Here is a 72,089-nt window from a genome sequence, read left to right on the forward strand (position 1 = left end):
GCCAACTTTCAGAGTATTGAAGGCCTTTTTACAGCGTTTTAATATCGGTCTCAAAAACAACATGATCAGCTCAACTAGCTCTGCTCATAGATACATGACGTAACCTAGCTTTTCAGGAATGGAATTTAGCAATGTTTAGACCGATCTAGAATAATAGAGATAGGTGCTTTAAAATCCATTTTTATCTAAATTAAGTCTTAAAAATAATGTATTTTCTGAAAGGTAAATAAGCAATTTAACATTGCATATTTAATGAGTTCAAAAAACCGCGATAACATCGCTAGCTTGTGATAAAATTGCTCTTTTTTCAGCCCATTTAAACATCATGCAACAAGCTACGAGTTGTAACAAGCTAATGTCTTTGAAGGTTAGTTGACCAATCTTTATGTTGAATACAAAGTCGGAATCAGCGTGCCTGATTTCCTTAGAAAATATGATAGAAGTTGTACGTGACAGTTATGGATTAAGGCCGAAACTTATGGTGACAGATGACAATTTTTGAATTTTGGGCAAATTTTCTATATTGCCGAGTTATGAAGCACTGTAAGCAGTAGAATGTGCTTTTTCAACATGTATGCATTTTATTGACAGAAACTAAGACAAAACTCTACAATAAGCTTTTTATGGACACCCTGTAATAATACAAACCGCAAGAAAACCGCAAAAATGCAACCCTTACGACCTCTTTATTTGCATAATACATAGCTCCTTATCGTTTTGCAAAGCTCCCACACACGCTCTACTTTTATATTTTGATCTACAGTGAAGTCCTATTCAGCCATTGCGTTTGGGAAGAAGAAAAGAAGACGAGTCTTTCCATCTAAAAAGACTGATGGCTAGGTTAGCATTATCGTTTTGCTATTTTTTATTAGTAATTTTTTTGATTCAATTTTTAGTTAATATGACTAGTTTTAATTCGGTACTAGAAATCTTTTCAGCTACTATCCATTTCATTAGGCTAACCAAACAATTCAAATAGTTGGTTATGTATCGACGATACCGAGTTGATGTTATGCTATTCGATACAAAACATTAACGTTGAAGGTTTCCTATTAGGCCTTTCTATCAGTGGTAAAGTTAGCTGTGGTGCTTCAGTATGCTGTATACATCGCATAATATGAACCCAAGATAAATATGAAGTCTCAGCAAAAAATAATTATCTGCAACTAATAACTTCTAAGCATAAATTATTTTTTATTTGTAGAAAGTTGATGCGATCACACCACCGCCGAGTACATCTCTTCTCTCATCAGCACCATCTACATCTTATGCTCCAGTTTGCGCTGATCCAGATTCTGCCGCTGCTTCAGATTCTGCTGCTGCCACTTCAGTTTCTGCTGCCACTTCAGTTTCTGCTGCCGCTCCAGTTTCTGCGTCCAATTGCAAGCTGGAGACTTTCAAGAAGTATCCTGCTGGCTCGCCAATTTCTGCTGGTGCTGACACGACTTCTGGTGATACCGCTGCAAGCACTGTCAGGGCAAGCAGCTTTAGGGTAGTGAGCATTGAATTCTTATATAGCTTAGTTTCTCATATAATGTGTTCCGTCTGTTGTAGTACTAATGTAGGGTTAGTTGAGACTGATAGAGTATATGGTATGTCTAGTTTATTTGAAGTAGTTTGTAATGATTGTAAGACCATAGTTATGTCGCAGCACACATCCTCGAGTGTGGTAAATGGTAAGGCTTATGATATAAACGATAGGTTTGTTTGTTCTTGTAAGAGTAACGGGGTAGGTTATGAACAGGCAAGTAGCTTTATTTCGGATTTAAATTTACTACTGCCTATTACGAGTGCTTCATACTTTGCTAAGTTAGGCATTTACTGCATGTTCTACAGTTTTAGAGGATCGTTTTAGAATCATTAGGAATATTGTAAAGGAAGAGTATCTGAAGCTTGATAGACGTAGTACTGATGTAGATACTGTAGATATAGCTGTAAGTTATGACGGTACATGGCAGAAGCGTGGAAATAGTTCACACAATGATGTATTTGTTGCTATAGATGTTCTTACTGGATATGTTGTAGACTTTGAAGTGATGTCAAACTACTGCCAGGTATGTGAGAAAGGACCGAAGAAGGATGACAGTGATTACGACGAGTTCTGGAAGAAACACCAAGATGCTTGCGAGAAGAACCATGATGGCTCGAGCGGTGCTATGGAGAGAGAAGCAGCAAAGATTATTTGGCAGAGATCTACAACAGGGCCTTCACGTTATACTGTTTTTCTTTGTGATGGTGACAGTGCAGCGTATGATGCGGTGTGTAGTCTGAATGTGTATGGTAATGTCAGTGTCAAGGAGGAAGAGCACATAAATCATGTTGCTAAACATTTGACGACTCATTTGAAAAAACTCAAGTTTCAAATAGTAAATCGGCGACGCCTATTTCCAGGAAAGGCAAGCTTACAGAAACCGTGATGACCTCTTTGCAGTCTTACTATCGCAAAGCCATCAGTCAGAATCCCGGTAACATTGATGGAATGAAAAGAGAAATGTTGGCCGCGCCATATCACATCATGTCTGAAGCCTTGCATCCGCAGCCTATTTATTGCCCTCGTGATAGCTGGTGTTGGTATAATAATCCCAGCAAGTCACTTTCAAAACCTGACTTACCAAATGCAATGTTGACTGTGATCCTGCCTGTGTACGAGAGATTGTCAGACGAGAGATCGTTGGAGCGGTGTGCGAAGGTCGGCACACAGAATGCGAATGAGTGTTTGAATGGGGAAATCTGGCGACGTTACCCGAAGTCCCAGTGGCATGGTAAGCGTGCGGTGACAGTGAGTGTGACGATGGCTGTGATGGTCTTCAATAGTGGTCAGACTGAAGTATTCAGGGTACTGAAGTATTTTGGTTTGCTTGTAGGTGAGAAGTCATTGCTGCATGCAAAAGCCAAAGATGAGCACAGATTGAAGAGAAAGATTGTCAGTAGCAGTCAGAGGAAGTCAAAAGTACGTCGCAGAGTTACTGAGCAGCAAAGACAGCGTCAAAAAGAAGGGGTAACCTATGCGGCCGGAAAGTTTGGTGCTTAATTCAACGGAATGGTGAAGTGCTAATTAGAGTATTATACATAGTAGTATTCAATAGTAGTAGACGGAAGTATTTTTAGAGTGCAAATGTATTTTGGTTTGTTTGTAGGTTAGAATAAATAGTTGCATGCGAGATGAGCAGAGGTTGAAGAGCCGGAGCATCAGTAAAGACAGAATCAGTCAACATCATGGTAAGGTTTACTTCCTCCTGTAGGTCATTGGCTTTTTTCTTTTGAAAGATTTGAGAAAAAGGCGTATTGTCTGTAGCAGTAAGTCAACAGCACGTCGCAGAACTACTGAGCAGCAGAGACAGCAGGATAAAGAGCAGAAGTTGAAGATAGCATTGGTAAGGTTTACTTTCTTTTGCAGTTGGTTGGGAACAATCTCTTGAAAAAGTTGAGATTAGTCCCATTTATCTGCCTAAGCAAGTCAACAATACGTCGCACGACTACTGAGCAACAGAGGCAGCGGCATAAAGTTTTTTTTCAAAGTCATTTTTCTTAAATGTGCTTTTTCTGTGACTCCATATGCTACCGGAGACTATAGAAAGAAGAGATTATGTGATATTGTCATGAGATTTTACTTGTATATTCAGAATTTTGTGTAGAATCAGGTGATAGTAACAGATTTTGGCTAAAATTGGCACCTTCTTTATTATTCCGTAAATTATAGGTCAGTCTTGTCATATCGATCGGCATAAATATTTTGGCTTACAATTTTTTTGCAAATTGTTATCAAAGTTCTGTTTTATGGCTGCTAGAAACACATTCTGAGCTTCAATTTGACACCAAGAACAAGCATTTTGGTGTAGCAGCTTATTCACTAAATTGTCAAATGTTAAGCTGTAAAAATATTTGTTTATATTAACCGATGGACATATCTCAAAAACTTCTGCATCAAACATAATGATTTTTGTGTGGTTAATAAGTACCTAGTTTTCAAACAGTGTGAAAGATTTTAGCTCTGTATATCGATTTTCAGAAGAAGAAAAAAAGTTTTCATCCTATGTTCTGTCCGATTCGATAAGTATCCGATTCCATAAGGCACACATCTTTAGCCCTTATAAACAATATGCATTACTATCGATGTTATTTTTCGAGAAGTCTAGGAGTGTCTTTTTCTTATTCAATTCTGCATTATTCAATTTTTGATCTTTTAAGGAAAGCTGCTTTTGATATTTGATCTCAAAGCACTGTATTTTTTATATTTCTATAATCCATTTCTCTATTATTTCCATTTCCATATTATTTTCATTTCCATAACACTTCCATACTATTTTCATTTCCATAACACTTCTATATTATCTCTATATTATTTCTATAACAATTTCATATTATTTGCATAATAAAATTTCCATATCCATTTCCATGAAATTATGGAAATATTTGTTTATGGAAAAGTATTTATATAGATAAACACTCGAGCAATAAGCACAATAACCACAATAAAAACTGAGTAACCATAACAATAATAATCCACTGCATAATACAGAGCTCGATGTTGGAGTCCAATTCTGTCTTCGCAGTGCCTTAGGCAAGCATTACGGGTTTCAGCTCGTTTCTTGTTTGTAAAGCGGTGCAACGCCCGATTTCGGCATTTCTCAGGATTGCTTGAACATTCATAGGCACAGCACCAACTGCCACTTGACTTTTTCTTAGTTTAAACATTAGCAATACATACATACATGTAGTAGAATGAATATCATTACATTACTTCGAATGAAACCAAAAAGGCATTTGATCAATCATGCCAAGCTAGATTACAATTGTATCAGCTGAGAGACAAGTATGTAATATATGTTGTTGTAATCAGTCTAGACACTCTTTCTTTTGATAGTCCCAAGCATTCATTCACTTCACTTTCAATTCCGAATAATCATAGAAAGGTATGTTTGTGTTATGGGACGATAATAAGACAAGTAAGTTCAGTTGAGTTGGCAAAGTAGTTAGTTTGTTTCTAGTAGCAACTTACGACGTGAACCAATGATATAGTACATGTGCAAAGGTTAAGTTTACCAAGTGTTTAAAATTTTTATTGTAGGTTCACATACCTGAGGCGTTGTAATCTTTTCCGATGACATTTTACCAAGAATTTGGTCTTATTGTAATGTTTATGACTTACAAACTAGTAGGACAAGCATGCTTTCATTACTAAACTCATTGCTCAGCTGAAGGCTCTGTTGCCGTGATGCACATCACTGCGACTTAAGAACGTTGTGAGAACAACAGCCAATTATAGGCCTCACTTTTGCTCAATTGTAATGATAGCTATTTGCCAATTTAGGGTTTATTATATCTGTGGAGTTTAAAGGTTGACTTGAGATAAAATTGACATAACAGTTATTTGGTATCAAATAATTCACCATGTCTTACTTTGTTGTGTTGTAGGTGCCAAATACGTGGAAATGTGATTACAAGCTCTTAAAAGCTCAAAAACGAAAAGTCACCATAGATTGGAATCTCTTTATTTCAATGACATAGCCATGAAATTTGGTTATTGTCTTGTCACGTGATGTTCCTCACGTGAATTGAAAGGCTAATAAAAAGCTCAATATAAAACTTATCGTAGCATTAGTTTATGACAAACACTTCGGGTTTTACCAAAGATCCCGTATCAAATATAGATGCTCGCTACTTTACAGTTTTGTTTCGGTTTGGTCTAATCGGCAAGTCGTAATCTGATCATGTGACCCAATACTTCGCAAATAATTTCTGCAGCAGTTTTCGATTATCACAAGTGACCAACAGGCTCGTCATGATTATCAGACAATGATATGTACTCCTTCAAGCTAAGGATAAAAAGTTAAACAAATTTTTACGGTAAGTTATAGGATATCACTGCTAAAAGTGACAGCATTATGATAATGATAAAACAGACGCGTAAGAACAATAGACATGGTTTTATTGAATGCGTGAAGTATAATTGTGAAAGTATTTCGACAAATAAGGTTACATGAAAGTGTATACAGGAACCATCTCTCACAACTACGTCACATTTGAGCCGTTTTGGAAAGAGAATCCAAACTACGGCGGTCTCGAGTGGTTGCGATTAACTGTTCGTTTTTGAGCTTTTAAGAGCTTGTAATCACCTTTTCACATATTTTGCACCTATAACACAGCAGAGTAAGACATGGTGAATCTTTTGATATCAAATAACCGTAATGTGAACTTTGTTGCAAGTCAACCTTTAATAACTATCAATTGTCTTGCTGATTGCTATAAGCAAAAATAGTATGTTGCCAATCAGCATAAATTTCTTTGTCGTCTGTGCTAGGAAACAGTGCTCTGACATAGCCATAGATGCAGGCAAGTAGTGGCTTACTTTCATTTTGTTTTAAACTTGGGCATGCCCAAAATATTAACGACCTGTAGGCGCACCATATTTTCTGTTCATTAGTTAGCCTGTTAATTTGTTCTTGGGTTAGGTTTCGACCCACTTGAAGCAATTCAGCATCTGGTCTTTGTGGTACTGTAATGATAGGAACAAAGGTTAACCTCAATTGTGAATCAGGCTAATCATCAATGATGAATTAAAGTGGTTGACAAGGGCTTTATAAAAAAACATAGTACACGCATGCTAGGTTGTGATTATGAGTGATTTTCAACCTATCATGCTGGCTGTAGGTAAACTTCCGCAATAAGATATCTATAAAATTCCTGTAAGAAGTTAGTACATAGAGCTGCATTATAATTGGCTTAAAACATTAAAAACATAGGATGAGGAAGGGATTTGCTAAACAGCAGACATGTCATGCGACAAATCTCATTATGCAGTGCAAGTCAAAACACACTATGGTATGTACAGTAGTTGTGCCACATGTTTCTTAAGGAGGCATACATCATAAGTTCGCCAATGTCGGGGCATGATGTAATGCAGGAAATCTCTGGCCCTCCACTTCTTTGTGTCTCCCATATAGGATGATCCCCGCAGCAGATATTCATGTCTTCTTTAGGCCAAGCCTGGCATCTCCCACAGCCACACCATTCCTCAACAGGTTTTGGTACATAAACCTGGTAAGGAAGAGAATGTTTTAGTGACATGAGGTTGAATACAAAGCGGCTTATCTTCACATATAACTGAGTCTCAAAGTGAAAAATTTGGGGAAGCTAAGTCAAGATGCTTAAATTCAATAAATTTATTGACAACATGATGATGATCAAGCCAATATGTTCATTTGTATGTATGTATATAATCCAACAAAATCTAATAAAATGAATGATATAATTGCTTTGTACTTTATAACAAATATCACATTTTTTCATCAATTATTTTCAATAAATTAAAAATTAAATGAAATATAAATAATATTACTCACGCTCACAACCTCATTGTCTTCCATCCTAACAAAAGGTTCAGCAGCTAAAACCATGCATACCTTCATCCATGGGTTCTTGGATTCCTGCCATTGAGAGCGTTATCTGTATAAAGCGATTTCCGAGAGATTCGCAAAGAATTTATGAAAAATTACCTTGACCTTCGATGATTTGACATCTGTAACGTCAATTTTAATTGGTCAGCTAGCATAGCTATATGTTTCTCAGTCTACTAAACATCCTCAACTTCCGTCCATAAAAAAGCTAGATTAAGTCACATGTTTATGGGCGGGGCTTGAAGTGTCGTTTTCTACACCGACTTTGAATCGCTGTAAAAAACCTTAAAAAACAAAAATGACTTTGAAAACTAGTGGACCAATTTTCATTTCGATTACAAAATCGGAATTAGCATGTCTGATTTACATATGAAAAAAAAACAAAAACACAATTTGTGACAGTCATGGTTTAATGATGAATTCATTATTGATTGGTTTTCTAGAATGAATTACCTCTGTTAAAAAAGGCTTACCGATACAATTAATATTTGGTATAAAATGGTTTGAAACAAATATTAAATCTTTGTTTGATTGTTTAGCTTGCTTAGAATATTAATCTATTTTCTGTATTCTCCCAACACTTACTGAAAATCTGCCTGTGTCTGACTCATTTACAGCTGACTTGTTATTCTCATAGGGAGTGACTAATCTGGTATCCCTCCATTGCGGGTAGAATCGCTAGATGTACTCCATAAGCAGTCTTCTATCCAGCCAATGTTATTAGGTCTCGTGTTTACAGTGTCTACTAGTGCTGGGCACTAGTACATCTTGACCAACGAGTTTTTCCAGTATCGATTTGTTGATACGCAATTTATGTTTAAGTTTTTTAAACATTAGACATCTTAAAATTTACGATTCGATTATAATTTTATCCTGTTGTTCAACAGAAGTTTCAACCTGGAGTCAGTCACACGAAAACTGATCTAGATTTGATATTTCTGAGCAGAACAATTTTTAATTACTCTGATAGGGTTAGATTAAATCACGTTTATGTATCAGCCTGTAAAAATAAATTTATTGTTTTATCATATCTATGTTATTTTTTATATTTTTACATGTAATTGTCACAACTAGTAATAATAGTGCTTTTATTCAGTATGGCTGAATGAACAAATATTGAAGCAGTTGGTATATAGCCTCAATATTCTATTGTTCGTTTGATTGTTTTATAAACAAATTCTTAGTCTACCGGTTGTTTCAATCAATGTTGAAATGCTGTTCTTCTTTTCTCAGCTGTATCCTCGGTTGTTGGTGCTTTATAAAGTGCCAGGGAAGGAGCTCGAGGCCAGATATGTGGCAGAAGGAGACGAGTTGTACGTTGCCGGCGGGCAGCCGTACATTATGACCCTGATGCTGGCTGGAGTGAGGTTATTGCTGACGGGGTTGAGGGTGAGAGCTATGAGCTTGCTGATGGTGCGCCAGATTTCACAGTGCGGCAGCCTGGTTTCACAAACATATCTGATGATCGTGTTACCCCTCTCCAGTTCTTCGAACTATTTATCACAACTACGTTGATTTCAACAATGGTTAGGGAGACAAACAGGTACTGGAACTATGATAAAATTGTTACAAACTTTATGCATCTTCAGATACAAAGTTTTTAGTCAATTTATTGATAATGACTTGAATAGCATAAGTTTTTGGAGTTGTGATTCAGTAAATTTCACTTCTTGCTCAATCATGACATGAATCGAATTTACCTTGGTTTCTTTTTAGTTAGCATATATTTGAGCTACATATTTTTTATCACGTAGGTATGCAGCAGGGTATATAGTTGCACTATAGGCTCACTCAAACCTGACTCTTGGTTTCGTCGCTGGAAATACTGCACTGCTGAGGAGATGAGAAGGTACATTGCTTTCAGAATAAACAGGGGAATAGTGAAAAAACACCTATGACTACTGGAGAAAAAAGTTCCCTAACATGAACACACCATTATTTCGGTATGCGACCTCACATCAACTTTACATTTGTACTTTAGTTACTCTATGAAATTATGCAGATATTTATAAAAGTAGCCATTTATAACACATGTCATAAATTGAATGTGACCAGGATACTATAGGTAGTTGTGGTATTTACATGTATATCTGCACAGTGCTGTCCTCTTCAAATACATGATCAATTTTGTGTAAAAGCTGAGTGAAGCTTGACACAAAATTGCAAACAGTAAACCTGTAAAATTTAGAAAAACAGTGTGCTATCTGAATTGATATTAGACACATGGAGAGTTTTCAATAAAAATAAAATCATTATTGGTGTAGGTTAGGAAATTGCATAGGTGTCCGTGTGAACATGGATTTAGTCCCTTCAGCATGTGCATGTAATATTTCAAATTTTGAACGTCAACCTTGCACGCAGTTTACTGTCAACTTTGAATTAGAAATTCAAGTTTTATCGGTAGCTGCATGCAAACATACACATCATGGTCCTGTATGCTCATTGTATGTCTTGCAGGGATACGATGAGCTATGGCCGGTTTGTTCTAATCCATAGATTCTTTCATCTATGCAACAATGAACGGCAACCTCGGGGAGGAGAGCAAGGCTTTGATCCCTGGTACAAAGTGCAAAATCTACTCGACCCACTAAATCGCTGCTTCAAGCAATATTTCCGTCTCTATCAGCTTGTTTCTATTGATGAGAGCTTGGTGGGCATGCGCAACAGAAACTTCTATATCCAGTATTTGCCAAATAAGCGCCACTCAAGATTAGGCATAAAGAAGTTCCAGCTGTGCGATAGTAAGACAGGCTATGTGATGCACGTAAAGCTTTATTCCGGCCGGGACATTGACATTCGATCTGAATAGGGGCAAGCGATCACAGTTGTCAAACACCTAAAGTCTAGTTGTAACATGTATAATAAAGACTATCATTTGGTAACCGATAATTATTACACAAAGCCTTTACTCGCAGAAGATCTGTTTGCCCAAGGTACTATGATCACTGGCACTGTTCGACTAAACTCTCGAGGATAGCCAAAATCATTAGGTAATGCTTGTTTACAAGTCCAAGACTCAAAATATATGAAGAGTGGCTCTGGCATTATCTTAGCTTGTGCTTATCGTAATAAGCCATCCCAGCGCAAGCCTGTGTTGCTGATTTCTACTGGCACAAAACCGTCACCCATCATACTTCTCGCAGGGCTCGCGAGCAGAACAAACCTGCCATGCTTTGCAATAAATGTATGGGTGGGGTAGACCTGAGTAATAAGAAGGTTTATCATATAGCAGCTGAGCGTGCAACACACAGATATTGGGTGAAGGTCGTCTGGAACTTGATAGATATAACTCTTCGTAACTGCTTGAACTTTTTAAGCTAAAAAATCCTGACACTACACCAACTTTGTGTCTGAAATAGTTATGCAGTTAGTGGGCCCAATAGTTGATAATGAAGAAGAACAGGCAACTGCTGATGGCCATCAACTAACTCAGGCTCCTGGAAAATGAGAACGTGATTGCGTTGTGTGTTCCAATCGGTCTGCCAAAATTCGCACGCGTTTCCGGACCTGGTGTGCAGCATGCAAAACGGGCTGCCATTTAGGCTGCTATGAGAACTTCAATCATAAGCTCTAATTACTTTAATTATTATTAATTATATTAATATTGTATTAATTAATAGTAATATAGATTTACTGTAGTTCTCTGTTTGCGTTCATCTAGTTCATTCTGTATACTCAAATATTACTACCTAGTTTATTTTCTCTCAATTATTTTTACATTCATCTGTTTAAAATAAAACTGCAATAAAGTGAAAAATAATAAAGATAATCCTTAGAAATTTTGTGCAGATGTTTTTCACACTTAGTCTCACACGATTCTGCAAAAATCCCTCCAACAGAATAGCACTGCCTCTGCCTACAACTCCTGAAACTTATAAAAAATTTTACGAAATTTTCTTCCCATGATGTATGGTTAAAGATAGTACAGTGGTGATACAAATTATGTAACCGCCTTCAAGCTTTAGTAAATAATGCGCTATAATGGCTCTCATATTAGTTATATTTAGTCCAGATATGAAAAGTTATATATCATTAGAAAAGGAATTTTATCAGCTGTCGCATTGTTTAATTTTTTTCTGCATCCAAACATAATTTCATCGCTAGTGCTGTTAAAAGTGCAACTAGTCAGGGTGTCTCATAACAAGTCATTTTTTTCAAAAATAGTAGACTGGTGAATGATGTCTAGAATTTCCAAATTCTTTGATCTGCTCAGTTTAACAATCATTTAAGACAACAATTGCATTGAGTGAGGCGTTGTGCATTACTCAATGTAACCCAAGTAGTATTGAAAAGTCCTTCTGCTCTCAGTAAATGTCATTCTAATAACTTCATCATCATGCCTCAACATCTCACGAAAGAAAAGCGTGCTGCAATAATTCACCTTCATCAGCAAGGAAAATCGCAAAGGGAAATTGCAAAGGAGGAATATTGCTCTAAGAAAAGTGTATTTACAACAATCTGCAGATGGAAGGAAACTGGTCAAGTTGAAGAAATGGCTGGTAGGGGAAGAAAAAAGCTAGCAACAGATCGAGTGACCAGACGCCTAGTAAAAATTACCTTGGTTGATAGACATCCAACCAGTCCTCTGCTAGCCAGTGAGTTAAAAGAATCCATAGGTACAGAGTTAGCACCATCAACTGTTTGCAAATCATTGAGAGATAATGGCTTACGAGGCTGTAAAGCTCGTAGAAAACCTTTGTCATCATCTCAGCAAAAAAAGGCTCGTCTACAATGGGCAAAAGATCATGTGAATTGGTCACCAGAAGACTGGAGAGCAGTATTATTCAGCGATGAGAGCACATTTACTGTTCAAAATCACTCTGGCAACAATTATGTAAGAAGGAGACCTGGTGAAGAGTTTAAACCAGAATGTATTTTACCTACGATAAAGCATCCCACCTCAGTAATGGTGTTGGGTTGTTTCTAGGCTGCTGGTCCTGGTAGATTACATTTTGTTGATGGTATGATGAATGCAGAAAAATATTGTGGAGTACTACAAAGTGTGATGATACTATCTGTTAGAAGTCTGTTTGATAGAGAGTGGCTGTTTCAGCAAGATAATGCTCCATGCCACACAGCCAGAAGAGTAAAAAAGTGGTTTGCTGACAATAACGTTAACACTCTGACTTGGCCTTGGCAGTCACTCAGACCTTAACCCAATTGAAAATTTGTGGAGCAGAGTAGGCAATATCGTAACTAAAGACAAACCAACAAATAAAAGAAGATTGATGGAGCTTATTTTGCAATCCTGGCATCGAATAGTTACACCTGAAGAGCTTCAAACGTTGATTGAGAACAAAGGCTGGCCAACCAAGTATTGATCATCTTAAGGACCAAAACAGCTTTTTTCAAAGCTACTATACCTTTTCTTTAAGATAATTCACAATAAAAGCCATTTCAAAGAAAAGAAATATGTTATTTTATGACTTTTGGTCAGACACTATTTAATAGAAATGACAACTGTACAGTAACTTTCTGACAGCTTTCAGTAAACCTCTAATAAAAGTGTTATAGAAAATGCAATGTGGTTTTAATTTAAGTTTATCAAAAGGCCAACATTGTGACAATTCAAATGATATATAATTTTTTATAGTTATGTAAAATTTTGATTGTAGAAAAAACAAACACAACTCAGAATTCATTGCTATGTAATGAAAATTAAAGACGGTTCCATAATTTGTATCACCACTGTATATCTAATGAACATTTACAACCCAGAGTATGGTCTAGTTGGATTCTTCACTTTGTTAGCTTTTGGAAAATGTAATCATTGTCCAAGTTTAATTGACAACTTTTAGAATTATTGGGGTTACCCACATGCCTCAATTGTCGGTGCAATAGACGGTCATTTGAGAAACCTTTGTGGTCGGTACTTGGGTTAAACAGTCAAGAGCACAGGAAGCAATAGACCGAGTTTTTGCTCACTATACTCGATGGATCCGTTCACCAGAACCTGAACTCACCAGTCAAAACCCGAACCCGCAAGATTAGAGTTGCTCAAAATTTCTATCACCTGAGACTCGAGGGAAGATGAACTCACGAGTTCAACGAGTTTTATTACCCGTGCCCAGCACTAGTGTCTACCATCCCCTAAGAAAGAGATTCACATAGAACTTAAATAGTTATATTGTCTATATTCCTAAGTCTATTAGGGATGAAGGATATAAAGTGTTCTGTAGGGTCAAACTTCAACGCTCTTCCAGGCTTTTTCGAACAATGTAATTATATTGACTGTATTTGTTTTCTCTTGAAGATTACACAAAGCTTTACAGCTGACACAGATGATTATTAAAACCCCATTTTCTCTTCTTAATAGCAATATTATTGTCAGCAATTTTTATGTTTTAAATTAAGAGATATTATTTAGATTTGGTTTATTATCTTTATGTTCGCCCGTGTTCTGAGTAGAAATAACTCTATTTTAGATAAAGATCTACTCCTTTAATTTTAAAGAAACTTTTTACCAAGGTCCTTATGTTATGTACTGAAAGCTCAAAATAGCATGTTTTCTCTTCTAGTTAATTCTGTGGCTTGTCTATTTATAAGATTTTCCTGCTGACTAATTCTATCAGTTTATTAATATATTATTATTTACTTTTGTGATGACTCTAACATTAAATAATTAGAAGGTTATATTATTTCTCATTTCCTTATTAGAGCTCTAGTAATGTTGGGGATGTTGGAATTCTTTGATATTTCATCGATTTTTACCTTTGATTACATTTATAAATAATAAACTCAAGTTGCTAAACTATAGCATAAAAATTAAACTGTATTATTTTCTTTATTCGATGTACTTGTACATACTACATAGAAAAATTGATTCAGTTTTAGTGTAATGGCTGTAATAATGCTCATGAACAACAGGTTGTATAGCAAAGTTCATTTGTTAAACCCACATGCTGAACGTGAACTGATCTAGCTTTTGATATGCATGCAGCAAATATTTATAAATATTTCATTGAAAGCTCCCCTGCATTTGATTAGTTGATTGGTCTTACTAACATTCCACAGGGCAGAAAGTATCTGCACTCTTTCGTCTGTCAAATAAGAGTAGAGTGTGAGCAGAGCAGTAATTTTATACTCGGCAAAGGATGAATATGAAAATGGCAAAAGCCTAAATGAAGTAGGTGAGATAACTCCTAAAACTATTTTATTGTTGAGAGCCTCTCAATTTTAAGGTTTTTCTCAAATTAAACCATATAGCCTTGCTTCATTAACAACAGCCTGTTCAATACTAAACAGTTCTAATTAGGACATTTTTATTTGTCATGTAGATCAGATCCAAATGGCATGCGGCAAAAATAGCAGTGGCCTTTTTGTTCAAGGCTTTCACTTTAACTCTCTGAATTTCTTTGTTAAGAATGGGAAACTGAGACTAGACAAGTAAAAAACATGTTGATGTGTTTTTCCATGGTTTTCATAGAGACCCTCAACATGTTCATAGCAACAGCTATGGTAGTGACCCTTCTTGGTTCAAGGCTTTAACTTCAGGCTTTATATTATTTTCGTCAACAAGTAAATTGACTGCATAAGCATTTCAATTGTGGCCAGTCAGTTGGAAGTTATATTCTGCGCCTGGATTACGATTGATTACTTAACCTGATCTAATGTTTACTGAATCAGTAAACAAAACTTCTAAGTCATGACACGTAAGAGATCACATTCCGTTCTTCACCCAAAGGTAAAATTATTAGGCTATCAAGTATAGCATATGTAGGGCAGGACAAGCAGCAGGTAGAACCAGTAAATATTGCAAGCTCTAAAAATGGCATCAGCAACTACATTTAACAAAGAAGAAGAATGTTCTCACTGTTGTGAGAAGCTACCAAAGCTGACAGAACCCCGTGTCTTGCCATGCGGTCATGTCAGCTGCACCCCGTGTTTGGAGGCAAAGTACAAGATACGTAAAGGCGTTAGATGTGAAACCTGCCAGTAAGTAAAACCTTGTAATATGTAGTCAATGTAATTTTTAGATCTTTACACTTTACTAGCAATAGTACCAAATTAATGTTTGAAAGTGAGCCAATAGAATATTCAATAGAACAGATTACAACATACTCACTTCCTCTCTTTTACCATGATACGTGTTAGAGCCTAACAATAAAGTAGTACATGAAAAAGATGGAAACTTCTATTAAGTATCTGAGGCTTTCTGTGATTGCATTTGCAAAGGACTGTCATTAAGTACTGTGGTTAATAGTAGGAACAGGCTGTCATCTTATTGGTCTGTTATAGGAGAAGCTACTTTTACTCCGGTGAACTGGTGATTTCTATCTATGTTCAAGAAGTAGATATAATTCAAAAGAGTCCATTACAGCACATTATAACTTCATATCTTATATTTATAATTATGAGATGCTATTGTTAATATATATTCTAAGTTTACACCAACTTGCATGCTATAGCTGGTACTAGACGGTGTGATACATCCTGAAATTTGACTGCGTTTATATTCAGCACGGTGGACAGAAAGCTTAATATTAAAAGTCTGCCAATAGCGTCCCTCCATGTGTCGGATCATCCAACAACAGCAACCTGTGATAAACCAGAGTGTAAGAGTACGGCTTACCACTTCTGTGTAGACTGTGGAGAGAAGGTTTGCAATGATGACCTTGAGGTATGTCATCTATTTAAACCCTCTTGATACTGTTTAATAGCTTCAAGCAATTATAATTACACATTATTTTAATATATTCAGAGTTTTACACTAAACAATGAATTGAATTCATGTTAGTGTGGGCAGAGTTGGGATTTGGTAACTAAACTTGAACATTACATTTACATGTGTTCAAAAATTAGGCGGACAAATGGAATATTATAGACAGTATCCACTATCATGGGTCATATTTGTTATCATAAAGTTACTATTTTAGAAACATTTTCGTAACTGCTACACATATGCCAATAGATCACATGCTAAGTTGTGTGGTAGACCTCAAACTGACACTCAGTGAGTAAATAATTTTTGGTAAACCTGCATACTATAGTGATAATTAATAATTATGGTAATTAACACTTGCGAATGTTTAGTTCTGTAGAATAACTCTTGTACTGAATGCTGACGGGTTTCTATTTCATAATGATAGTCAGATGAGTCTGTTAATAATGCCTGCAGTTTATAAGGAAACCAGACACAAGGATAGATTCCAGTGCAATGAATGCGTGATACTAACTAATTCAACACTCTTTTTGGCTAACTATCTTTTCACTTTGTAGATGATGCACACATTAAGACACTCTGTGATAAGTGTTTCAACAGATATTCCCATGTTCCATATTAACTCAGGCTCTTAGTTAAAAAAGATAAAGAATTATACATTCTTTCAGCACTTTTTACTTGTTTTACAGCTGCTTGTAGCTTGTTTTTCTGATGAGCAGCTCTGCTAAACTTCTAACAATCTCTTGGTTCATCTGAAACTTTCTGTCAATGAGCTTTTGTAAATCAAGTTCTTTTATCAGAGACAGTAATGTAAATGCCTCTTTGTCCCTGAATGGAGTGTTGAGTTATACAGTTTAAAAACATAAGTATTATTTCAAAGAGTTATATTCTGAGTTGGAGCACATGAAACTGCTCAAATCAAAATTGGACAACTTAATTAGGAAAATGTTGAAAATGGATTAGCTTGCCTGGCATATTCTTACGCAGAATTCGCTAGTCAAATCGTTTTCTTCAGAAAGCGCAAAACATTAGATAAAAATTTTCAGCTACTAAAACTCGCTTGACTTTTTGTTATTTGTCACTCGAAAATGATGCAGACTTGCAAATTACCAGCATCATGGAAGCCCAGATATTGGCTAGCTGCTAGATGTAGGAAGTGGTTATAGAACTACACTGATGAGTTTGTGTATACATTTTGTGGAGTTCAATTACAAGAATTTCTTTAAAAGGTTAGTTATTGTCAAAAGTTATGTGTTTAAAACCTGTAAATGTTTACTCTGCTTTCAAGAATATGGATTTTCAGTAAAAATTTGATTATAAAAGATGAGCAACTTTAATAAATGTATCTATATAGCGTCACAACTGTTTCCATTCTACATTTTGCAGAGATGGCAAAAATTTATGTTTATTTTCACAACTTGAAAATATTGATAGAACCTGGGGCTATGTGTCATAAAATTTGTGTCAGTTAATTTGTAAAACTGTCTATCAGAAGAGCTAGTGTTGCTTCTTACTTGGCAGTGTGCCAATGAAAACTGTCACCCAGCAATAGTTGTTAAATTAACATACATAGTCCTTGCTACAGTAATTGTCTACGAGATGTGGCATGAGCTGATTGTTGAGTCACTAATTCAGTGCTCTCTCTCGATATGCTGGTTCATTCATCTATTATTTCTTTCATAGGATGCTGTGAATACTTGTCAATTTTTTAGCTGCATGATAAATATTTCCGAGGAGGTCACAAGGTCATATCTATGAGAGAATTTGAGCAGACAGCAGGCAAATACCAAAAAGCTTTCTGCAAAAAACACAAAAATGAGCAGCTGATAAAAGCCTGTGGGAGATTTACTCAAGTTTTCCAACAGATCAAATTTGCCAGAATGTTGAGCTAATAAATTTCATATAAGTCAGTATGTCGTATGCTTATACAACTGTGTAAGTGAACCTATATAAAGTGAAGTATATATATAAGGCAGTCCAATGAATGCTATCGAAGCAGACAGTTCTGAGGCACTTCAACTAAATAATTCAAAAAACTTTAACAACGTTAAATAAAATGATTTGAAGTTAGCCTGTAGCCTTAATATGCATCAGAATCTTATAGAGTCAATACTGTAATCAATAGTAAAAATTGTGATATCACATGAACAGAAGGACCTGGGTGTATTGAGCAAAAGAATTATCTTCCCTTGATTTATTTTCACTGTGAGTTGAATAAGAGGTCCCATTTACAGTTTAAGCATTAGGACCGTTTCATCTTAAAACCCGATTCTCTATCGACCTCAGATGAACATTGAGTTCACAGAAAGTGAATCAAATTCATGCGCTAAGTAATAGAGTTGTCTCTTCTTAGACTATACTCTGGTTGCATTCAATAATAGAGTTGCCTCCCTTTTTCAATATATTGACAGCTAATGATTTCTCAGCAAAATATAAATATTCACCGAGTTTTCATTGCAGTGATTCCACTATGAACGATTTATCTACACATGTCTTTTGTGAAGGTCAAAGTTGTGGTTGCAAACATAAATGCCACATTAGATCTAAATAGTAGACCGACGACCTAAACGCATAAGATTCACCGGAGGACGGCTCGGCCTATTCAACAATGCCAGCTACTTCGAATTTAGCCTTCTATGCTTAGTCTTATGCATTACCGAGGCAACAGCATCAAAAGGACAACCAAACAACCCCATGATTTGCGGCTCAGGAGAAAACCATTCTCTACAAACATTTCGAGTAAAACAAGAATACGAATGCTCAACGGACACCAGCAAACAATCAGACATGGCACCCCAGAAATTTAACGTTACTACCTACAAGAAGAATATGATCAAGCAAACGACTATCGCCTACCGGTGCACAAAGTTCACCGCACATGTCACGACACAAATTTAATTTTTCAGAGACATTAAGACTAGGACAACCTCAAGCAGAACCCAGAAAGTAACCTTAGAAGAATGCACTGACATGGTAATACATAAGAAGTGCTAAGCTGGATTTTTACATAGAGGAGATGGAATGTATATTACGAATGAACCAACCAACGCCATGTATGTATGGTGCTGCCAACAGAAAACCTTCAGCGCTAAGCAATGCAGTTATGTGGCAACTTACCTATACAAGATACACGAATCTGACAAATTTTAAAGTACAACCGGAGACGCCAGTTACTGCAATTACAACAACGGCTCTTGTGAATTAAACGACAGATCAATGCTTATGTGGGACCTGGACATAGTCGAAACATGTGAATACCCGCCACGGTTCAACGAAAAAGAATAATTTTTCGACGCACATTTTGTCTCCAATAAACAAGATTTAGCTCTGACATTTTATAACTCGAGACTGAATTCACATAAAGGCTGTAACAACTCTAATGTTTCGCTTTCGGACCAAGGCCTTATAGTGAAATTTCTCACACCATTGACGAATGTCACAATTAACGATACGATAAAGGCAAGAGTATCAGCAGTGGGTCAAAACGCTGCCTTCTTCAATACAATGCTACAGTCACTTGCCTACCAGCAAACTAAGATGACTCAAAAACTATTTTGGTCAGCTTACTTCTACGCCTGCTACAATCTAGCTGAGATTTTACAGATAGTTACCATGTTAATAGGAGAACACTCGACACTCAGCGCAAGATATTTACTGGAAAACCCAAACGTTATTGCTACAACAGGTTTCCTCCAAGTTTACCCTTGTACTATACTTAACTACAGTCAATACGAAATACTGCCAATGGAAGAGAATAATTGCACAGATTTTATTCCGATGATGATCAAAATAGCCGGTACAAAAAAAATTGGATATTTTAATCCAAAAGACAATGTGATACACCCAGACACCTATACAGTCAATTGCAAGACAAAAGAGGCACATTGACGATGCTGGAAGGTAACATCTCTGAATACTTTCCGAACGGGACGATTTCGCCAATTAAGGAAACCACAGTCTTGAGCATTCCAGACATCAACCTCTGCAGCCAGCCCCTACAAATACAAGAAACAATATTTAGCAGAGCACATATGTTAAGATGGTCAAACACAGACGATTACGGAGAACTGAATGAAATCCTATCTATCTTAGACAGACAGAAAAGAGTACTAAAGGCTATGGGAATCGTCACGAACCGCCATAACACCCTACATTACAACACCGTAGAGAGCAGAGAGAAACTATTTGGTCCTTCACTATTCAGCTTTCTATTTCGAGGACACATAACCTCAGGTTATGAGCTCTGGACGTTCGCTTGCAACATCATTCTTACATTAATGGTTTTATCAACAGTCATTGGAGGAATCACAAAAGGATGCTTTGTGTACAGAGCAAGGAAGAGTGCAACGGTAAATGCTTTACATGTGGAGACGTCACTGGAACTAACCGACATGCCCGAACGAGAAAACAAATCTGAAAAATAGTTCGATGATGACCCATCCGCACCACCGGAAGACTTAGAAATCGAATTATCATTAGAAGACTTAAGCAGTGCACCACCATCATATAAACCCTACGTACCCAAATACTCACGACCAGGAGCAACTGACGAAAAGCGTGAATGATTGAGGGCATGGAATGACTACTTTTCGCAGGCATACAATATACAAACTTCGCGAAGATAACCCGAACAGGTTAATGGTGTTACCAAAGCCTCAAATAAAGATTGTAGAAGAGCCACAATAGATGTGAAGATCAATGGATTTATCTGCACATCACTCGTCGACGCAGAAGCTACGATAAGCCTTATCAATACAAGACTTGCTTGCGATGTTAATGTTAATGTGCACAGGAAGACGACTTTTCATAGGCAGTGGAAGGTAGCAGAAAACTTTGCTTGCATAGCCATCCAACTCGGTTTTTTTCATAACTCAAGGCTGGAGTACATCTTGTCTCCTATCTATGAAAATACAACAATAAAGGATCAATAGGTATAAAAAGATCTCGTTCTACATAACATTCTTGACCAGCTTCCTCAGCTAAAAAGGAGAAAGTAAGACCATTAAAACACGAGTGAATATAAAAACCCACACTTCTGGTCGAGAGGGACAGCCATACCTCCTACTGGCGCTAAGCCTTCATATCTGAGAGCAATCTCTAAGGCGTCCCAATCGCCCGTTGAGGAAGTGACCAGCCAGTGAACAGATCGGTCAAGCACTCCCTCGAACAGTCCGAGAAAATGACATACCTCTCTGCTCTGCTTGTACCTCATCTGCAACACACGATTCATTCAGTACATTCTACATATTCACATATCTATATATTTTCTGGTAGCATTCTATAAATATTATTTAAGAGTATGTTATACATTGTTTGATGGTAACTTGAATGCACTATGGTAGTACCAAAAATATGCTATGTTAGTATCCCGGATACACAATAATAGCTAATATTAATAACAATAACAGTAACAGCTAACAACAATAGGATACACTCCGTTTTCACCTGCCAACTCCACCTGCCAATAGCGCTATCTTGGAAACCTAAAGCCCGTTTAAACTGTTAAATACGTTTAAACGCCTTCACTTCTATATCTAATTGTTTTTACACAAAATCTTTATTGACAAAATAAATATGCAATGAGCCAGGTAATGGAGCTGCTCCTACGGCAAGCAGACCGAGGTCTAATAAATATGCAATGAGCCAGGCAATTGTCTGCTCCTGCAACAATAGGATGAGGTCTAATAAAAACTAGGAGCAAATAATAACCATTATGTAAAAACAAAGAAAGGTATTTTCAGGTAAACAGTGATATCTCTGCCAACCTGAACATACATGTAGTTGCGCCATCTAAAAAGAAGTGATCGGGCAAATAGCAGTTGAAGACATAGGTGAAGACATTCTTCATGCTGTTGAGATCATTGAACATCCTACCTGGCTAATCGGGTGTAGCCCCTGGGACAAACCTGCAGTGTGGTAATGATTATGCTAAATGATGTTTTGAAAAAGTATTAAAATTCCTTTTTATGAATTCCATGTGAAAAGTGAATTAATTTAGCAGAAATTATAATGACTAAGTAGCATTTGCTATTATGAAATTCGCAAAAATCTTTTTTCAATTTTTTTGTCATTTGCATTCATTTGTGCTTATTTATTTGAGGCTATCAAAGTAGAATTCACATTCACACTTTATTCTGCACTTTAAGATATTTGTATGCAATGCACTTGTAGATGATTGGAATGGAGAAATATATTCAGAACACCTCTTTGCAGATAATTCAACTGAAGATTCCTTAGTATCTTTTTAATTTGCTTTCCCTAACTCTTTCGACAGTTTAAATTCAGTAATATATATCAAGAATATGGGTCAAAACATCTAACATTAGTATACACCTGCATGTTGTCTTTTTATATTGATATTCAACTTTTTCATAATGAAGCCATGCCATGTTTTGAACATTTCTTTTATTTTTTGCACCTAAGATTGTCATCTACAACAATGTTTGTGCATTACCCAGGTGTGCTCTCAATCGAAATCCGGGCTTCTTCAGAGAGACAAAGTTTCTGGTAGATAGATTTCACTGGCACAACCATACTGGTAAGTGGCGTATAAATATAGTCATCATAAATAGTATAACAGTATTTAGTAATATTGTTATATTACATTCATTGCTATATTACAATATTTGCGTCATTGAGAGACGCATCTGTATTGCTGATCATGCTTGACTAATTCTGATTTCAGGATGCTGTGGTCGATATAATATAAATGCATACGACCATCTAAAAACTATCAACACTTAAGTTGCAGAGCAACGGAACGCAACACTTGTGAAGCTAAAATCTTCTATAAGCTATCAGCATCAAGACAAATTCTTTCTTAGCTTACAAACATTCTTATCCGTCCGTAACATAATCCATTCACTTCAACTACGAGAGGCACTTACTAACTCTGAGTTTATTATTAAGCAGCTGGTACATGTATCTTTCCTAAAATGAACTTTGAATAAGGTGATTTGCAGTTAGAATTTATTAGTATTTTAAATGGCAATCTAAAAAGCTATTACTCTACTAGATTTTATTTTTCATCTTGCATTTCATCTCAGGGTTTGGTGTTAGCCAAATGTATAAAAGTTTTTTACTTAAACCATTAGTTAATGTTTTTATTTATATTTCTTTATTTCGCTAGAAATAAAGCTGGTACCCACTTGGCATTTAATTCCTTGTTTAAAATCTGATTTTTTTATGGATATGTCCGAATGCCACTGTAGGAAAACTCCATAAAACTGATTGGTAACCAAGGGGATAATACATATTAGACAAGTTCAAATAATGAAAGGAATCTTGTGAACCTTGTTGTTTGAGTTGCTTGTCGGCAGGCAGGCAACTCCAGCAAGGTTGTTCACACGACTTGAACTAATGTTAGACATTCATGCAGTAATTTTCTTGTGCGGAAATACAGTCTTTTGACCCATCAATTGATAATGTGTTTGCACATATGGAACAAGTTGTAGATGAGATGCTTGTGACAAAGCAGAGAATGCCGTCAGACATACAAATATGTCTGACTGCATGTTTGTATTTGGAGTTGCCTTTTCAATAGAATTGTAAATTCTGATATTACATAGATATATGTTAAACTAACCATTACAAAACTCAGCCAGATTACTAATAAGATTATGATATCAAAATATTTTTATAAGGTTAAAGCAAAAACCTGTATGTATAGGTTGTTTATTAAAATAAAGGGAGGAAAACTTCTGTAAAGAAACTATCCAAATGCTGAGATAGCCTAATTGCAAAGTTTTTCATCAATTTTTTGTCCGACAATAGCAATACTGCTTGTTAATAAATAATATCACTTGCGTGATGATTATTATGATATACTTTTTTAAAGCATTGAATTTGGTGATAAAATAAAGTAAAAGTAGCTAGATGTATATATAATGCATACATGTTCGAAAGTTAGAATTGTCCTAGTTATGTAATTATTATAGCAGTCAACTGATATTGCTTAATTAACGATCAATTAGAATTTGTGATGTACCATTTTTTCACAAAATGTTTTCAACTAGCAGATTACCACAAAATTTGACAACAAAGAAATTTTTTTTCAATACAGCCAATTTGAAGATTTTCAGTTTGCCTAACATTTTCAATTTTATTGTTAGTTCTCTGTATAACAACAGGACATCTCCGATTGGAGTGGTTTGAGTCTCATACAATAGGGACTAGCTGCAAAACACACTGCAGATTTCCATTGTTTTCACCCTATCATTGACATGCAGGAATGCTTTCGACACGTATAAAAATAGTACAATCAGGGCAAACAGTTTTAGTAGACCGTATATATGGAGTTGTTTTACGGTATAAAAGACCACAGTCAGTAGAACTTTAGCTGTGTGTGTGTGTGTGTCTGTTCTGGTGGACAGGTAAAAACGTTTTATGAAAAGGTATTTTAACCAAAAACACTTTAATAAAACATCATGACCACCCGTAACTTCATGGATACTTTTAACATGACGGATTACCATAAAACTTGACATTGCAGCCTATAATCGTGAAATATCATGATCCGACCGATTTTAATAAGGAATTGTACCTCAAACATAATACAAACCGTATAGGCAATAAACCCACAGATATATAAACCACTAGCTGGGAAAACCAATGAAGTCTTAATATCATTCGACAAAACAGTTTTCAAGTGAACCAGAGCTCATCTATTCACCATGTGAACATACATGTAGTTTACCCTAGTTTTCCAACAGATCAAATTTGCCAGAATGTTGAGCTAATAAATTTTATATAAGTCAGTATGTCGTATGCTTATACAACTGTGTAAGTGAACCTACATAAAGGGAAGTATATATATAAGGCAGTCCAATGAATGCTATTGAAGCAGACAGTTCTGAGGCACTTCAACTAAATAATTCAAAAAACTTTAACAACGTAAAATAAAATGATTTGAAGTTAGCTTGTAGCCTTAATATACATCAGAATCTTATAGAGTCAATACTGTATTCAATAGTAAAAATTGTGATTTCACATGAACACAAGGACCTGGGTGTATTGAGCAAAAGAATTATCTTCCCTTGATTTATTTTCACTGTGAGTTGAATAAGAGGTCTCATTTATAGTTTAAGCATTAGGACCGTTTCATCTTAAAACCCGATTCTCTATCGACCTCAGATGAACATTGAGTTCACAGAAAGTGAATCAAATGCATGCGCTAAGTAATAGAGTTGTCTCTTCTTAGACTATACTCTGGTTGCATTCAATAATAGAGTTGCCTCCCTTTTTCAATTTATTGACAGCTAATGATTTCTCAGCAAAATATAAATATTCACCGAGTTTTCATTGCAGTGATTCCACTATGAACGTTTTATCTACACATGTCTTTTGTGAAGGTCAAAGTTGTGGTTGCAAACATAAATGCCACATTAGATCTAAATAGTAGACCGACGACCTAAACGCATAAGATTCACCGGAGGACGGCTCGGCCTATTCAACATTGCCAGCTACTTCCAATTTAGCCTTCTATGCTTAGCCTTACGCATTACCGGGGCGACAGCATCAAAAGGACAACCAAACAACCCCATGATTTGCGGCACAGGAGAAAATGATTCTCCACAAACATTTTGAGTAGAACAAGAATACGAATGCTCAACGGACACCAGCAAACAATCAGACCTGGCACCCCAGAAATTTAACGTTACTACCTACAAGAAGAATATGATCAAGCAAAAGACTATCGCCTACCGGTGCACGAAGTTCACCGCACATGTCACGACACAAATTTAATTTTTCAGAGACATTAAGACTAGGACAACCTCAAGCAGAACCCAGAAAGTAACCTTAGAAGAATGCACTGACATGGTAATACATAAGAAGTGCTAAGCTGGATTTTTACATAGAGGAGATGGAATGTATATTACGAATGAACCAACCAACGCCATGTATGTATGGTGCTGCCAACAGAAAACCTTCAGCGCTAAGCAATGCAGTTATGTGGCAACTTACCTATACAAGAGACACGAATCTGACAAATTTTAAAGCACAACCGGAGACGTCAGTCACTGCAATTACAACAACGGCTCTTGTGAATTAAACGACAGATCAATGCTTATGTGGGACCTGGACATAGTCGAAACATGTGAATACCCGCCATGGTTCAACGAAAAAGAATAATTTTTCGACGCACATTTTGTCTCCAATAAACAAGATTTAGCTCTGACATTTTATAACTCGAGACTGAATTCACATAAAGGCTGTAACAACTCTAATGTTTCGCTTTCGGACCAAGGCATTATAGTGAAATTTCTCACACCATTGACGAATGTCACAATTAACGATACGATAAAGGCAAGAGTATCAGCAGTGGGTCAAAACGCTGCCTTCTTCAATACAATGCTACAGTCACTTGCCTACCAGCAAACTAAGATGACTCAAAAACTATTTTGGTCAGCTTACTTCTACGTCTGCTACAATCTAGCTGAGATTTTACAGATAGTTACCATGCTAATAGGAGAACACGCGACACTCAGCGCAAGATATTTACTGGAAAACCCAAATGTTATTGCTACAACAGGTCCGGGTTTCCTCCAAGTTTACCCTTGTACTATACTTAACTACAGTCAATACGAAATACTGCCAATGGAAGAGAATAATTGCACAGAATTTATTCCGATGATGATCAAAACAGCCGGTACAGAAAAAATAGGATATTTCAATCCAAAAGACAATGTGATACACCCAGACACCTATACAGTCAATTGCAAGACAAAAGAGGCACATTGATGATGCTGGAAGGTAACATCTCTGAATACTTTCCGAACGGGACGATTTCGCCAATTAAGGAAGCCACCGACTTGAGCATTCCGTACATCAACATCTGCAGCCAGCCCCTACAAATACAAGAAACAATATTTAGCAGAGCACATATGTTAAGATGGTCAAACACAGACGATTACGGAGAACTGAATGAAATCCTATCTACCTTAGACAGACAGAAAAGAGTACTAAAGGCTATGGGAATCGTCACGAACCGCCATAACACCCTACATTACAACACCGTAGAGAGCAGAGAGAAACTATTTGGCCCTTCACTATTCAGCTTTCTATTTGGAGGACACGTAACCTCAGGTTATGAGCTCTGGAAGTTCGCTTGCAACATCATTCTTACATTAATGGTTTTATCAACAGTCATCGGAGGAATCACAAAAGGATGCTTTGTGTACAGAGCAAGGAAGAGTGCAACGGTAAATGCTTTACATGTGGAGACGGCACTGGAACTAACCGACATGCCCGAACGAGAAGACGAATCTGAAAAATAGTTCGATGATGACCCATCCGCACCACCGGAAAACTTAGAAATCGAATTATCATTAGAAGACTTAAGCAGTGCACCACCATCATATAAACCCTACGTACCCAAATACTCACGACCAGGAGCAACTGACGAAAAGCGTGAATGATTGAGGGCATGGAATGAATACTTTTTGCAGTCATACGATATACAAACCTCGCGAAGATAACCTGAACAGGTTAATGGTGTTACCAAAGCCTCAAGAAAAGATTGTAGAAGAGCCACAATAGATGTGAAGATCAATGGATTTATCTGCACATCACTCGTCGACGCAGAAGCTACAATAAGCCTTATCAATACAAGACTTGCTCGCGATGTTAATGTTAATGTGCACAGGAAGACGACTTTTCATAGGCAGTGGAAGGTAGCAGAAAACTTTGCCTGCATAGCCATCCGACTCGGTTTCTTTCATAACTCGAGGCTGGAGTACATCTTGTCTCATATCTATGAAAATACAACAATAAAGGATCAATAGGTATAAAAAGATCTTGTTCTCTATAACATTCTTGACCAGCTTCCTCAGCTAAAAAGAAGAAAGTAAGACCATTAAAACACGAGTGAATATAAAAACCCACACTTCTGGTCAAGAGGGACAGCCATTCCTCCTACTGGCGCTAAACCTTCATATCTGAGAGCAATCTCTAAGGCGTCCCAATCGCCCATTGAAGAAATGACCAGCCAGTGAACAGATCGGTCGAGCACTCTGTCGGACAGTCCGAGAAAATGACATACCTCTATGCTCTGCTGGTACCTCATCTGCAACACACGATTCATTCAGTACATTCTACATATTCACATATCTATATATTTTCTGGTAGCATTTTATAAATATTATTTAAGAGTATGTTATACATTGTTTGATGGTAACTTGAATGCACTATGGTAGTACCAAAAATATGCTATGTTAGTATCCTGGATACACAATAATAGCTAATATTAATAACAATAACAGTAACAGCTAACAACAATAGGATACACTCCGTCTTCACCTGCCAACTCAACCTGCCAATAGCGCTATCTTGGAAACCTAAAGCCCGTTTAAACTGTTAAATACGTTTAAACGCCTTCACTTCTATATCTAATTGTTTTTACACAAATCTTTATTGACAAAATAAATATGCAATGAGCCAGGTAATGGAGCTGCTCCTACGGCAAGCAGACGAGGTCTAATAAATATGCAATGAGCCAGGCAATTGTCTGCAATGCACTTGTAGATAATTGGAATGGAGAAATATATTCAGAACACCTCTTTGCAGGTAAATCAACTGAAGATTCCATAGTATCTTTTTAATTTGCTTTCCCTAACTCTTTCGACAGTTTAAATTCAGTAATATATATCAAGAATATGGTTCAAAACATCTAACATTAGTATACACCTGCATGTTGTCTTTTTATATTGATATTCAACTTTTTCATAATGAAGCAATGCCATGTTTTGAACATTTCTTTTATTTTTAGCACCTAAGATTGTCATCTACAACAATGCTTGTGCATTACCAAGGTATGCTCTCAATCGAAATCCGGCCTTTTTCAGAGAGACAAAGTTTCTGGTATATAGATTTCACTGGCACAACCATACTGGCAAGCGGCGTATAAATATAGTCATCATAAATAGTATAACAGTATTTGGTAATATTGTTATATTACATTTTTTGCTATATTACAATATTTGCGTCATTGAGAGGCGCATCTGTATTGCTGATCATGCTTGACTAATTCTGATTTCAGGATGCTGTGGTCGATATAATATAAATGCATACGACCATCTAAAAACTATCAACACTCAAGTTGCAGAGCAACGGAACGCAACACTTGAGAAGCTAAAATCTTCTATAAGCTATCAGCATCAAGACAAATTCTTTCTTAGCTTACAAACATTCTTATCCTTCCGTAACATAATCCATTCACTTCAACTACGAGAGGCACTTACTAACTCGGAGTTTATTATTAAGCAGCTGGTAAATGTATCTTTCCAAAAATAAACTTTGAATAAGGCGATTTGCAGTTAGAAATTATTAGTATTTTGAATGGCAATCTAAAAAGCTATTAATCTACTAGAATTTATTTTTCATCTTGCATTTTATCTCAGGGTTTGGTGTTAGCCAAATGTATAAAATTTTTTTACTTAAACCATTAGTTAATGTTTTTATTTATATTTCTTTATTTTGCTAGAAAGAAAGCTGGTACCCACTTGGCATTTAATTCCTTGTTTAAAACCTGATTTTTTTATGGATATGTCCGAATGCCACTGTAGGAAAACTCCATAAAACTGATTGGTAACCAAGGGAATAATACATATTAGACAAGTTCAAATCATGAAAGGAATCTTGTGAAGCTTGTTGTTTGAGTTGCTTGTCCGCGGGCAGGCAACTCTAGCAAGGTTGTTCACATGATATGAACTAATGTTAGACATTCATGCAGTAATTTTCTTGTGCGGAAATACAGTCTTTTGACCCATCAAATACCATAGAACCTTACAATAGATCAGATACCATTGAACCTTATAATATATCAGATATCATAAAACTTTACAATCGGTCAGGTACCATAAAACTTTAAAATAGAGAAAATACATAGCTTTCTATCAATGCTAGCCACTTTTTAAAATTTACACGCAAAATAAAAATTACCTTTAGTCAGGAAAAATGGAACAACTCTAGGAACGTACCTCAAGCTGAATCATTATTTCGCAATTCATGAATTTATACGTTTGCTGATCGGAACTGCCTGCAAAATTGTCACAATCTATCGGGTGGCGATAACTGTAGATGGTGCAGGTATAGAACTTGGCATGAAAGTTTAGGTATAACTGACATTCCTCCTCGGCGAGCACTAAAGAAAACAGGGAAATGTGACAGTTCTATAGTGCAACGGTGTACAGCGGCTCATCAGTTTACCACCTGAAAAAAAATATAACAGATCTCTTGTGTTACTAACTACTAGTAATAGATGTTTTGTCACAGCAGTAAGTAATATCAACTTGAACTGTATTTTTGTGCTACGCTAGGTAACTCTATGCATAAACATAGAGTTACCTAGCGTAGCACAAAAAATGTATTAAAGTATAAATACAGCCGTCACTGTCTTTACCAACAAGATTTTACCATCATAGTTTTATTACTCTACTTCAACTTTCTAAATCTAATGGTTAGTTATCGATACAACCTTTGCTGTACTCTAACTGTATGAAGGGTGAACCTGACAATAGCTCAGTTACCAGAGAAATTCGTAAATGATCAGGTACCATAGAGCCTTACGATACATCAGGTACTACAGAGCCTTACAATATATCAGGTACCATAAAGCTTCATAATAGATAAGATACCATAGAACCTAACAATATATCAGGTACAATAGATGATTGTTCAACTTATAGAATAAAGAAGTAACTTGTACTGGTAAATATCAGCATTACTTACAAGAGCTTAACACTTTCACTATATCTGAACCAATAATATTTGAATTAGCACCTACAAGTTAAGTAAAAGTGCACAAACTAAACATAGTCAAAATAGAATAATATGAAAAGCAAATTAAACAGTCTTGTGTATTTGAAAACACCTGTTTTAAAACTGTCTTATGGTGTCAATTCTGCATTGTCAGGTTGGCTGGTACCTTTGCAGTAGAGAACAGCGAGCTGACTTGTTGGATTTATCAGATCTTGTGGGAAGTTGAGCTTTTTACCAGTAGGTGTTACTGGTATGCAAGCGTGTGACCTCATTAAGGTTGATAACAGCTTGTCTTTGCTGTCAAAGGCATGCAGAATAATAAGGTTCCAGATGCCCTTAGCTATTCTGAATTAAAGAATAAATAACCATGTCATGAAAACCAATCATATGTCAACTAGTTTCAAAAGTATTCTCAACTTTAACCAGATGTGAAACAATTAAACAGTTTCTTTTTCAGTGAATAATTAAGTGAGCATACTCAATGAATTTTATGCAACATGTGCAATCTATGCTATCATAAGAGTCGTTCCTTTTGCCTGTCTGAAACCACAATTAGAGGTTTGGAAAAACATTACATTGTGTAGAATTCGAATTTGCAACCGTCAATCCGCTACACCGAAATAGATTAGATACCATAGAACCTTACAATATATCAGATACCATTGAACCTTATAATATATCAGATATCATATAACTTTACAATTGATCAGGTACCATAGAACCTTAAAATCGAAAAAATAGTACCACAGAGCCTTCCAATATATCAGATACCATAAAGCTTCATAATAGATAAGATACCATAGAACCTAACAATATATCAGGTACAATAGATGATTGTTCAACTTATAGAATAAAGAAGTAACTTGTACTGGTAAATATCAGCATTACTTACAAGAGCTTAACACTTTCACTATATCTGAACCAATAATATTTGAATTAGCACCTACAAGTTAAGTAAAAGTGCACAAAATAAACATAGTCAAAATAGAATAATATGAAAAGCAAATTCAACAGTCTTGTGTATTTGAAAACAACTGTTTTAAAACTGTCTTGTGGTGTCAATTCTGCATTGTCAGGTTGGCTGGTACCTTTGAAGTAGAGAACAGCGAGCTGACTTGTTGGATTTATCAGATCTTGTGGGAAGTTGAGCTTTTTACCAGTAGGTGTTACTGGTATGCAAGCGTGTGACCTCATTAAGGTTGATAACAGCTTGTCCTCGCTGTCAAAGGCATGCAGAAGCATAAGGTTCCGGATGTCCTCTGCTACTCTGAATTAAAGAAAAAATAACCATTTCATAAAATCCAATAATATGTCAACTAGTTTCAAAAGTATTCTCAACTTCAACCAGATGTGAAGCAATTAAACAGTTTCTTTTTCAGTGAATAATTGAGTGAGCATACTCAATGAATAATATGCAACATGTGCAATCTATGCTATCATAAGTGTAGTGTCCTTTTTTCTGTCTGAAGCCACAATTAAAAGTTGGGAAAAATATTACAATGCGTAGGATTCGAATTTGCAACCTTCAAACCACTACACCCAAATAGATTAGATACCATAGAACCTTACAATATATCAGATACCATTGAACCTTATAATATATCAGATATCATGAAACTTTACAATTGATCAGGTACCATAGAACCTTACAATCGAGAAAATACATACCTTTCTATCAATGCTAGTCACTTTTTAATGTTTACACACAAAATTAAAAATACCTTTAGTCAGGAAGAATGAAACAACTCTAGGAACGTACCTCAAGCTGAATCATTATTTCGCAATTCATGAATTTATACTTTTGCTGATCGGAACTGCCTGCAAAATTGTCACAATCTATCGGTCGGCGACAACTGCAGATGGTGCAGGTATAGAACTTGGCATGAAAGTTTAGGTATAACTGACATTCCTCCTCGGCGAGCACTAAAGAAAACAGGGAAATGTGACAGTTCCATAGTGCAACAGTGTATAGCGGCTCATCAGTTTACCACCTGAAAAAAAATATAACAGATCTCTTGTGTTACTAACTACTAGTAATAGGTGTTTTGTCACAGCAGTAAGTAATATAAACTTGAACTGTATTTTTGTGCTACGCTAGGTAACTCTACGTGTAAACATAGAGTTACCTAGCGGAGCACAAAAAATGTATTAAAATATAAATACAGCCGTCACTGTCTTCACCAATAAGATTTTACCATCATAGTTTTATTACTCTACTTCAACCTTCCAAATCTAATGGTTAGTTATCGATACACCATTTGCTGTACTCTAACTGAATGAAGGGCGAACGTGACAATAGCTCAGTTACTATAGAACTTTGCAAATGATCAGGTACCATAGAGCCTTACAATTGATCAAGTACCAAAAACCTTACGATACATCAGGTACCATAAAGCTTCATAATAGATAAGATACCATAGAACCTAACAATATATCAGGTACAATAGATGATTGTTCAACTTATAGAGTAAAGAAGTAACTTGTACTGGTAAATATCAGCATTACTTACAAGAGCTTAACACTTACACTATATCTGAACCATTAATATTTGAATTAGAACCTACAAGTTAAGTAAAAGCGCACAAACTAAACATAGTCAAAATAGAATAATATGACAAGCAAATTCAACACTCATGTTTATTTGAAAACAACTGTTTTAAAACTATCTTGTGATGTCAATTCTACATTGTCAGGTTGACTGGTACCTTTGCAGTAGAGAACAGCGAGCTGACTTGTTAGATTTATCAGATCTTGTGGGAAGTTGAGCTTTTTACGAGTAGGTGTTACTGGTATGCAAGCGTGTGACCTCATTAAGGTTGATAACAGCTTGCCTTCGCTGTCAAAAGCATGCAGAAGCATAAGGTTCCGGATGTCCTCTGCTACTCTGAATTAAAGAAAAAATAACCATGTCATAAAAACCAATCATATGTCAACTAGTTTCAAAAGTATTCTCAACTTTAACCAGATGTGAAGCAATTAAACAGTTTCTTTTTCAGTGAATAATAAAGTGAGCATACTCAATGAATAATATGCAACATGTGCAATCTATGCTATCATAAGAGTCGTGTCTTTTTGTCTGTCTGAAACCACAATTAAAGGTTTGGAAAAATATTACATTGCTTAGGATTTGAATTTGCACTCTTCAATCCACTACACCCAAATAGATTAGATACCATAGAACCTTACAATATATCAGATACCATTGAACCTTATAATATATTAGATATCATAAAACTTTACAATTGATCAGGTACCATAGAACCTTACAATCGAGAAAATACATAGCTTTCTATCAATGCTAGTGACTTTTTAATGTTTACACGCAAAATTAAAATTACCTTTAGTCAGGAAGAATGGAACAACTCTAGGAACGTACCTCAAGCTGAATCATTATTTCGCAATTCATGAATTTATACTCTTGCTGATCGGAACTGCCTGCAAAATTGTCACAATCTATCGGTTGGCGACAACTGCAGATGGTGCAGGTATAGAACTTGGCATGAAAGTTTAGGTATAACTGACATTCCTCCTCGGCGAGCACTAAAGAAAACAGGGAAATGTGACAGTTCCATAGTGCAACAGTGTATAGCGGCTCATCAGTTTACCACCTGAACAAAAATATAACAGATCTCTTGTGTTACTAACCACTAGTAATAGATGTTTTGTCACTACAGTAAGTAACATCAACTTGAACTGTATTTTTGTGCTACGCTAGGTAACTCTATGAGTAAACATAGAGTTACCTAGCGTAGCACAAAAACGTATTAAAGTATAAATACAGCCGTCACTGTCTTTACCAACAAGATTTTACCATCATAGTTTTATTACTCTACTTCAACCTTCCAAATCTAATGGTTAGTTATCGATACAACCTTTGCTGTACTCTAACTGAATGAAGGGCGAACCTGACAATAGCTCAGTTACTATAGAACTTTGCAAATGATCAGGTACCATAGAGCCTTACAATTGATCAAGTACCAAAAACCTTACGATACATCAGGTACTACAGAGCCTTACAATATATCAGGTACCATAAAGCTTTAAAATAGATAAGATACCATAGAACCTAACAATATATCAGGTACAATAGATGATTGTTTGACTTATAGAATAAAGAAGTAACTTGTACTGGTAAATATCAGCATTACTTACAAGAGCTTAACACTTTCACTATATCTGAACCAATAATATTTGAATTAGCACCTACAAGTTAAGTAAAAGTGCACAAACTAAACATAGTCAAAATAGAATAATATGAAAAGCAAATTCAACAGTCTTGTTTATTTGAAAACAACTGTTTTAAAACTGTCTTGTGGTGTCAATTCTGCATTGTCAGGTTGGCTGGTACCTTTGCAGTAGAGAACAGCGAGCTGACTTGGTGGATTTATCAGATCTTGTGGGAAGTTGAGCTTTTTACCAGTATGTGTTACTGATATGCAAGCGTGTGACCTCATTAAGGTTGATAACAGCTTGTCCTCGCTGTCAAAGGCATGCAGAAGCATAAGGTTCCGGATGTCCTCTGCTACTCTGAATTAAAGAAAAAATAACCATGTCATAAAAACCAATCCTATGTCAACTAGTTTCAAAAGTATTCTCAACTTTAACCAGATGTGAAGCAATTAAACAGTTTCTTTTTCAGTGAATAATTAAGTTAGCATACTCAATGAATAATATGCAACATGTGCAATTTATGCTATCATAAGAGTCGTGTCTTTTTGTCTGTGTGAAACCACAACTAAAGGTTTGGAAAAATATTACATTGCGTAGGATTCGAATTTGCAACCTTCAATCCACTACACCCAAATAGATTAGATACCATAGAACCTTACAATATATCAGATACCATTGAACCTTATAATATATCAGATATCATAAAACTTTACAATTGATCAGGTACCATAGAACCTTACAATCGAGAAAATGCATAAATTTCTATCAATGCTAGTCACTTTGTAATGTTTACTAACAAAATTAAAATTACCTTTAGTCAGGAAAAATGGAACAACTCTAGGAACGTACCTCAAGCTGAATCATTATTTCGCAATTCATGAAATTATACTTTTGCTGATCGGAACTGCCTGCAAAATTGTCACAACCTATCGGTTGGCGACAACTGCAGATGGTGCAGGTATAGAACTTGGCATGAAAGTTTAGGTATAACTGACATTCCTCCTCGGCGAGCACTAAAGAAAACAGGGAAATGTGACAGTTCCATAGTGCAACAGTGTATAGCGGCTCATCAGTTTACCACCTGAAAAAAAATATAACAGATCTCTTGTGTTACTAACTACTAGTAATAAATGTTTTGTCACAGCAGTAAGTAATATCAACTTGAACTGTATTTTTGTGCTACGCTAGGTAACCCTATGCGTAAACATAGAGTTACCTAGCGGAGCACAAAAAAATGTATTAAAATATAAATACAGCCGTCACTGTCTTCACCAATGAGATTTTACCATCATAGTTTTATTACTCTACTTCAACCTTCCAAATCTAATGGTTAGTTATCGATACACTATTTGCTGTACTCTAACTGAATGAAGGGCGAACCTGACAATAGCTCAGTTACTATAGAACTTTGCAAATGATGAGGTACCATAGAGCCTCACAATTGATCAAGTACCAAAAATCTTACGATACATCAGGTACTACAGAGCCTTACAATATATCAGGTACCATAAAGCTTCATAATAGATAAGATACCATAGAACCTAAAAATATATCAGGTACAATAGATGATTGTTTGACTTATAGAATAAAGAAGAAACTTGTACTGGTAAATATCAGCATTACTTACAAGAGCTTAACACTTTCACTATATCAGAACCAATAATATTTGAATTAGCACCTACAAGTTAAGTAAAAGTGCACAAACTAAACATAGTCAAAATAGAATAATATGAAAAGCAAATTCAACAGTCTTGTGTATTTGAAAACAACTGTTTTAAAACTGTCTTGTGGTGTCAATTCTGCATTGTCAGGTTGGCTGGTACCTTTGCAGTAGAGAACAGCGAGCTGACTTGTTAGATTTATTAGATCTTGTGGGAAGTTGAGCTTTTTACCAGTAGGTGTTACTGGAATGCAAGCGTGTGACCTCATTAAGGTTGATAACAGCTTGTCCTCGCTGTCAAAGGCATGCAGAAGCATAAGGTTCCAGATGTCCTCTGTTACTCTGAATTAAAGAAAAAATAACCATGTCATAAAAACCAATCATATGTCAACTAGTTTCAAAAGTATTCTCAACTGTAACCAGATGTGAAGCAATTAAACAGTTTCTTTTTCAGTGAATAATTAAGTGAGCATACTCAATGAATAATATGCAACATGTGCAATCTATGCTATCATAAGTGTAGTGTCCTTTTTTCTGTCTGAAGCCACAATTAAAAGTTGGGAAAAATATTACAATGCGTAGGATTCGAATTTGCAACCTTCAATCCACTACACCCAAATAGAATAGATACCATAGAACCTTACAATATATCAGATACCATTGAACCTTATAACATATCAGACATCATAAAACTTTACAATCTATCATGTACCATAGAACCTTACAGTTGAGAAAATACATAGCTTTCTATCAATGCTAGTGACTTTTTAAAATTTACACGCAAAATAAAAAATACCTTTAGTCAGGAAGAATGAAACAACTCTAGGAACGTACCTCAAGCTGAATCATTATTTCGCAATTCATGAATTTATACTCTTGCTGATCGGAACTGCCTGCAAAACTGTCACAATCTATCGGTTGGCGACAACTGCAAATGGTGCAGGTATAGAACCTGGCATGAAAGTTTAGGTATAACTGACAATCCTCCTCGGCGAGCACTAAAGAAAACAGGGAAATGTGACAATTCTATAGTGCAACAGTGTATAGCAGCTCAACAGTTTACCACTTGAAAAAAATATAACAGATCTCTTGTGTTACTAACTACTAGTAATAGGTGTTTTGTCACAGCAGTAAGTAACATCAATTTGAACTGTATTTTGGTGCTACACTAGGTAACTCTATGTGTAAACATAGAGTTACCAGGCGTAGCACAAAAAATGTATTAAAATATAAATACAGCCGTCACTGTCTTTACCAACAAGATTTTACCATCATAGTTTTATTACTCTACTTCAACCTTCTAAATCTAATGGATAGTTATCGATACAACCTTTGCTGTACTCTAACTGAATGAAGGGCGAACCTGACAATAGCTCAGTTACCATAGAACTTTGCAAATGATCAGGTACCATAGAGCCTTACAATTGATCAAGTACCAAAAACCTTACGATACATCAGGTACCATAAAGCTTCATAATAGATAAGATACCATAGAACCTAACAATATATCAGGTACAATAGATGATTGTTCAACTTATAGAGTAAAGAAGTAACTTGTACTGGTAAATATCAGCATTACTTACAAGAGCTTAACACTTACACTATATCTGAACCATTAATATTTGAATTAGAACCTACAAGTTAAGTAAAAGTGCACAAACTAAACATAGTCAAAATAGAATAATATGACAAGCAAATTCAACACTCATGTTTATTTGAAAACAACTGTTTTAAAACTATCTTGTGATGTCAATTCTACATTGTCAGGTTGACTGGTACCTTTGCAGTAGAGAACAGCGAGCTGACTTGTTAGATTTATCAGATCTTGTGGGAAGTTGAGCTTTTTACCAGTAGGTGTTACTGGTATGCAAGCGTGTGACCTCATTAAGGTTGATAACAGCTTGCCTTCGCTGTCAAAAGCATGCAGAAGCATAAGGTTCCGGATGTCCTCTGCTACTCTGAATTAAAGAAAAAATAACCATGTCATAAAAACCAATCATATGTCAACTAGTTTCAAAAGTATTCTCAACTTTAACCAGATGTGAAGCAATTAAACAGTTTCTTTTTCAGTGAATAATTAAGTGAGCATACTCAATGAATAATATGCAACATGTGCAATCTATGCTATCATAAGAGTCATGTCTTTTTGTCTCTCTGAAACCACAACTAAAGGTTTGGAAAAATATTACATTGCGTAGGATTCGAATTTGCAACCTTCAATCCACTACACCCAAATAGATTAAATACCATAGAACCTTACAATATATCAGATACCATTGAACCTTATAACATATCAGATATCATAAAACTTTACAATTGATCAGGTACCATAGCACCTTACAATAGAGAAAATACATAGCTTTCTATCAATGCTAGTCACTTTTATATGTTTACAAGCAAAATAAAGATTACCTTTCGTCAGGAAAAATGAAAAAACTTTAGAAACGTACCTCAAGCCTGATCATTATTTCGCAGTTCATGAATTTACACTTTTGCTGATCAGAACTGCCTTCAAAATTGTCACAACCTATTGTGTGGCGATAACTGCAGATGATGCAGGTATAGAACTTGGCATGAAAGTTTAGGTATAACTGACATTCCTCCTCGGCGAGCACTAAAGAAAACAGGGAAATGTGACAGTTCCATAGTGCAACAGTGTATAGCGGCTCATCAGTTTACCACCTGAAAAAAATATAACAGATCTCTTGTGTTACTAACTACTAGTAATAGATGTTTTGTCACAGCAGTAAGTAATAGCCTATCAACTTGACCTGTATTTTTGTGCTACGCTAGGTAACTCTACGTGTAAACATAGAGTTACCTAGCGTAGCACAAAAAATGTATTAAAGTATAAATACAGCCGTCACTGTCTTTACCAATAAGATTTTACCATCATAGTTTTATTACTCTACTTCAGCCTTCTAAATCTAATGGTTAGTTATCGATACAACCTTTGCTGTACTCTAACTGTATGAAGGGCGAACCTGACAATAGCTCAGTTACCATAGAACTTTGCAAATGATCAGGTACCATAGAGCCTTACAATTGATCAAGTACCAAAAACCTTACGATACATCAGGTACCATAAAGCTTCATAATAGATAAGATACCATAGAACCTAACAATATATCAGGTACAATAGATGATTGTTCAACTTATAGAGTAAAGAAGTAACTTGTACTGGTAAATATCAGCATTACTTACAATAGCTTAACACTTACACTATATCTGAACCATTAATATTTGAATTAGAACCTACAAGTTAAGTAAAAGTGCACAAACTAAACATAGTCAAAATAGAATAATATGACAAGCAAATTCAACACTCATGTTTATTTGAAAACAACTGTTTTAAAACTATCTTGTGATGTCAATTCTACATTGTCAGGTTGACTGGTACCTTTGCAGTAGAGAACAGCGAGCTGACTTGTTAGATTTATCAGATCTTGTGGGAAGTTGAGCTTTTTACCAGTAGGTGTTACTGGTATGCAAGCGTGTGACCTCATTAAGGTTGATAACAGCTTGCCTTCGCTGTCAAAAGCATGCAGAAGCATAAGGTTCCGGATGTCCTCTGCTACTCTGAATTAAAGAAAAAATAACCATGTCATAAAAACCAATCATATGTCAACTAGTTTCAAAAGTATTCTCAACTTTAACCAGATGTGAAGCAATTAAACAGTTTCTTTTTCAGTGAATAATTAAGTGAGCATACTCAATGAATAATATGCAACATGTGCAATCTATGCTATCATAAGAGTCATGTCTTTTTGTCTCTCTGAAACCACAACTAAAGGTTTGGAAAAATATTACATTGCGTAGGATTCGAATTTGCAACCTTCAATCCACTACACCCAAATAGATTAAATACCATAGAACCTTACAATATATCAGATACCATTGAACCTTATAACATATCAGATATCATAAAACTTTACAATTGATCAGGTACCATAGCACCTTACAATAGAGAAAATACATAGCTTTCTATCAATGCTAGTCACTTTTATATGTTTACAAGCAAAATAAAAATTACCTTTCGTCAGGAGAAATGAAAAAACTTTAGAAACGTACCTCAAGCCTGATCATTATTTCGCAGTTCATGAATTTACACTTTTGCTGATCAGAACTGCCGTCAAAATTGTCACAACCTATTGTGTGGCGATAACTGCAGATGATGCAGGTATAGAACTTGGCATGAAAGTTTAGGTATAACTGACATTCCTCCTCGGCGAGCACTAAAGAAAACAGGGAAATGTGACAGTTCCATAGTGCAACAGTGTATAGCGGCTCATCAGTTTACCACCTGAAAAAAATATAACAGATCTCTTGTGTTACTAACTACTAGTAATAGATGTTTTGTCACAGCAGTAAGTAATAGCCTATCAACTTGACCTGTATTTTTGTGCTACGCTAGGTAACTCTACGTGTAAACATAGAGTTACCTAGCGTAGCACAAAAAATGTATTAAAGTATAAATACAGCCGTCACTGTCTTTACCAATAAGATTTTACCATCATAGTTTTATTACTCTACTTCAGCCTTCTAAATCTAATGGTTAGTTATCGATACAACCTTTGCTGTACTCTAACTGTATGAAGGGCGAACCTGACAATAGCTCAGTTACCATAGAACTTTGCAAATGATCAGGTACCATAGAGCCTTACAATTGATCAAGTACCAAAAACCTTACAATAGCTCATGTACCACAGAGCCTTACAATATATCAGATACCATAAAGCTTCATAATAGATAAGATACCATAGAACCTAACAATATATCAGGTACAATAGATGATTGTTCAATTTATAGAATAAAGAAGTAACTTGTACTGGTAAATATCAGCATTACTTACAAGAGCTTAACACTTTCACTATATCTGAACCAATAATATTTGAATTAGCACCTACAAGTTAAGTAAAAGTGCACAAACTAAACATAGTCAAAATAGAATAAAATGAAAAGCAAATTCAACAGTTTTGTTTATTTGAAATAAACTGTTTTAAAACTGTCTTGTGGTGTCAATTCTGCATTGTCAGGTTGGCTGGTACCTTTGCAGTAGAGAACAGCGAGCTGACTTGTTGGATTTATCAGATCTTGTGGTAAGTTGAGCTTTTTACCAGTATGTGTTACTGGTATGCAAGCGTGTGACCTCATTAAGGTTGATAACAGCTTGTCCTCGCTGTCAAAGGCATGCAGAAGCATAAGGTTCCGGATGTCCTCTGCTACTCTGAATTAAAGAAAAAATAACCATGTCATAAAAACCAATCATATGTCGACTAGTTTCAAAAGTATTCTCAACTTTAACCAGATGTGAAGCAATTAAACAGTTTCTTTTTCAGTGAATAATAAAGTGAGCATACTCAATGAATAATATGCAACATGTGCAATCTATGCTATCATAAGAGTCGTGTCTTTTTGTCTGTCTGAAACCACAATTAAAGGTTTGGAAAAATATTACATTGCTTAGGATTTGAATTTGCACTCTTCAATCCACTACACCCAAATAGATTAGATACCATAGAACCTTACAATATATCAGATACCATTGAACCTTATAATATATTAGATATCATAAAACTTTACAATTGATCAGGTACCATAGAACCTTACAATCGAGAAAATACATAGCTTTCTATCAATGCTAGTGACTTTTTAATGTTTACACGCAAAATTAAAATTACCTTTAGTCAGGAAGAATGGAACAACTCTAGGAACGTACCTCAAGCTGAATCATTATTTCGCAATTCATGAATTTATACTCTTGCTGATCGGAACTGCCTGCAAAATTGTCACAATCTATCGGTTGGCGACAACTGCAGATGGTGCAGGTATAGAACTTGGCATGAAAGTTTAGGTATAACTGACATTCCTCCTCGGCGAGCACTAAAGAAAACAGGGAAATGTGACAGTTCCATAGTGCAACAGTGTATAGCGGCTCATCAGTTTACCACCTGAACAAAAATATAACAGATCTCTTGTGTTACTAACCACTAGTAATAGATGTTTTGTCACTACAGTAAGTAACATCAACTTGAACTGTATTTTTGTGCTACGCTAGGTAACTCTATGAGTAAACATAGAGTTACCTAGCGTAGCACAAAAACGTATTAAAGTATAAATACAGTCGTCACTGTCTTTACCAACAAGATTTTACCATCATAGTTTTATTAATCTACTTCAACTTTCCAAATCTAATGGTTAGTTATCGATACAACCTTTGCTGTACTCTAACTGAATGAAGGGCGAACCTGACAATAGCTCAGTTACTATAGAACTTTGCAAATGATCAGGTACCATAGAGCCTTACAATTGATCAAGTACCAAAAACCTTACGATACATCAGGTACTACAGAGCCTTACAATATATCAGGTACCATAAAGCTTTATAATAGATAAGATACCATAGAACCTAACAATATATCAGGTACAATAGATGATTGTTTGACTTATAGAATAAAGAAGTAACTTGTACTGGTAAATATCAGCATTACTTACAAGAGCTTAACACTTTCACTATATCTGAACCAATAATATTTGAATTAGCACCTACAAATTAAGTAAAAGTGCACAAACTAAACATAGTCAAAATAGAATAATATGAAAAGCAAATTCAACAGTCTTGTTTATTTGAAAACAACTGTTTTAAAACTGTCTTGTGGTGTCAATTCTGCATTGTCAGGTTGGCTGGTACCTTTGCAGTAGAGAACAGCGAGCTGACTTGGTGGATTTATCAGATCTTGTGGGAAGTTGAGCTTTTTACCAGTATGTGTTACTGATATGCAAGCGTGTGACCTCATTAAGGTTGATAACAGCTTGTCCTCGCTGTCAAAGGCATGCAGAAGCATAAGGTTCCGGATGTCCTCTGCTACTCTGAATTAAAGAAAAAATAACCATTTCATAAAACCCAATCATATGTCAACTAGTTTCAAAAGTATTCTCAACTTCAACCAGATGTGAAGCAATTAAACAGTTTCTTTTTCAGTGAATAATTAAGTGAGCATACTCAATGAATAATATGCAACATGTGCAATCTATGCTATCATAAGTGTAGTGTCCTTTTTTCTGTCTGAAGCCACAATTAAAAGTTGGGAAAAATATTACAATGCGTAGGATTCGAATTTGCAACCTTCAATCCACTACACCCAAATAGAATAGATACTATAGAACCTTACAATATATCAGATACCATTGAACCTTATAATATATCAGATATCATAAAACTTTACAATTGGTCAGGTACCATAAAACTTTAAAATAGAGAAAATACATCGCTTTCTATCAATTCTAGCCACTTATTAAAATTTACACGCAAAATAAAAATTACCTTTAGTCAGGAAAAATGGAACAACTCTAGGAACGTACCTCAAGCTGAATCATTATTTCGCAAATCATGAATTTATACTTTTGCTGATCGGAACTGCCTGCAAAATTGTCACAATCTTTCGGTTGGCGACAACTGCAAATGGTGCAGGTATAGAACTTGGCATGAAAGTTTAGGTATAACTGACATTCCTCCTCGGCGAGAACTAAAGAAAACACGGAAATGTGACAGTTCTATAGTGCAACAGTGTATAGCAGGTCAACAGTTCACCACTTGAAAAAAATATAACAGATATCTTGTGTTACTAACTACTAGTAATAGATGTTTTGTCACAGCGGTAAGTAGTATCAACTTGAACTGTATTTTTGTGCTACGCTAGGTAACTCTATGTGTAAACATAGAGTTACCTAGCGTAGCACAAAAAATGTATTAAAGTATAAATACAGCCGTCACTGTCTTCACCAATAAGATTTTTACCATCATAGTTTTATTACTCTACTTCAACCTTCCAAATCTAATGGTTAGTTATCGATACAACCTTTGCTGTACTCTAACTGTATGAAGGGCGAACCTGACAATAGCTCAGTTACCATAGAATTTCGCAATTGATCAGGTACCATAAAGCCTTACAATTGATCAAGTACCAAAAACCTTACAATACATCAGGTATTACAGAGCCTTACAATATATCAGGTACCATAAAGCTTTATAATAGATAAGATACCATAGAACCTAACAATATATCAGGTACAGTAGATGATTGTTCAACTTATAGAATAAAGAAGTAACTTGTACTGGTAAATATCAGCATTACATACAATAGCTTAACACTTTCACTATATCTGAACCATTAATATTTAATTTAGCACCTACAAGTTAAGTAAAAGTGCACAAACTAAACATAGTCAAAATAGAATAATATGACAAGCAAATTCAACACTCATGTTTTTTTGAAAACAACTGTTTTAAAACTATCTTGTGATGTCAATTCTACATTGTCAGGTTGACTGGTACCTTTGCAGTAGAGAACAGCGAGCTGACTTGTTAGATTTATCAGATCTTGTGGGAAGTTGAGCTTTTTACCAGTAGGTGTTACTGGTATGCAAGCGTGTGACCTCATTAAGGTTTATAACAGCTTGTCTTCGCTGTCAAAAGCATGCATAAGCATAAGGTTCCGGATGTCCTCTGCTACTCTGAATTAAAGAAAAAATAACCATGTCATAAAAACCAATCCTATGTCAACTAGTTTCAAAAGTATTCTCAACTTTAACCAGATGTGAAGCAATTAAACAGTTTCTTTTTCAGTGAATAATTAAGTTAGCATACTCAATGAATAATATGCAACATGTGCAATTTATGCTATCATAAGAGTCGTGTCTTTTTGTCTGTGTGAAACCACAACTAAAGGTTTGGAAAAATATTACATTGCGTAGGATTCGAATTTGCAACCTTCAATCCACTACACCCAAATAGATTAGATACCATAGAACCTTACAATATATCAGATACCATTGAACCTTATAATATATCAGATATCATAAAACTTTACAATTGATCAGGTACCATAGAACCTTACAATCGAGAAAATGCATAAATTTCTATCAATGCTAGTCACTTTGTAATGTTTACTAACAAAATTAAAATTACCTTTAGTCAGGAAAAATGGAACAACTCTAGGAACGTATCTCAAGCTGAATCATTATTTCGCAATTCATGAAATTATACTTTTGCTGATCGGAACTGCCTGCAAAATTGTCACAATCTATCGGTTGGCGACAACTGCAGATGGTGCAGGTATAGAACTTGGCATGAAAGTTTAGGTATAACTGACATTCCTCCGCGGCGAGCACTAAAGAAAACAGGGAAATGTGACAGTTCCATAGTGCAACAGTGTATAGCGGCTCATCAGTTTACCACCTGAAAAAAAATATAACAGATCTCTTGTGTTACTAACTACTAGTAATAAATGTTTTGTCACAGCAGTAAGTAATATCAACTTGAACTGTATTTTTGTGCTACGCTAGGTAACCCTATGCGTAAACATAGTTACCTAGCGGAGCACAAAAAATGTATTAAAATATAAATACAGCCGTCACTGTCTTTACCAATAAGATTTTACCATCATAGTTTTATTACTCTACTTCAGCCTTCTAAATCTAATGGTTAGTTATCGATACAACCTTTGCTGTACTCTAACTGTATGAAGGGCGAACCTGACAATAGCTCAGTTACCATAGAACTTTGCAAATGATCAGGTACCATAGAGCCTTACAATTGATCAAGTACCAAAAACCTTACAATAGCTCATGTACCACAGAGCCTTACAATATATCAGATACCATAAAGCTTCATAATAGATAAGATACCATAGAACCTAACAATATATCAGGTACAATAGATGATTGTTCAATTTATAGAATAAAGAAGTAACTTGTACTGGTAAATATCAGCATTACTTACAAGAGCTTAACACTTTCACTATATCTGAACCAATAATATTTGAATTAGCACCTACAAGTTAAGTAAAAGTGCACAAACTAAACATAGTCAAAATAGAATAAAATGAAAAGCAAATTCAACAGTTTTGTTTATTTGAAATAAACTGTTTTAAAACTGTCTTGTGGTGTCAATTCTGGATTGTCAGGTTGGCTGGTACCTTTGCAGTAGAGAACAGCGAGCTGACTTGTTGGATTTATCAGATCTTGTGGTAAGTTGAGCTTTTTACCAGTATGTGTTACTGGTATGCAAGCGTGTGACCTCATTAAGGTTGATAACAGCTTGTCCTCGCTGTCAAAGGCATGCAGAAGCATAAGGTTCCGGATGTCCTCTGCTACTCTGAATTAAAGAAAAAATAACCATGTCATAAAAACCAATCATATGTCAACTAGTTTCAAAAGTATTCTCAACTTTAACCAGATGTGAAGCAATTAAACAGTTTCTTTTTCAGTGAATAATTAAGTGAGCATACTCAATGAATAATATGCAACATGTGAAATCTATGCTATCATAAGAGTCGTGTCTTTTTGTCTGTCTGAAACCACAACTAAATTTTTGGAAAAATTTTACAATGCGTAGGATTCGAATTTGCAACCTTCAATCCACTACACCCAAATAGATTAGATACCATAGAACCTTACAATATATCAGATACCATTGAACTTTATAACATATCAGATATCATAAAACTTTACAATTGATCAGGTACCATAGAACCTTACAATCGAGAAAATACATAACTTTCTATCAATGCTAGCCACTTTTTAAAATTTACACGCAAAATAAAAATTACCTTTAGTCAGGAAAAATGGAACAACTCTAGGAACGTACCTCAAGCTGAATCATTATTTCGCAATTCATGAATTTATACTCTTGCTGATCGGAACTGCCTGCAAAATTGTCACAATTTATCGGTTGGCGACAACTGCAAATGGTGCAGGTATAGAACTTGGCATGAAAGTTTAGGTATAACTGACATTCCTCCTCGGCGAGCACTAAAGAAAACAGGGAAATGTGACAATTCTATAGTGCAACAGTGTATAGCAGCTCAACAGTTTACCACTTGAAAAAAATATAACAGATCTCTTGTGTTACTAACTACTAGTAATAGGTGTTTTGTCACAGCAGTAAGTAACATCAACTTGAACTGTATTTTGGTGCTACAGTAGGTAACTCTACGTGTAAACATAGAGTTACCTAGCGGAGCACAAAAAATGTATTAAAATATAAATACAGCCGTCACTGTCTTCACCAATAAGATTTTACCATCATAGTTTTATTACTCTACTTCAACCTTCCAAATCTAATGGTTAGTTATCGATACACCATTTGCTGTACTCTAACTGAATGAAGGGCGAACGTGACAATAGCTCAGTTACTATAGAACTTTGCAAATGATCAGGTACCATAGAGCCTTACAATTGATCAAGTACCAAAAACCTTACGATACATCAGGTACCATAAAGCTTCATAATAGATAAGATACCATAGAACCTAACAATATATCAGGTACAATAGATGATTGTTCAACTTATAGAGTAAAGAAGTAACTTGTACTGGTAAATATCAGCATTACTTACAAGAGCTTAACACTTACACTATATCTGAACCATTAATATTTGAATTAGCACCTACAAGTTAAGTAAAAGTGCACAAACTAAACATAGTCAAAATAGAATAATATGACAAGCAAATTCAACACTCATGTTTATTTGAAAACAACTGTTTTAAAACTATCTTGTGATGTCAATTCTACATTGTCAGGTTGACTGGTACCTTTGCAGTAGAGAACAGCGAGCTGACTTGTTAGATTTATCAGATCTTGTGGGAAGTTGAGCTTTTTACCAGTAGGTGTTACTGGTATGCAAGCGTGTGACCTCATTAAGGTTGATAACAGCTTGCCTTCGCTGTCAAAAGCATGCAGAAGCATAAGGTTCCGGATGTCCTCTGCTACTCTGAATTAAAGAAAAAATAACCATGTCATAAAAACCAATCATATGTCAACTAGTTTCAAAAGTATTCTCAACTTTAACCAGATGTGAAGCAATTAAACAGTTTCTTTTTCAGTGAATAATTAAGTGAGCATACTCAATGAATAATATGCAACATGTGCAATCTATGCTATCATAAGAGTCATGTCTTTTTGTCTCTCTGAAACCACAACTAAAGGTTTGGAAAAATATTACATTGCGTAGGATTCGAATTTGCAACCTTCAATCCACTACACCCAAATAGATTAAATACCATAGAACCTTACAATATATCAGATACCATTGAACCTTATAACATATCAGATATCATAAAACTTTACAATTGATCAGGTACCATAGCACCTTACAATAGAGAAAATACATAGCTTTCTATCAATGCTAGTCACTTTTATATGTTTACAAGCAAAATAAAAATTACCTTTCGTCAGGAAAAATGAAAAAACTTTAGAAACGTACCTCAAGCCTGATCATTATTTCGCAGTTCATGAATTTACACTTTTGCTGATCAGAACTGCCTTCAAAATTGTCACAACCTATTGTGTGGCGATAACTGCAGATGATGCAGGTATAGAACTTGGCATGAAAGTTTAGGTATAACTGACATTCCTCCTCGGCGAGCACTAAAGAAAACAGTGAAATGTGACAGTTCCATAGTGCAACAGTGTATAGCGGCTCATCAGTTTACCACCTGAACAAAAATATAACAGATCTCTTGTGTTACTAACCACTAGTAATAGATGTTTTGTCACTACAGTAAGTAACATCAACTTGAACTGTATTTTTGTGCTACGCTAGGTAACTCTATGAGTAAACATAGAGTTACCTAGCGTAGCACAAAAATGTATTAAAGTATAAATACAGCCGTCACTGTCTTTACCAACAAGATTTTACCATCATAGTTTTATTACTCTACTTCAACCTTCCAAATCTAATGGTTAGTTATCGATACAACCTTTGCTGTACTCTAACTGTATGAAGGGTGAACCTGACAATAACTCAGTTACCATAGAACTTTGCAAATGATCAGATACCATAGAGCCTTACAATTGATCAAGTACCAAAAACCTTACAATACATCAAGTACTACAGAGCCTTACAATACATCAGGTACCATAAAGCTTTATAATAGATAAGATACCATAGAACCTAACAATATATCAGGTACAATAGATGATTGTTCAACTTATAGAAAAAAGAAGTAACTTGTACTGGTAAATATCAGCATTAATTACAATAGCTTAACACTTTCACTATACCTGAACCATTAATATTTAATTTAGCACCTACAAGTTAAGTAAAAGTGCACAAACTAAACATAGACAAAATAGAATAATATGACAAGCAAATTCAACACTCATGTTTATTTGAAAACATCTGTTTTAAAACTATCTTGTGATGTCAAATCTGCATTTTCAGGTTGGCTGGTACCTTTGCAGTAGAGAACAGCGAGCTGACGTGTTGGATTTATCAGATCTTGTGGGAAGTTGAGCTTTTCACCAGTAGGTGTTACTGGTATGCAAGCGTGTGACCTCATTAAAGTTGATAACAGCTTGTCCTCCCTGTCAAAGGCATGCAGAAGCATAAGGTTCTGGATGTCCTCTGCTACTGTGAATTAAAGAAAAAATAACCATTTCATAAAACCCAATCATGTGTCAACTAGTTTCAAAAGTATTCTCAACTTTAACCAGATGTGAAGCAATTAAACAGTTTCTTTTTCAGTGAATAATAAAGTGAGCATACTCAATGAATAATATGCAACATGTGCATTCTATGCTATTATAAGAGTCGTGTCCTTTTGTCTGTCTGAAGCCACAAAGGTTGGAAAAAATATTACATTGCGTAGGATTCGAATTTGCAACCTTCAATCCGCTACACCCAAATAGATTAGATACCATAGAACCTTACAATTGATCAGATACCATTGAACCTTATAATATATGAGACATCATAAAACTTTACAATCGATCATGTACCATAGAACCTTGCAATCGAGAAAATACATATCTTTCTATCAATGCTAGTCACTTTTTTATGTTTACACGCAAAATAAAAATTCCGTTTAGTCAGGAAAAATGGAACAACTCTATGAACGTACCTCAAGCTGAATCATTATTTCGCAATTCATGAATTTACACTCTTGCTGATCAGAAGTGCCTTCAAAATTGTCACAATCTATCGTGTGGCGATAACTGTAGATGGTGCAGGTATAGAACTTGGCATGAAAGTTTAGGTATAACTGACATTCCTCCTCGGTGAGCACTAAAGAAAACAGGGAAATGTGACAGTTCCATAGTGCAACAGTGTATAGCAGCTCATCAGTTTACCACCTGAAAAAAATATAACAGATCTCTTGTGTTACTAACTACTAGTAATAGATGTTTTGTCACAGCAGTAAGTAATAGCCTATCAACTTGATCTGTATTTTTGCGCTACGCTAGCGAACTCTATGTGTAAACATAGAGTTACCTAGCGTAGCACAAAAATGTATTAAAGTATAAATACAGCCGTCACTGTCTTTACCAATAAGATTTTACCATCATAGTTTTATTACTCTACTTCAACCTTCCAAATCTAATGGTTAGTTATCGATACAACCTGTGCTGTACTCTAACTGTATGAAGGGCGAACATGACAATAGCTCAGTTACCATAGAACTTTGCAATTGATCAGGTACCATAGAGCCTTACAATTATTCAAATACCAAAAACCTTACAATAGCTCAGGTACCACAGAGCTTTACAATATATCAGATACCATAAAGCTTCATTATAGATAAGATACCATAGAACCTAACAATATATCAGGTACAATAGATGATTGTTCAACTTATAGAATAAAGAAGTAACTTGTACTGGTAAATATCAGCATTACTTACAATAGCTTAACACTTTCACTATATCTGAACCATTAATATTTGAATTAGCACAAACAAGTTAAGTAAAAGTGCAAAAACTAAACATAGTCAAAATAGAATAATATGACAAGCAAATTCAACACTCATGTTTATTTGAAAACAACTGTTTTAAAACTATCTTGTGATGTCAATTCTACATTGTCAGATTGACTGGTACCTTTGCAGTAGAGAACAGCGAGCTGACTTGTTAGATTTATCAGATCTTGTGGGAAGTTGAGCTTTTTACCAATAGGTGTTACTGGTATGCAAGTGTGTGACCTCATTAAGGTTGATAACAGCTTGTCTTCGCTGTCAAAAGCATGCAGAAGCATAAGGTTCCGGATGTCCTCTGCTACTCTGAATTAAAGAAAAAATAACCATGTCATAAAAATCAATCATATGTCAACTAGTTTCAAAAGTATTCTCAACTTTAACCAGATGTGAAGCAATTAAACAGTTTCTTTTTCAGTGAATAATTAAGTGAGCATACTCAATGAATAATATGCAACATGTGCAATCTATGCTATCATAAGAATCGTTTCTTTTTGTCTGTCTGAAACCACGAATTCTGAAACCACAACTAAAAGTTTGGAAAAATATTACATTGCGTAGGATTCGAATTTGCAACCTTTAATCCACTACTCCAAAATAGATTAGATACCATAGAACCTTACAATATATCAGATACCATTGAACCTTATAATATATCAGATATCATAAAACTTTACAATTGATCAGGTACCATAGAACCTTACAATCGAGAAAATACATAACTTTCTATCAATGCTAGTCACTTTTTAATGTTTACACACAAAATCAAAATTACCTTTAGTCAGGAAGAATGGAACAACTCTAGGAACGTACCTCAAGCTGAATCATTATTTCGCAATTCATGAACTCATACTTTTGCTGATCGGAACTGCCTGCAAAATTGTCACAATCTATCGGTTGGCGACAACTGCAGATGGTGCAGGTATAGAACTTGGCATGAAAGTTTAGGTATAACTGACATTCCTCCTCGGCGAGAACTAAAGAAAACAGGGAAATGTGACAGTTCCATAGTGCAACAGTGTATAGCGGCTCATCAGTTTACCACCTGAAAAAAAATATAACAGATCTCTTGTGTTACTAACTACTAGTAATAAATGTTTTGTCACAGCAGTAAGTAATATCAACTTGAACTGTATTTTTGTGCTACGCTAGGTAACTCTATGTGTAAACATAGAGTTACCTAGCGGAGCACAAAAAATGTATTAAAGTACAATTACAGCCGTCACTGTCTTCACCAATAAGATTTTACCATCATAGTTTTATTACTCTATTTCAACCTTCCAAATCTAATGGTTAGTTATCGATACACCATTTGCTGTACTCTAACTGAATGAAGGGCGAACCTGACAATAGCTCAGTTACTATAGAACTTTGCAAATGATGAGGTACCATAGAGCCTTACAATTGATCAAGTACCAAAAACCTTACGATACATCAGGTACTACAGGAACTACATATTAACCAGCGAACGGTGATTATCCTGCAAACTGTTTGAAGGTATGTAACCACCCACCATGATCTCTACTAAATGGAAGATAGCACTTATTGATAAGCCTGGTGTGAGGCATCAAAACCCATTCAGACCACATCACAAAAGTGTTTGGAAAGGTAACTGAACCATCACATGTAGCACTGTTCTAAAATTGGTAGCACTATGTAAGAAAACAACTAAATATCACTTCATAAATACCCATAACCAGAGTGAAACGTATTAACAAGCAAACAGTGACTATCCTACTAATTGTGTGAAGGTTTATAACCATTCACCATGATCTCTACTAAATGAAAGAGAGCATTACTTGATGAACCTGGTGTGAGGCATCAAACCCATGCAAATCACATCACAAAAGTACCTGGAAAGGTAACTGAACAATCACACATAGCGCTGCAATAAACATGGTAACACTCTGTAAGAAAACAACTACATATCACTTTATAAATCCCTATCGCCAGAGTGAAACATATTAACAAGCAAACGATGATTTTCCAGCAAATTGTGTGAAGGTACGTAACCACCCACTATGATCTCTACTAAATGGAAGAGAGCACTGTTTGATAAGTCTGGCGTAAGGAATCAAAACCCATTCAGATCGCATCACAAAACTACCTGGAAAGGTAACTGAACCATCACATGTAGCGGTGCACTAAACATGGTAACACTATGTAAGAAAACAACTAAATATCACTTTGTGAAAACATATTACCAGAGTGAAACAGATTACCAAGCAAACGGTGATTATCCTACTGCCTATGTGAAGGTATCTAACCACTCACCATGATCTCTACTAAATAGAAGAGAGCACTCCTCGATAAGCCTGGTCTGAGGCATCAAAACCCATTCAGATCACGTCAAAAAAGTACCTGGAAAGGTAACTGAACCATCACATGTAGCGGTGCACTAAACATGGTAACACTATGTAAGAAAACAACTAAATGTCACTTCATAAATACCTATAACCAGAGTGAAACATATTAACAAGCAAACAGTGACTCTGCTAGTAATTGTGTGAAGGTATAAAACCACTCACCATGATCTCTACTAAATAGAAGAGAGCACTCCTCGATAAGCCTGGTCTGAGGCATCAAAACCCATTCAGATCACGTCACAAACATACCTGGGAAAGTAACTGAAATATCACATGTTGCACTGCACTAAACATGGTAACACTATGTAAGAAAACAACTAAATATCACTTCATAAATACCTATAACCAGAGTGAAACATATTAACAAGCAAACAGTGAATATCCTACTCCTTATGTGAAGGTATCTAACCACTCACCATGATCTCTACTGAATAGAAGGGAGCACTCCTTGAGAAGCCTGGTGTGAGATATCGAACCCATTCAGATCACGTCACAAAAGTGCCTGGAAAAGTAACTGAACCATCACATGTTGCACTGCGCTAAACATGGTAACACTATGTAAGAAAACAACTAAATATAACTTTATAAATCTCTATGGCCAGAGTGAAATATATTAACAAGCAAACAGTGACTATCCGGCTGAATATGTGAATGTATCTACCCACTCACCAAGACCTCTACTAAATGGATAGAGCACTGTTTGACAAGACTGGTATGAGGCATCAGAACCGATTCGGATCACGTCACAAAAGTATCTGGAAGGGTAACTGAGCCATCACATGTAGCGGTGCACTAAACATGGTAACACTATGTAAGAAAACAACTAAATATCACTTTATAAATCTCTATGGCCAGAGTGAAATATATTAACAAGCAAACAGTGACTATCTAACTGGATATGTGAATGTATCTAACCACTCACCAAGACCTCTACTAAATAGAAGAGAGCACTCTTTGATAAGCCTGGTCTGAGGCATCAAAACCCATTCAGATCACGTCACAAAAGTACCTGGAATGATAACAGAACCATCACATGTGGCACTGCACTAAACTTGGTAACACTATGTAAGAAAACAACTACATATCACTTTATAAATCCCTATGGCCAGAGTGAAACAATATAACACGCAAACAAAGATTATTTTACTGCTTATGTGAAGGTATCTAACCACTCACCATGATCTCTACTGAATAGATGAGAGCACTCCTTGAGAAGCCTGGTGTGAGATATCGAACCAATTCAAATCAAGTCACAAAAATGCCTGGAAAAGTATCTGAACCATCACATGTTGCAATGCGCTAAACATGGTAACACTTTGTAAGAAAACAACTAAATATCACTTTATGAATCTCTATGGCCAGAGTAAAACATTTTAACAAGCAAACAGTGACTATCCGACTGAATATGTGAATTTATCTAACCACTCACCAAGACCTCTACTTATTAGAAGAGAGCACTCTTTGATAAGCCTGGTCTGAAGTATCAAAACCCACTCAGATCACGTCACAAAAGTACCTGGAATGATAACAGAACCATCACATATAGCACTGCACTAAACTTGGTAACACTATGTAAGGAAACAACTAAATATCACTTAATAATTACATACAACCACAGTAAAACATATTACCAAGCAAACCGTGATTATTTCGCTATTGGAGTGAAGGTATCTAACAACTCACCATGATCTCTGATAAATAGAAGATAGCACTCCTTGAGAAGCCTGGTGTGAGATATCGAATCCCATTCATATCATGTCTCAAAAGTACCTGGAAAAGAAACTAAACCATCACACGTTGCACTGCACTAAACATGGTAACACTTTGTAAGAAAACAACTAAATATCACTTTATAAATCCCTATGGCCAGAGTGAAACAAATTAACAAGCAAACAGTGATTATCCTACTCCTTATGTGAAAGTATCTAACCACTCACCATGATCTCTACTGAATAGAAGAAAGCTTTCCTTGAGAAGCGTGGTGTGAGATATCAAAACCCTGTCAGATCACGTCACAAACGTACCTGGGAAAGTAACTGAAATATCACATGTTGCACTGCACTAAACTTGGTAACACTATGTAAGAAAACAACTAAATATCACTTCATAAATACATAGAATCAGAGTGAAACATATTAACAAGCAAACAGTGGCTATCCGACTGAATATGTGAATGTATCTAACCACTCACCAAGACCTCTACTAAATGGATAAGAGCACTGTTTGATAAGTCTGGCGTGAGGATTCAAAACCCATTCAGCTCGCATCACAAAAGTACCTGGAAAGGTAACTGAACCATCACATGTAGCGGTGCACTAAACATGGTAACACTATGTAAGAAAGCAACTAAATATCACTTTATAAATCCCTATGGCCAGAGTGAAACAAATTAACAAGCAAACAGTGATTATCCTACTGCTTATGTGGAGGTATCTAACAACTCACCATGATCTCTACTAAATAGAAGATAGCACTCCTTGAGAAGCCTGGTGTGAGATATCAAATCCCATTCAGATCACGTCACAGAAGTACCTGGAAAAGAAACTAAACCATCACATGTTGCACTGCACTAAACATGGTAACACTATGTAAGAAAACAACTAAATATCACTTCATAATTACATACAACCAGAGTAAAACATATTAACAAGCAAACCGTGATTATCCTGCTAATGGAGTGAAGGTATCTAACAACTCACCATGATCTCTACTGAATGGAAGAGGGCACTTGATAATCCGGTGTGAGGCATCAAAACCCACTCATATCACGTCACAAAAGAACCTGGAAAGGTAACTGAACCATCACATGTAGCACTGCACTAAACATGGTAACACTAAGTAAAAAAACAACTGAATATCACTTTATAAATCTCTATGGCTAGAGTGAAAGATATTAACAAGCAAACAGTGACTATCCGACTGAATATGTGAATGTATCTAACCACTCACCAAGACCTCTACTAAATAGAAGAGAGCACTCCTTGATAAGCCTGGTCTGAAGCATCAAAACACATTCAGATCACGTCACAAAAGTACCTGGAATGGTAACAGAACCATCACATGTAGCACTGCACTAAACATGGTAACACTATGTAAGAAAACAACTAAATATCACTTTATAAATCCATATGGCCAGAGTGAAATATATTAACAAGCAAACAGTGACTATCTGACTGGATATGTGAATGTATCTAAACACTCACCAAGACCTCTACTAAATAGAAGAGAGCACTCCTTGATAAGCCTGGTCTGAGGCATCAAAACCCATTCAGATCACGTCACAAAAGTACCTGGAAGGATAACAGAACCATCACATGTAGCACTGAACTAAACTTGGTAGCACTATGTAAGAAAACAACTACATATCACTTTATAAATCCCTATGGCCAGAGTGAAACAATATAACACGCAAACAAAGATTATATTACCGCTTATGTGAAGGTATCTAACCACTCACCATGATCTCTACTGAATAGATGAGAGCACTCCTTGAGAAGCCTGGTGTGAGATATCGAACCCATTCAAATCAAGTCACAAAAATGCCTGGAAAAGTAACTGAACCATCACATGTTGCACTGCGCTAAACAAGGTAACACTTTGTAAGAAAACAACTAAATATCACTTTATAAATCTCTATGGCGAGAGTAAAACATATTAACAAGCAAACAGTGACTATCCGACTGAATATGTGAATGTATCTAACCACTCACCAAGACCTCTACTAAATAGAAGAGAGCACTCTTTGATAAGCCGGGTCTGAGGTATCAAAACCCATTCAGATCACGTCACAAAAGTACCTGGAATGATAACAGAACCATCACATGTAGACCTGCACTAAACTTGGTAAGACTATGTAAGAAAACAACTAAATATCACTTAATAATTACATACAACCACAGTAAAACATATTACTAAGCAAACCGTGATTATCTTGCTAATGGAGTGAAGGTATCTAACAACTCACCATGATCTTTAATAAATAAAAGATAGCACTCCTTGAGGAGCCTGGTGTGAGATATCGAATCCCAATCAGATCACGTCACAAAAGTACCTGGAAAAGAAACTAAACCATCATATGTTGCGCGGCACTAAACATGTTAACACTATGTAAAAAAACAACTAAATATAACTTTATAAATCTCTATGGCCAGAGTGAAATATATTAACAAGCAAACAGTGACTATCCGGCTGAATATGTGAATGTATCTAACCACTCACCAAGACCTCTACTAAATGGATAAGAGCACTGTTTGACAAGACTGGTATGAGGCATCAGAACCGATTCGGATCACGTCACAAAGTATCTGGAAAGGTAACTGAGCCATCACATGTAGCGGTGCACTAAACATGGTAACACTATGTAAGAAAACAACTAAATATCACGTTATAAATCCCTATGGCCAGAGTGAAACAATATAACACGCAAACAGTCATTAATTTACTGCTTATGTGAAGGTATCTAACCACTCACCATGATCTCTACTGAATAGAAGGGAGCACTCCTTGAGAAGCCTGGTGTGAGATATCGAACCATTTTGGATCACGTCACAAAAGTGCCTGGAAAAGTAACTGAACCATCACATGTTGCACTGCGCTAAACATGGTAACACTATGTAAGAAAACAACTAAATATCACTTTATAAATCTCTATGGCCAGAGTGAAACATATTAACAAGCAAACAGTGACTATCTAACTGGATATGTGAATGTATCTAACCACTCACCAAGACCTCTACTAAATAGAAGAGAGCACTCTTTGATAAGCCTGGTCTGAGGCATCAAAACCCATTCAGATCACGTCACAAAAGTACCTGGAATGATAACAGAACCATCACATGTGGCACTGCACTAAACTTGGGAACACTATGTAAGAAAACAACTACATATCACTTTATAAATCCCTATGGCCAGAGTGAAACAATATAACACGCAAACAAAGATTATTTTACTGCTTATGTGAAGGTATCTAACCACTCACCATGATCTCTACTGAATAGATGAGAGCACTCCTTGAGAAGCCTGGTGTGAGATATCGAACCAATTCAAATCAAGTCACAAAAATGCCTGGAAAAGTATCTGAACCATCACATGTTGCAATGCGCTAAACATGGTAACACTTTGTAAGAAAACAACTAAATATCACTTTATAAATCTCTATGGCCAGAGTAAAACATATTAACAAGCAAACAGTGACTATCCGACTGAATATGTGAATGTATCTAACCACTCACCAAGACCTCTACTAAATAGAAGAGAGCACTTTTTGATAAGCCTGGTCTGAGGTATCAAAACCCATTCAGATCACGTCACAAAAGTACCTGGAATGATAACAGAACCATCACATGTAGCACTGCACTAAACTTGGTAACACTATGTAAGAAAACAACTACATATCACTTTATAAATCCCTATGGCCAGAGTGAAACAATATAACACGCAAACAAAGATTATTTTACTGCTTATGTGAAAATATCTAACCACTCACCATGATCTCTACTGAATAGATGAGAGCACTCCTTGAGAAGCCTGGTGTGAGATATCGAACCCATTCAAATCAAGTCACAAAAATGCCTGGAAAAGTAACTGAACCATCACATGTTGCACTGCGCTAAACATGGTAACACTTTGTAAGAAAACAACTAAATATCACTTTATGAATCTCTATGGCCAGAGTAAAACATTTTAACAAGCAAACAGTGACTATCCGACTGAATATGTGAATTTATCTAACCACTCACCAAGACCTCTACTAATTAGAAGAGAGCACTCTTTGATAAGCCTGGTCTGAAGTATCAAAACCCACTCAGATCACGTCACAAAAGTACCTGGAATGATAACAGAACCATCACATATAGCACTGCACTAAACTTGGTAACACTATGTAAGGAAACAACTAAATATCACTTAATAATTACATACAACCACAGTAAAACATATTACCAAGCAAACCGTGATTATTTCGCTATTGGAGTGAAGGTATCTAACAACTCACCATGATCTCTGATAAATAGAAGATAGCACTCCTTGAGAAGCCTGGTGTGAGATATCGAATCCCATTCATATCATGTCACACAAGTACCTGGAAAAGAAGCTAAACCATCACACGTTGCACTGCACTAAACATGGTAACACTTTGTAAGAAAACAACTAAATATCACTTTATAAATCCCTATGGCCAGAGTGAAACAAATTAACAAGCAAACAGTGATTATCCTAATCCTTATGTGAAAGTATCTAACCACTCACCATGATCTCTACTGAATAGAAGAAAGCTTTCCTTGAGAAGCGTGGTGTGAGATATCAAAACCCTGTCAGATCACGTCACAAACGTACCTGGGAAAGTAACTGAAATATCACATGTTGCACTGCACTAAACTTGGTAACACTATGTAAGAAAACAACTAAATATCACTTCATAATTACATACAACCAGAGTAAAACATATTAACAAGCAAACAGTGACTATCTAACTGGATATGTGAATGTATCTAACCACTCACCAAAACCTCTACTAAATAGAAGAGAGCACTCTTTGATAAGCCTGGTCTGTGGCATCAAAACCCATTCAGATCACGTCACAAAAGTACCTGGAATGATAACAGAACCATCACATGTGGCACTGCACTAAACTTGGTAACACTATGTAAGAAAACAACTACATATCACTTTATAAATCCCTATGGCCAGAGTGAAACAATATAACACGCAAACAAAGATTATTTTACTGCTTATGTGAAGGTATCTAACCACTCACCATGATCTCTACTGAATAGATGAGAGCACTCCTTGAGAAGCCTGGTGTGAGATATCGAACCAATTCAAATCAAGTCACAAAAATGCCTGGAAAAGTATCTGAACCATCACATGTTGCAATGCGCTAAACATGGTAACACTTTGTAAGAAAACAACTAAATATCACTTTATAAATCTCTATGGCCAGAGTAAAACATATTAACAAGCAAACAGTGACTATCCGACTGAATATGTGAATGTATCTAACCACTCACCAAGACCTCTACTAAATAGAAGAGAGCACTTTTTGATAAGCCTGGTCTGAGGTATCAAAACCCATTCAGATCACGTCACAAAAGTACCTGGAATGATAACAGAACCATCACATGTAGCACTGCACTAAACTTGGTAACACTATGTAAGAAAACAACTACATATCACTTTATAAATCCCTATGGCCAGAGTGAAACAATATAACACGCAAACAAAGATTATTTTACTGCTTATGTGAAGGTATCTAACCACTCACCATGATCTCAACTGAATAGATGAGAGCATTCCTTGAGAAGCCTGGTGTGAGATATCGAACCCATTCAGATCACGTCACAAAAGTGCCTGCAAAAGTAACTGAACCATCACATGTTGCACTGCGCTAAACATGGTAACACTATGTAAGAAAACAACTAAATATCACTTTATAAATCTCTATGGCCAGAGTGAAACATATTAACAAGCAAACAGTGACTATCCGACTGAATATGTGAATGTATCTAACCACTCACCAAGACCTCTACTAAATAGAAGAGAGCACTCTTTGATAAGCCTGGTCTGAGGCATCAAAACCCATTCAGATCACGTCACAAAAGTACCTGGAATGATAACAGAACCATCACATGTAGCACTGCACTAAACTTGGTAACACTATGTAAGAAAACAACTACATATCACTTTATAAATCCCTATGGCCAGAGTGAAACGTATTAACAAGCAAACAGTGACTATCCGACTGAATATGTGAATGTATCTAACCACTCACCAAGACCTCTACTAAATGGATAAGAGCACTCTTTGATAAGCCTGGTCTGAGGCATCAAAACCCATTCAGATCACGTCACAAAAGAACCTGGAAAGGTAACTGAACCATCACATGTAGCACTTCACTAAACATGGTAACACTATGTAAGAAAACAATTAAATTTCACTTTATAAATCTCTATGGCCAGAGTGAAACAAATTAACAAGCAAACAGTGATTATCCTACTGCTTATGTGAAGGTATCTAACCACTCACCATGATCTCTACTAAAAATAAGATAGCACTCCTTGAGATGCCTGGTGTGAGATATCAAATCCCATTCAGATCACGTCACAAAAGTACCTGGAAAAGTAACTAAACCATCACATGTTGCACTGCACTAAACATGGTAACACTATGTAAGAAAACAACTAAACATCACTTTAAAAATCTATATGGCCAGAGTGAAATATATTAACAAGCAAACAGTGACTATCCGACTGAATATGTGAATGTATCTAACCACTCACCATGATCTCCACTAAATGGAAGATAGCACTCATTGAAAAGCCTGGTGTGAGGCATCAAAACCCATTCATTCACATCACAAAAGTGTTTGGAAAGGTAACTGAACCATCACATGTAGCACTGCACTAAACTTGGTAACACTATGTAAGAAAACAACTAAATATCACTTCAAAAATACCTATAACCAGAGTGAAACATATTAACAAGCAAACAGTGATTATCCTACTCCTTATGTGAAGGTATCTAACCATTCACCATGATCTCTACTGAAAAAAAGAAAGCACTCCTTGAGAAGCGTGGTGTGAGATATCAAAACCCATTCAGATCACGTCACAGATGTACCTGGAAAAGTAACTGAAATATCACATATTGCACTGCACTAAACATGGTAACACTATGTAAGAAAACAACTACATATCACTTTATAAATCCCTATGGCCAGAGTGAAACATATTAACAAGCAAATGGTGATTTTCCTGCAAATTGTGTGAAGGTATGTAACCACCCACCACGATCTCTACTAAATTGAAGATAGCACTCTTTGATAAGCCTGGTGTGAGGCATCAAAACCCATTCAAATCACGTCACAAAAGTACCTGGAAAAGTAACTGAACCATCACACGTAGCACTGCAATAAACATGGTAACGTGTAAGGAAACAACTAAATATCACTTTATAAATCCCTATGGCCAGAGTGAAACAAATTAGCAAGCAAACAGTGATTATCCTACTCCTTATGTGAAAGTATCTAACCACTCACCATGATCTCTACTGAATAGAAGAAAGCACTCCTTGAGAAGCGTGGTGTGAGATATCAAAACCCTGTCAGATCACGTCACAAACGTACCTGGGAAAGTAACTGAAATATCACATGTTGCACTGCACTAAACATGGTAACACTATGTAAGAAAACAACTAAACATCACTTTATAAATCTCTGTGGCCAGAGTGAAATATATTAACAAGCAAACAGTGACTATCCGACTGAATATGTGAATGTATCTAACCACTCACCATGAACTCCACTAAATGGAAGATAGCACTCATTGATGAGCCTGGTGTGAGGCATCAAAACCCATTCATTCACATCACAAAAGTGTTTGAAAAGGTAACTTAACCATCACATGTAGCACTGCAATAAACATGGTAACATGTAAGAAAACAACTAAATATCACTTCATAAATACCTATAACCAGAGTGAAACATATTAACAAGCAAACAGTGATTATCCTACTGCTTATGTGAAGGTATCTAACCACTCACCATGATCTCTACTGAATAGAAGAAAGCACTCCTTGAGAAGCGTGGTGTGATATATCAAAATCCGTTCAGATCACGTCACAAATGTACCTGGAAAAGTAACTGAAATATCACATATTGCACTGCTCTAAACATGGTAACACTATGTAAGAAAACAACTAAATATCACTTTATAAATCTCTATGGCCAGAGTGAAATATATTAACAAGCAAACAGTGACTATCCGACTGAATATGTGAATGTATCTAACCACTCACCAAGACCTCCGCTGAATAGAAGAGAGCACTTTTGGATAAGCCTGGTCTGAAACATCAAAACCCATTCAGATCACGTCACAAAAGTACCTGGAATGATAACAGAACCATCACATGTAGCACTGCACTAAACTTGATAACACTATGTAAGAAAACAACTACATATCACTTTATAAATCCCTATGGCCAGAGTGAAACATATTAACAAGCAAATGGTGATTTTCCTGCAAATTGTGTGAAGGTATGTAACCACCCACCACGATCTCTACTAAATTGAAGATAGCACTCTTTGATAAGCCTGGTGTGAGGCATCAAAACCCATTCAGATCACGTCACAAAAGTACCTGGAATAGTAACAAAACCATCACATGTAGCACTGCACTAAACATGGTAACACTATGTACGAAAACAACTAAATATCACTTTATAAATCCCTATGGCCAGAGTGAAACAAATTAACAAGCAAACAGTGATTATCCTATTTCTTATGTGGAGGTATCTAACAACTCACCATGATCTCTACTAAATAGAAGATAGCACTCCTCGAGAAGCCTGGTGTGAGATAACAAATCCCATTCAGATCACAACACAATAGTACCTGGAAAAGAAACTAAACCATCACATGTTGCACTGCACTAAACATGGTAACACTATGTAAGAAAACAACTAAATATCACTTCATAATTACATACAACCAGAGTAAAACATATTAACAAGCAAACCGTGATTATCCTGCTAATGGAGTGAAGGTATCTAACAACTCACCATGATCTCTACTGAATGGAAGAGGGCACTCATTGAAAAGCCTGGTGTGAGGCATCAAAACCCATTCATTCACATCACAAAAGTGTTTGAAAAGGTAACTTAACCATCACATGTAGCACTGCAATAAACATGGTAACATGTAAGAAAACAACTAAATATCACTTCATAAATACCTATAACCAGAGTGAAACATATTAACAAGCAAACAGTGATTATCCTACTGCTTATGTGAAGGTATCTAACCACTCACCATGATCTCTACTGAATAGAAGAAAGCACTCCTTGAGAAGCGTGGTGTGAGATATCAAAATCCGTTCAGATCACGTCACAAATGTACCTGGAAAAGTAACTGAAATATCACATATTGCACTGCTCTAAACATGGTAACACTATGTAAGAAAACAACTAAATATCACTTTATAAATCTCTATGGCCAGAGTGAAATATATTAACAAGCAAACAGTGACTATCCGACTGAATATGTGAATGTATCTAACCACTCACCAAGACCTCCGCTAAATAGAAGAGAGCACTCTTGGATAAGCCTGGTCTGAGACATCAAAACCCATTCAGATCACGTCACAAAAGTACCTGGAATGATAACAGAACCATCACATGTAGCACTGCACTAAACTTGATAACACTATGTAAGAAAACAACTACATATCACTTTATAAATCCCTATGGCCAGAGTGAAACATATTAACAAGCAAATGGTGATTTTCCTGCAAATTGTGTGAAGGTATGTAACCACCCATCACGATCTCTACTAAATTGAAGATAGCACTCTTTGATAAGCCTGGTGTGAGGCATCAAAACCCATTCAGATCACGTCACAAAAGTACCTGGAATGGTAACAAAACCATCACATGTAGCACTGCACTAAACATGGTAACACTATGTACGAAAACAACTAAATATCACTTTATAAATCCCTATGGCCAGAGTGAAACAAATTAACAAGCAAACAGTGATTATCCTATTTCTTATGTGGAGGTATCTAACAACTCACCATGATCTCTACTAAATAGAAGATAGCACTCCTCGAGAAGCCTGGTGTGAGATAACAAATCCCATTCAGATCACAACACAATAGTACCTGGAAAAGAAACTAAACCATCACATGTTGCACTGCACTAAACATGGTAACACTATGTAAGAAAACAACTAAATATCACTTCATAATTACATACAACCAGAGTAAAACATATTAACAAGCAAACCGTGATTATCCTGCTAATGGAGTGAAGGTATCTAACAACTCACCATGATCTCTACTGAATGGAAGAGGGCACTCATTGAAAAGCCTGGTGTGAGGCATCAAAACCCATTCATTCACATCACAAAAGTGTTTGGAAAGGTAACTGAACCATCACATGTAGCACTGCACTAAACTTGGTAACACTATGTAAGAAAACAACTAAATATCACTTCAAAAATACCTATAACCAGAGTGAAACATATTAACAAGCAAACAGTGATTATCCTACTCCTTATGTGAAGGTATCTAACCATTCACCATTATCTCTACTGAAAAAAAGAAAGCACTCCTTGAGAAGCGTGGTGTGAGATATCAAAACTCATTCAGATCACGTCACAGATGTACCTGGAAAAGTAACTGAAATATCACATATTGCACTGCACTAAACATGGTAACACTATGTAAGAAAACAACTAAATATCACATTATAAATCTCTATGGCCAGAGTGAAATATATTAACAAGCAAACAGTGACTATCCAACTGAATATGTGAATGTATCTAACCACTCACCAAAACCTCTGCTAAATAGAAGAGAGGACTCTTTGATAAGCCTGGTCTGAGACATGAAAACCCATTCGGATCACGTCACAAAAGTACCTGGAATGATAACAGAACCATCACATGTAGCACTGCACTAAACTTGGTAACACTATGTAAGAAAACAACTACATATCACTTTATAAATCCCTATGGCCAGAGTGAAACATATTAACAAGCAAACGGTGATTTTCCTGCAAATTGTGTGAAGGTACCTAAGCACCCACTATGATTTCTACTAAATGGAAGATAGCACTCTTTGATAAGCCTGATGTGAGGCATCAAACCCATTCAAATCACGTCACAAAAGTACCTGGAAAAGTAACTGAACCATCACACGTAGCACTGCAATAAACATGGTAACGTGTAAGGAAACAACTAAATATCACTTTATAAATCCCTATGGCCAAAGTGAAACAAATTAGCAAGCAAACAGTGATTATCCTACTCCTTATGTGAAAGTATCTAACCACTCACCATGATCTCTACTGAATAGAAGAAAGCACTCCTTGAGAAGCGTGGTGTGAGATATCAAAACCCTGTCAGATCACGTCACAAACGTACCTTGGAAAGTAACTGAAATATAACATGTTGCACTGCACTAAACATGGTAACACTATGTAAGAAAACAACTACATATCACTTTATAAATCCCTATGGCCAGAGTGAAACAATATAACACGCAAACAAAGATTATTTTACTGCTTATGTGAAGGTATCTAACCACTCACCATGATCTCTGCTGAATAGATGAGAGCACTCCTTGAGAAGCCTGGTGTGAGATATCGAACCCATTCAGATCACGTCACAAAAGTGCCTGCAAAAGTAACTGAACCATCACATGTTGCACTGCGCTAAACATGGTAACACTATGTAAGAAAACAACTAAATATCACTTTATAAATCTCTAAGGCCAGAGTGAAACATATTAACAAGCAAACAGTGACTATCCGACTGAATATGTGAATGTATCTAACCACTCACCAAAACCTCTACTAAATAGAAGAGAGCACTCTTTGATAAGCCTGGTCTGAGGCATCAAAACCCATTCAGATCACGTCACAAAAGTACCTGGAATGATAACAGAACCATCACATGTAGCACTGCACTAAACTTGGTAACACTACGTAAGAAAACAACTACATATCACTTTATAAATCCCTATGGCCAGAGTGAAACATATTAACAAGCAAACAGTGACTATCCGACTGGATATGTGAATGTATCTAACTATTCACCAAGACCTCTACTAAATAGAAGAGAGCACTCTTTGATAAGCCTGGTCTGAGGCATCAAAACCCATTCAGATCACGTCACAAAAACACCTGGAATGATAACAGAACCATCACATGTAGCACTGCACTAAACTTGGTAACACTATGTAAGGAAACAACTACATATCACTTTATAAATCCCTATGGCCAGAGTGAAACGTATTAACAAGCAAACAGTGATTTTCCTGCAAATTGTGTGAAGGTACGTAACCACCCACTCTGATCTCTACTAAATGGAAGAGAGCACTGTTTGATAAGTCTGGCGTGAGGATTCAAAACCCATTCAGCTCGCATCACAAAAGTACCTGGAAAGGTAACTAAACCATCACATGTAGCGGTGCACTAAACATGGTAACACTATGTAAGAAAGCAACTAAATATCACTTTATAAATCCCTATGGCCAGAGTGAAACAAATTAACAAGCAAACAGTGATTATCCTACTGCTTATGTGGAGGTATCTAACAACTCACCATGATCTCTACTAAATAGAAGATAGCACTCCTTGAGAAGCCTGGTGTGAGATATCGAACCCATTCAAATCAAGTCACAAAAATGCCTGGAAAAGTAACTGAACCATCACATGTTGCACTGCGCTAAACAAGGTAACACTTTGTAAGAAAACAACTAAATATCACTTTATAAATCTCTATGGCGAGAGTAAAACATATTAACAAGCAAACAGTGACTATCCGACTGAATATGTGAATGTATCTAACCACTCACCAAGACCTCTACTAAATAGAAGAGAGCACTCTTTGATAAGCCGGGTCTGAGGTATCAAAACCCATTCAGATCACGTCACAAAAGTACCTGGAATGATAACAGAACCATCACATGTAGACCTGCACTAAACTTGGTAAGACTATGTAAGAAAACAACTAAATAAAACTTAATAATTACATACAACCACAGTAAAACATATTACTAAGCAAGCCGTGATTATCTTGCTAATGGAGTGAAGGTATCTAACAACTCACCATGATCTCTAATAAATAAAAGATAGCACTCCTTGAGAAGCCTGGTGTGAGGTATCAAAACCCATTCAGATCACGTCACAAAAGTGCCTGAAAAAGTAACTGAACCATCACATGTTGCACTGCGCTAAACATGGTAACACTATGTAAGAAAACAACTAAATATCACGTTATAAATCCCTATGGCCAGAGTGAAACAATATAACACGCAAACAGTCATTAATTTACTGCTTATGTGAAGGTGTCTAACCACTCACCATGATCTCTACTGAATAGAAGGGAGCACTCCTTGATAAGCCTGGTCTGAGGCATCAAAACCCATTCAGATCACGTCACAAAAGTGCCTGAAAAAGTAACTGAACCATCATATGTTGCACTGCGCTAAACATGGTAACACTATGTAAGAAAACAACTAAATATCACTTTAAAAATCTCTATGGCCAGAGTGAAACATATTAACAAGCAAACAGTGACTATCTGACTGGATATGTGAATGTATCTAACCACTCACCAAGACCTCTACTAAATAGAAGAGAGCACTGTTTGATAAGTCTGGCGTGAGGAATCAAAACCCATTCAGATGGCATCACAAAAGTACCTGGTAAGGTAACTGAACCATCACACGTAGCACTGCAATAAACATGGTAACATGTAAGAAAACAACTAAATATCACTTTATAAATCCCTATGGCCAGAGTGAAACAAATTAAAAAGCAAACAGTGATTATCCTACTCCTTATGTGAAAGTATCTAACCACTCACTATGATCTCTACTGAATAGAAGAAAGCTTTCCTTGAGAAGCGTGGTGTGAGATATCAAAACCCATTCAGATCACGTCACAGATGTACCTGGAAAAGTAACTGAAATATCACATATTGCACTGCACTAAACATGGTAACACTATGTAAGAAAACAACTACATATCACTTTATAAATCCCTATGGCCAGAGTGAAACATATTAACAAGCAAATGGTGATTTTCCTGCAAATTGTGTGAAGGTATGTAACCACCCACCACGATCTCTACTAAATTGAAGATAGCACTCTTTGATAAGCCTGGTGTGAGGCATCAAAACCCATTCAAATCACGTCACAAAAGTACCTGGAAAAGTAACTGAACCATCACACGTAGCACTGCAATAAACATGGTAACGTGTAAGGAAACAACTAAATATCACTTTATAAATCCCTATGGCCAGAGTGAAACAAATTAGCAAGCAAACAGTGATTATCCTACTCCTTATGTGAAAGTATCTAACCACTCACCATGATCTCTACTGAATAGAAGAAAGCACTCCTTGAGAAGCGTGGTGTGAGATATCAAAACCCTGTCAGATCACGTCACAAACGTACCTGGGAAAGTAACTGAAATATCACATGTTGCACTGCACTAAACATGGTAACACTATGTAAGAAAACAACTAAACATCACTTTATAAATCTCTGTGGCCAGAGTGAAATATATTAACAAGCAAACAGTGACTATCCGACTGAATATGTGAATGTATCTAACCACTCACCATGAACTCCACTAAATGGAAGATAGCACTCATTGATGAGCCTGGTGTGAGGCATCAAAACCCATTCATTCACATCACAAAAGTGTTTGAAAAGGTAACTTAACCATCACATGTAGCACTGCAATAAACATGGTAACATGTAAGAAAACAACTAAATATCACTTCATAAATACCTATAACCAGAGTGAAACATATTAACAAGCAAACAGTGATTATCCTACTGCTTATGTGAAGGTATCTAACCACTCACCATGATCTCTACTGAATAGAAGAAAGCACTCCTTGAGAAGCGTGGTGTGAGATATCAAAATCCGTTCAGATCACGTCACAAATGTACCTGGAAAAGTAACTGAAATATCACATATTGCACTGCTCTAAACATGGTAACACTATGTAAGAAAACAACTAAATATCACTTTATAAATCTCTATGGCCAGAGTGAAATATATTAACAAGCAAACAGTGACTATCCGACTGAATATGTGAATGTATCTAACCACTCACCAAGACCTCCGCTAAATAGAAGAGAGCACTCTTGGATAAGCCTGGTCTGAGACATCAAAACCCATTCAGATCACGTCACAAAAGTACCTGAAATGATAACAGAACCATCACATGTAGCACTGCACTAAACTTGATAACACTATGTAAGAAAACAACTACATATCACTTTATAAATCCCTATGGCCAGAGTGAAACATATTAACAAGCAAATGGTGATTTTCCTGCAAATTGTGTGAAGGTATGTAACCACCCACCACGATCTCTACTAAATTGAAGATAGCACTCTTTGATAAGCCTGGTGTGAGGCATCAAAACCCATTCAGATCACGTCACAAAAGTACCTGGAATGGTAACAAAACCATCACATGTAGCACTGCACTAAACATGGTAACACCATGTACGAAAACAACTAAATATCACTTTATAAATCCCTATGGCCAGAGTGAAACAAATTAACAAGCAAACAGTGATTATCCTATTTCTTATGTGGAGGTATCTAACAACTCACCATGATCTCTACTAAATAGAAGATAGCACTCCTCGAGAAGCCTGGTGTGAGATAACAAATCCCATTCAGATCACAACACAATAGTACCTGGAAAAGAAACTAAACCATCACATGTTGCACTGCACTAAACATGGTAACACTATGTAAGAAAACAACTAAATATCACTTCATAATTACATACAACCAGAGTAAAACATATTAACAAGCAAACCGTGATTATCCTGCTAATGGAGTGAAGGTATCTAACAACTCACCATGATCTCTACTGAATGGAAGAGGGCACTCATTGAAAAGCCTGGTGTGAGGCATCAAAACCCATTCATTCACATCACAAAAGTGTTTGAAAAGGTAACTTAACCATCACATGTAGCACTGCAATAAACATGGTAACATGTAAGAAAACAACTAAATATCACTTCATAAATACCTATAACCAGAGTGAAACATATTAACAAGCAAACAGTGATTATCCTACTGCTTATGTGAAGGTATCTAACCACTCACCATGATCTCTACTGAATAGAAGAAAGCACTCCTTGAGAAGCGTGGTGTGAGATATCAAAATCCGTTCAGATCACGTCACAAATGTACCTGGAAAAGTAACTGAAATATCACATATTGCACTGCTCTAAACATGGTAACACTATGTAAGAAAACAACTAAATATCACTTTATAAATCTCTATGGCCAGAGTGAAATATATTAACAAGCAAACAGTGACTATCCGACTGAATATGTGAATGTATCTAACCACTCACCAAGACCTCCGCTAAATAGAAGAGAGCACTCTTGGATAAGCCTGGTCTGAGACATCAAAACCCATTCAGATCACGTCACGAAAGTACCTGGAATGATAACAGAACCATCACATGTAGCACTGCACTAAACTTGATAACACTATGTAAGAAAACAACTACATATCACTTTATAAATCCCTATGGCCAGAGTGAAACATATTAACAAGCAAATGGTGATTTTCCTGCAAATTGTGTGAAGGTATGTAACCACCCATCACGATCTCTACTAAATTGAAGATAGCACTCTTTGATAAGCCTGGTGTGAGGCATCAAAACCCATTCAGATCACGTCACAAAAGTACCTGGAATGGTAACAAAACCATCACATGTAGCACTGCACTAAACATGGTAACACTATGTACGAAAACAACTAAATATCACTTTATAAATC

At 36.0% G+C, this 72,089-nt stretch overlaps 1 protein-coding gene across 1 annotated transcript; it reads right to left on the minus strand.

The window, feature by feature from the left end:
* Positions 1-27,626: 27,626 nt before the first annotated feature.
* On the minus strand, positions 27,627-30,061 carry LOC137402509 (sacsin-like). The gene is made up of 3 exons (XM_068089009.1): positions 30,036-30,061; positions 27,943-28,123; positions 27,627-27,811 (listed from the first exon to the last, which is right to left on the minus strand). The coding sequence occupies exons 1-3, from the start codon at positions 30,048-30,050 to the stop codon at positions 27,627-27,629; spliced, it is 381 nt and encodes a 126-aa protein (XP_067945110.1). The 5' UTR covers positions 30,051-30,061.
* Positions 30,062-72,089: the final 42,028 nt, after the last annotated feature.

Source organism: Watersipora subatra, chromosome 8 (assembly GCF_963576615.1).
Source record: "Watersipora subatra chromosome 8, tzWatSuba1.1, whole genome shotgun sequence".
Taxonomy (NCBI): domain Eukaryota; kingdom Metazoa; phylum Bryozoa; class Gymnolaemata; order Cheilostomatida; family Watersiporidae; genus Watersipora; species Watersipora subatra.

Bases quoted from the DNA above. Each gene is read 5' to 3' on its own strand.
- LOC137402509 (XM_068089009.1), bottom strand. The intron at 27,812-27,942 runs GTGGGTTTTTAT...GTATTTTCATAG, and splicing joins TGTCCCTCTTGACCAGAAGT to ATATGAGACAAGATGTACTC.